Source organism: Bos indicus x Bos taurus, chromosome X, assembly GCF_003369695.1.
Source record: "Bos indicus x Bos taurus breed Angus x Brahman F1 hybrid chromosome X, Bos_hybrid_MaternalHap_v2.0, whole genome shotgun sequence".
NCBI lineage: Eukaryota > Metazoa > Chordata > Mammalia > Artiodactyla > Bovidae > Bos > Bos indicus x Bos taurus.
The window spans coordinates 52,539,081-52,611,169 of NC_040105.1; the positions used below are offsets into that span (position 1 = coordinate 52,539,081).

The 72,089-nt window shown below is 44.9% G+C and overlaps 1 protein-coding gene and 1 long non-coding RNA gene across 3 annotated transcripts in view; one reads left to right on the top strand and one right to left on the bottom strand.

Annotated features, from left to right (window-relative positions):
• Window positions 1-19,993: 19,993 nt before the first annotated feature.
• Window positions 19,994-21,392, top strand: LOC113887547. The gene is made up of 2 exons (XR_003509754.1): window positions 19,994-20,767; window positions 21,181-21,392. It is a non-coding gene; the product is annotated as an uncharacterized LOC113887547 (long non-coding RNA).
• A 45,163-nt stretch (window positions 21,393-66,555) lies between these two features.
• Window positions 66,556-72,089, bottom strand: part of LOC113887699 (X antigen family member 5-like) — a 7,152-nt gene continuing 1,618 nt past the window's right edge. The window contains exons 2-6 of one of the 2 annotated variants that reach the window (XM_027534880.1): window positions 71,804-72,025; window positions 70,817-71,111; window positions 70,203-70,341; window positions 69,667-69,792; window positions 66,556-66,668 (exon numbers count right to left, since the gene is read on the bottom strand). In XM_027534880.1, coding sequence (XP_027390681.1) covers window positions 66,646-66,668; window positions 69,667-69,792; window positions 70,203-70,341; window positions 70,817-70,888 — 360 coding nt within the window. In that variant the 5' untranslated portion in view covers window positions 70,889-71,111; window positions 71,804-72,025 and the 3' untranslated portion in view covers window positions 66,556-66,645. Of the gene's footprint in view, window positions 66,669-69,666; window positions 69,793-70,202; window positions 70,342-70,816; window positions 72,026-72,089 lie in introns of both variants that reach the window. The other variant, XM_027534879.1, reaches the window with a different exon arrangement.

Genomic DNA, 72,089 nt, shown 5'->3' on the forward strand with positions numbered 1-72,089 from the left:
AGCAGTTTCGGGGAGAAATCTCCCAGCGGACGCAGGCTGGGAAACTGGCACTGACCTCAATGCTCCCCAGGGCAGGCCCAGAACCAGCCCTCAGCAACTCCGGATCTTCCTGGACGTCCTGACTTCTTGCCCGCCTCGCTGTGGTTCTGTGGGCGGGTCGAGCGGAACTCGCGCGGTCCAGGGGCGGTTGGCCCGGGCCCCTTCGAGATGTTCCCTTTCTTTCTTTGGTCCTCAAGGGCATTCCCCATAAGTCCTTTGCCCGAAAACCCAGCGGGAAGGATCGATTTTCTTCCGGGCTTGCTGGCATTTTGGTTTCTGTGGTCTGCAGGGGGCAGTGTTGCTCCGCGGAGCCGCTTGCCCGTTTCTCCCCCGCCCGTCCAGGTTGAAGTAAAGGTCTCAAAGCCTTTTGTGGTAATCAGCGGCGGATTTTCTTTCTGTGCTTGTGCCGGTTGGCTGGCTGGAAGTGCTGAGGAAAATGCTGAGACATATATTAAGCAAACTGAAAAATGAACAACAGAGAGAAAATATTAAGCAGGTCAAGGGAAAAGTAGCAAATAACATAGGAGGGAATCCTCATAAGATTATGAGCTGATTTCTCAGCAGAAACTCTGCAGGCCAGAAAGGAGTGGCATGATAGATTTAAAGTGGTGAAAGGGAAAAATCTAGAACCAAACATACTCTACCAAGCAAGGCTCTTTCAGATTCAACAGAGTAATCAAAAGACAGGCAAAGGCTCATGAAATTAGAATACTTCCTAACACCACGGGGGGGGGAAAAACTCAAAATCAATTAAAGACCAAATGTAAGGCCAGATACTATAAAATTCTTAGAGGAACACATAGGAAAATATAGGAAAGGCTCAGAGAATTCAGTTTGGTGTGGTACTGTGTAAAAGAGTTAGACTCGACTAACCGACTGAACTGAACTTGCTGTGTAAAATACATGAAAAGAGGATATTGCTAATTTTTTTGTTAGAGTGTTCTGCCCATTTGTTCCCCTAAGAGTTTTATAGTATCTGGCCTTACATTTGGTCTTTAATTGATTTTGAGTCCCACCCCCCCCAGCCCCCACCGTGGTGTTAGGAAGTATTCTAATTTCACTCTTAGGGGAACAAATGGGCAGAACACTCTAACAAAAAATTTAGCAATATCCTCTTTCCATTAATTGAAATAAAATAAAAATAAAGAAATGGGACCTAATTATACTTACACTATTCACACAAGTTACTAATTTTCACAGCACCACTTATTGAAGATGCTGTCTTTTCTCCATTGTACATTCTTACCTCCTTGGGTATAGATGAAGTTCCCCATAGGTGCATGGGTCTATTTCTGGGCTTCCTATTGTGTTCCATTGGTCTTTCTTTTTGTTCTTGCCTAGAGATGTTACATGAGTCTTTGTTGTAAAGCTGGTGTGGTACTGTTGAATTCTCTGAGCCTTTGCCTGTCTTTTGATTACTCTGTTGAATCTGAAACAAGAGCCTTGCTTGGTAGAATATTTTTGGTTGTAGGTTTTCCCTTTCACCACTTTAAATATATCATGCCACTCCCTTCTGGCCTGCAGAGTTTCTGCTGAGAAATCAGCTGATAATCTTATGGGGTTTCCCTCTTATGTTATTAGCTACTTTTCCCTTGACCTGCTTAATATTTTCTCTTTGTTGTTAATTTTTCAGTTTCTTAATATGTGTCTCAGCATTTTCCTCAGCACTTGGAACCAGCCAACCGGCGCAAGCACAGGAAAAATATCCGTCGCTGATTACCGCAAAAAGCTTTGAAATATTTTTTCAACCCGGACGGGTACAGGAGGAACGGGCAAGCGGCTCCGCGGAGCAACACTGCCCCCTGCAGACCACAGAAACCAAAATGCCAGCAAGCCCGGAAGAAAATCGATCCTTCCTGCTCGGTTTCCAGCAGAGGACTTAATGGGGGATGCCCTTGCGGACCAGACAAAGAAAGGGAACATCTCGAAGGGGCCTGGGCCAACCACCCCTGAACCGCGCGAGTTCCGCTCGACCCACCCACAGAACCACAGCGAGGCGGGCAAGAAGTCAGGACGTCCAGGAAGATCCGGAGTTGCTGAGGGCTGGTTCTGGGCCTGCCCTGGGGAGCACTGAGGTCAGTGCCAGTTTCGCAGCCTGCCTATGCTGGGAGATTTCTCCCCGAAACTGCTTAGAACTCTCCACTGCGGGACCTGATTCGTGATGTTCGGGTCCTGTCCAACCTGGCCCCCACAAGATGGTTATTTTGGGTCACTACCCTGCCCTCTTCTCTATCGACTCTGGATTAAAGTCCCTTCCTGATTCACCTCGCAGTGAGCTGAGCAACTTGTACTCCTTAACAGCTGATTACTTCCAGGTGCTTTGCATTATAAATGTGTTATGTCATAATCTTGATGGCGTGGATGAGTCGTTTTCTATATAGTTTCCCTCCCCGCCCCCTTTCATTTAGTATCTCATTGTAATAAATACGTTATTGTTGGTTTTCAGTCCGTTGGTCGTGTCCGACTCTTTGCGACCCCATGGACTGCATGCAGCACGTCAGGAGGTTTCCCTGTCCTTCACCATCTCCCAGAGCTTGCTCAGACTCCTGCCCATTGAGTCAGTGATGCCATCCAACCATCTTGTCCTCTGTCATCCCCTTCTCCTGTAGTCAGTCTTCCGCAGCATTGCAGGCTGTCTTACCCTCGATCCCAGTGAGCATTTTCTTTCACTCTTCCACTGGGGAGGAGAATGTATCCTGCAAACCAGTGTGCAAGCTACAATCTGACAGCCTTGAGACCTGAACATAGGGACACTCTCTGAGGAACCCTGAGAACCCGGAGAGCTGACTCTTCCTCTGTGTGCCCAAGGTCCCAAAGGCATATGAGGGCAGTAATAGCATCTGCTTCTTGGGTGGTGTCCAGCATCAACTACCCAGCAGGATCTTAGCTTGGCACTTGTCCCCATCATGTTATTATTGTAGGTGGCTCAGATGGTAAGGAGTCAGCCTGCAGTGCAGGATAGCCAGATTCAATGGCTGGGTTGGGAAGATCCTCTGGAGAAGGAAATGGCAACCCACTCCATTATTCTTGCCTGGAGAATCCCATGGGCAGAGGAGCCTGGCAGGCTACAGTCCAAGGGGTCTTAAAGAATCAGACACGTCTGAGCCACTTTCACTTCCACTTCACGTAATGATTTTGAAGTCAAAACTCACTGTCATAATAAAGTTCTCTTTAAACATACAGGAATTCCTCAACGATGGGAAGCAAGACAAGGGTAACCACTCCCTCCACTACATTCACTATGTCAGCTTATATTATGTTGTTGGATTTTTAAGTGTCAGTGCGTCCGGCGAAAGTTCTCACAACGGGCTCTCTGAAGGGCTCAGATGCAGTTTGAATCAGCCAACCGGCACTAGCGGAGGAAAAGAAAACAAAACCAAACCAGCTGCTTCTTGAGGCAAAAGGCTCCCTGTTATTTTATTAAAGCGCCATAGCGGAGGAAAAACCGGCCCGGCGACACTGTGGAGCAACACTGCCACCTGCAGGCTACAGAAACCCAAACGCCGCAAGCCCGGAAGAAAATTCATCGTTTCTGCTGGGTTTCCGCGCAGAGGACTGGACAGCGTGGATACGAAAGTTAAGTAGAAAGCCCGTAAGGACCAGAGAAAGGAAGGGAATCTCTCGACGGGGTCCGGCCAAACCACCCCTGGACAGCGAGCAGTCCGCGGAACCATAGCAACACGGGCAGGAAGTCAGCGAGTCCAGGAAGATCCGGAGCTTGGTGGGCGGGGCTGCACTCCGATTGGCTGGCTCTGGGCCTGCGCGCAGCCACCCAGTGAGGCCCGTGCCAGTCTCTTGGCCCTGGTCGGCTGGGAGTTTTGTTCGGGACCTTCTTTGGAACTCTAGAGACAAACTAGATGTGTGTGCTCACTGGGGATTTTGTCCTAACGTGCACAGCGACTGTCTCTGGAGGGAGCATCTAGCACATGTGGAGGAGGCCGGACCCAGAACGTGGAAGGAGCAGGGGCACTCCTTGTTGTTACAAAAGCAATGGCATATCTTTTCCCACATGTCTCACTTGGACATCTGCAGTACCTTCCTAAACTGCTTTACTGAGGTACAGTTACACACCACAAATCACACCCATCACTTCCAGGGCAGTAACTTTTAGTAACTTCACACAGTGGTGCAGCCACCACCACAGTGCAGTTGTGGAACACTGCCAGCACCACTAAAAGGTTCCGTGTACCCATCAGCAGTCGATCCGCAACAGTATCTGCAGGTCCCGGCATCCTCTCATCTAATTTCTGTCTCTGTTGATTTGCCCTTTGTGGGCATTCACATCAACGGACTCCTGCAGGAAGTGGCCTTTTGTGTCTGGGTTCTTTCACTTAGCACAGTTCTTCAGAGGCTGACCCATGTGGCAGCAGAAAGCAGAAGTTCACCACTTTTCATCCATCTGTGCTGTTTCACTGCATGGCTACAGAATAAATACTCTGTTTACCACTCTCCAGCTGACAGACTTTTAGGCTGCTCCACTACTTGGAGATTACAGACAGTGCTGCTGTGAAAGACATCGAAGGACAAGTATTTGTGTGGATATGGGTTTCATTTCTCATTTCTCCAAGATTTCATTTCTTCTTTTGCATGGTGCACAGGCTAGACCCTTCAGTCAGTGTGGAATAGAGGTGGTTGAAGCAGACCTCCTATCTTGGTCTGGATCTCAAGAGGCAAGCATTCACTCAGACTCTACTAGATGTGATGTGACGAGAGCTGGATGTTTCTCAGGGATGTTCTTCAGCACGGCAATGACGATCCCTTCTATCCTGAGATGGTTGACCGTGTTTATTGATTTAGTTATTTACTTATTTGTCATGAATGGGTCTTGAACTGTGTCAAATGCTTTTTATTTGTCTGTCAAGATGGCAGGTGGTTTCCGTCCTTCATTATATCAATACGCTGTTTCCCATAACTGAAGTTGAGTGTTGGTCCAATACTGCAATCCTGGGAAAGATCTCACACAGATCAGATCATTCGCTCAGTCGTGTCCGACTCTTTGCAACCCCATGAATCGCAGCACGCCAGGCCTCCCTGTCCACCACCAACTCCTGGAGTTCACCCAGACTCATGTCCATCGAGTCAGTGATGCCATCCAGCCATCTCATCCTCTGTCGTCCCCCTCTCCTCTTGCCCCCAATCCCTCCCAGCATCAGAGTCTATTCCAATGAGTCAACTCTTCGCATGAGGTGGCCAAAGTACTGGAATTTCAGCTTTAGCATCATTCCTTCCAAAGAAATCCCAGGGCTGATCTCCTTCAGAATGGACAAAGTAGGGAAAACCACTAGAACATTCAGGTATGACCTAAATCAAATCCCTTATGATTATACAGTGGAAGTGAGAAATAGATTTAAGGGCCTAGATCTGATAGATAGAGTGCCTGATGAAATATGGAATGAGGTTCATGACTTTGTACAGGGGACAGGGATCAAGACCATCCCCATGGAAAAGAAATGCAAAAAAGCAAAATGGCTGTCTGGGGAGGCCTTACAAATAGCTGTGAAAAGAAGAGAAGTGAAAAGCAAAGGGGAAAAGGAAAGATATAAACATCTGAATGCAGAGTTCCAAAGAATAGCAAGAAGAGAGAAGACAGCATTCTTCAGTGATCAATGCAAAGAAATTGAGGAAAACAACAGAATGGGAAAAACTAGGGATCTCTTCAAGAAAATCAGAGATACCAAAGGAACATTTCATGCAAAGATGGGCTCGATAAAGGACACAAATGGTATGGACCTAAGAAAAGCAGAAGATATTAAGAAGAGATGGCAAGAATACACAGAAGAATTGTACAAAAAAGATCTTCATGACCCAGATAATCACTATGGTGTCATCATTGACCTAGAGCCAGACATCCTGGAATGTGAAGTCAAGTGGGCCTTAGAAAGCATCACTACGAACAAAGCTAGTGGAGGCGATAGAATTCCAGTTGAGCTATTCCAAATCCTGAAAGATGATGCTGTGAAAGTGCTGCACTCAATATGACACAAAATTTGGCAAACTCAACAGTGGCCACAGGACTGGAAAAGGTCAGTTTTCATTCCAATCCCAAAGAAAGATCTCGCAGAGCCCTTGGCAAAATGTTTCTCGATTTGGTTTGCTGATACTGTGTTGAGGGTGTATGCATGACTATTCATGATAGATATGGATCTGTAGCTTTCTGGTGATGTCAAGTCTGGCTTTGGTAATTGGGTAATACTGTGCTTATACGATGAATTAGGAAATGTTTCCTCCTCCCTCCTGTCTATTCAGGAAGAATCTGTGAAGGATGGGTGCTATTTCTTCTTTAAACCTTTGATAGAATTCACTGATGAAACCAGGAGGCCCAGGACTTCCCTCTTTGGGAAGGTCTTTAAATGAATGGTTCAATATCATTGCTTGCTACAGGTACATTCAGATTTGTTATTTGGCCACTGCCTTTAAGCCAACTCCCATCCAGTATTCTCTGGCCTGTTGGTTCCTATGGCTTGGTCTCTGGTCTAGGATTTGATGTGCTGGTCATCTCTGTACATCACAGGATTCTGGCTCCTAGTCTGTAACTGGGGAGAGTATGCTGTCTCAGAAGTGACCCCCAGATCACCAACACCCAATACGCAGGTTGGGGATACAGACTTTGAGGTGGGGAGGGGGTTCCACTGCTGATATCCTCATTTACAGCCACCCATCCATCCTCCGGGCGCCCTCATGCAGGCTGTGGGTAATTCTGCAGTTGGGACTGGCACAGCAAGGACCCAGAGTACCCTGTCCCCTCCCCGGCCACGTCCACTTCATCTACCCTGATCCTTGTCAGTCCTCTCATCTCCTAGCAACGCAGCCTCACAGGGGATCAGTGACACACTCGCCACCACATCTAAGGGTGTCAGATCTCCTCTCTGCTCAATGAGTCAACTCTCGAGGGCAGGGACTGGCCACGCATGTCCTCCTCACCTCCCCGTCTCAACAGCCAGCCTGGCACGGCATGGAGGGGATGTAACATATACAGTGAAAACCTTCATGATTGGCTAAATGAGGGACTGGGGATGCCAGGATCGACCTGGGTTGGCTGCTGGAGTGAGCCCATCGCATCCCACCCTGGGGAACTTGTGCCAGGAGGGGATGACCATCCCTGCCCCAGTGCACTGTGGCTAGCATCAGTGACGTACCTTATCCAGACTTGGTGTGCCACCAGCTGTGGACAGACACTGGAGTCACCGGGTCTTCTTACTTCACCCCAGCCTTTACGGAGGGTACAGTTGGGGATGCTCTGTCAGCAATAAACCTGCACTCATATGGCCTATTAGTCTATGACAAAGGAGCCAAGAACATCCATCACGGAAAATGCTGTCTCTTCAATAAATGGTTATGGAAACCTGGACCCCTTTCTTACACAACATTCAAAAATAAACCACAACAACAGAAGATTAAAGATGAAATTGTTAGACCTTAAACCATAAAGCTCCTAGAAGAAGACGTAGGCAGTATGCTCTTTGACATAGGTCTTAGAATTAGTTTTTTTGACATGTCTCCTCAGGCAAGAGCAACAAAAGCAAAAATAAACAAATGGGAGTTCATCAAACTAAAAAGCTTTTACACATCAAGGGAAACCGTCAACAAAAGAAAAAGGCAACCTGCTGAGTGGGAGAAGATATGAGCAAGTGATACACATCCCAAAAGTGGTACACATCCAAAATAGCTAAAGGACTCATAGAATGTATTGGGAAAAACACCCAAAACCCGATTTTAAAATGGGGTAAAGCACTGAATGGACATTTCTGCAAAGAAGAGATACAGATGGCTAATAGACATATGAAAAGATGCTCAACATCTTCTCCTCAGGGATTAGAAAATCAAGACCACAGTTGAAGTACTTCCTCATACCTGTCAAGTAAGAAATGTTGGGGAGGATGTAGAGAAAAGGAAACCCTCCTCAGGTGTTGGTGGAAACGTATATCGGTGCAGCCACTATGGAGACAATGAGGGTTTCCTCAAAAACTGAAAACAAGAACTACCATATGATCCAGCAGTTCCACTTCTCGGTATTTTTCTCAAGAATAGAAGAAACACTAGTCACAAAAGATATACGTGCTCCTCTGTTCACCGCAGCGTTATTTACAGCCAAGGGGAGCCAAGATATGGAAGTGCCCATCAATAGATGAGTCAAAAAGGAAGAAATGGTACACACACACACACACACACACACACACACACACACACAGTGGAATATTACTCAGCAATAAAAAAAAAACAATGAAATCTTGTCATTGTCGACAACGTGGATGGACCTAGAGGGTGTTATGCCAAGTAAAACTAGGCACACAGAGAAAGACAAATAACACACAGTTTTATTTACGTGTGTAACCTCAGAAATAAAATAAGAGAACACGGGAAACAAGACAGAAATAGATTCAGAGACATAGAGAACAAACATGGTTACCAGAGGAGGAGGGAGTAGGGAGATGTGTAAAACAGGGAAGGCATTAGGAGATACAAACTTCCAGTTATAAAATAAGTCATGGGAATGGAATGTACATACAGGAAATATAGTCAATAATCTTGTAAGAAATCTCTGTGGTGACACATAGTAACCAAACTTATCCTAGCAATTCATTTCATAATGTTTAAAAATATGGAATCACTCTGTTGTGCACTTGAAAGAAATATAATATCATACATCAACTTTGGGCCTCCGCAGTGGCTCAGCGGTAAAGCATCCTCCTGCAATGCTGGAGCTGCAGGAGGCGTGGGCTGGACTCCTGGGTCGGGAAGATGACCTGGAGGAAGGCATGGCAACCCACTCCAGTACTCTTGCCTGGAGAATCCCATGGACAGAGGACCCTGGTGGGCTACCATCATGTGGTCGAAAAGAGTTGGACATGACTGATGTGACTTAGCATGCATGCACGCATGGCAACTTTACTGAAGAAATAAAGACTGGGGGCTCTGAATGGAGGATGCTGAAGTTTGTGGGTCACTTTTCCTCTGGCGGCCTATGTGACTCTGAGCAATCCCCCTAACTTCTCTGTCCTCTGGTTTCTCACCTCATCAATTAGGATTGAAATCTTCCAAAATGATGGGTCTTTGAAGGAGGAGTAACTAAAGTGACAGAAAGAAATATATTGAATGTGGTCTGATACCTGGTAAAGGATGAACAACCTTGAAATGCCATGTTAGCCCTGCTAAACGTGCTCACACGGACTAAATTCATGCCTCTGAGTTTCAAGAAGAAAAGCTCCCTTGGGAGACAAGTCCTGCAAGATGGGCTGAGCTCTGAAGCTCTCTGATGAGATCACAAGTTCATACTCCAGTAAATATACCTGTTCTCAAGCACCCCTTTCTGCAGAAGACTCATGGATTTCTGCAGAAATACAGCTCTGGGGACTAGCTGAGAGCACAGACTGACACACAGCAGAATTCATTTTCACTTCTGAAGAATCTCACAGGCACTTGCTGGCTAAACAACACTGGGCTCTGAGTGTGGGGAGGAAAAGTACATTTCATCACTCATGTCTCCTGTAATGAAAAGGGAAGCTAGTTGTTATTAGGGGAAAGATGTTTGTGAAGCACAGATCTGAGAAAGGTCTTCTATTCAGAATACATAAGGAATTTTAAAATTGCAAAGGACAAAATGTAGCGAAAGAGAACAGATTCTTGTGCCAGGGATTGGGGTGTGGGAGGGGAAACTAGAAACGGGCAGCACCTGGGCGTTTTTAGGGTGATGGATGTGGCCTGTGTCCTGGTCGTGGTGGTGATCACAGGAATCTCTCCGTGTGTCAGAGCTCAGAGAGCTGCACACCCAAGGACAAGCAGGCCAGGAGTTCCCTGCTGGTCCAGTGCTTCAGAATATGCCTGCCATATAAAATTAATACACAGAAATCCCTTGCATTCCTATATACTAATAAGGAAAAATCAGAAAGAGTAATTAAGGAAACAATCACATACACCACTGCAATGAAAAGAATAAAATACTTAAGAATAAATTTACATAAAGAAACAAAAGACCTGTATACAGAAAGCTAAAAAAAAAAAAAAAAAACCTGACGAAAGAAATCAACAATGACACAAATGGATGGAGAAATGTACCACGTTCTTGGATTGGAAAAATCAGTATAGTGAAAATGACTCTACTACCCAAAGCAATCTGTAGATTTATCACAATCCCGATCAAACTACCAAAGGTATTTTTTACAGAACTAGAACAAATAATTTCACAGTTTGTATGGAAACACTAAAGACTCTGAATACCCAAAGCAATCTTGAGAAAGAAGAATGGAACTGAAGGAATCAACCTTCCTGACTTCAGACTATACTACAAAGCTACAGTCATCAAGACAGTATGGTAGTGGCACAAAGCCAGAAGTATAGATCAATGGAAGAAAATAGAGAACCCAGAGGTAAATCCACACACCTATGCACACGTTATCTTTGACAAAGGAGGCACAAATACACAACGGCATAAACAAAGTCTCTTCAACACGTGATGCTGGGGAAAATGCTCAACTATGGGTAAAAGAAAGAAACTGGAAGACTTTCTAACACCATACACAAAAATAAACTCAAAATGGATTAAAGACCTAAATGTAAGACCAAAATCTATAAAACTCTTAAGAGAAAACCGTTGGCAGAACACTCTCTGACATAAATCACAGCAAGATCCTCTATGACCCATCTCCCAGAGTAATGGAAATAAAAACACAAATAAATAAAAGGGACCAAATTTAACTTAAATGCTATTGCACAATGAAGGAAACTATAAGCAAGGTGAAAAGACAGCCCTCAGAACGGGAGGAAATAATAGCAAATGAAACAACTGTCAAAGAATGAATCTCCAAAATATACAAGCAGCTCATGCGGCTCAATACCAGAAAAACGAACAACCCCATAAAAAGTGGACAAGAGACCTGAACAGACATTTCTCCAAAGACATACAGATGGCTACCAAACACATGAAGTGATGTTCAACATCACTCATTATTACAAAACTGCAAATCAAAACCACAATGAGTTATCATCTCACACAGGTCAGAACAGGCATCATCAAAAAGTCTACAAACAATAAATGCTGGAGATGGTGTGGAGAAAAGGGAACCTTCTTCCACCGTTGGTGGGAATGCAAACTGGTACAGCCACTATGGAGAAGAGAGTAGAGATTCCTTAAAAAACTGGGAATAGAACTGCCACAAGACCCAGCAATCCCACTGCTGGGCATACACCTCGAGGAAACCAGAAGCGAAACAGACACATGTACCCCCCAATGTTCACAGCAGCACTATTTACAATAGCTAGGACAGGGAAGGAACCTAGATGTCTATCAGCAGATGAATGGATAAGGAAGTTGTGGTACATATACACAATGGGACATTACTCAGCTATAAAAAGGAATGCATTTGAATCAGTGCTAATGAGGTGGATGAAGCTGGAGCCTGTTATACAGACAGAAGTCAGAAAGAGAAAGACAAATACTTATATTAATGCCTTTATATGGAATTTAGAAAGATGGTAGCAACAATTCTACATGCAACGACGCAAAGGAGACAGAGACGTACAGAACACACTTTTCAACTCGGCAAAAGAAGGCCAGGGTGGGATGATTTGAGAGAATAGCAGTGAAACACATACATTACCATATATAAAATAGATGACCAGTGCAAGTTCAATGAATGAAGCAGGGCACCCAAAGCCGGTGCTCCGGGATAACCCAGAGGGATAGGGTGGGGAGGGAGGTGGCATGGGGGTTCAAGAGGGGAGGACACATGTATACTTGTGGCCGATTCGTGTTGATATATGGCAAAACCCATCACAATATCGTATAGTAATTATTCTCCAATTGAAATGAATTGATGATTAAAAAAGTAAAACAGAAGCCCCCTGCCAATGCAACGGGGCAGGCGTTCGGTCCCTAGTCCAGGAAGACTCCACGTGCCGCAGGGCAACTAAGACTGTGTGTCACAACCACTGAACCCACCTGCTCCGACTACGGAAGCCCCTGAGCCTAGAGGCCATGCTCCGCAACAAGAGAAGTCTCTGAGATGAGAAGCGCATGCACCGCCACTAGAGAGTAGTGCTCCTCCTCCACAACTAGAGAAAGCCCTCGTGCAGCAACAAAGACGCAGTGCAGCCAACAATGAATAAATAAATAAGAAGAAAGAAAACCAGGCCAATCTTACTGTATGTTTCTTTGAAAAATCCAATGGTAGATACCGAAGTAGGTGCATCTCTCTATATCCTTTGAACAATCATATCTTGGCTGAAGCTAACAAAAATTACATCACAGCCTTTATTAAAATTTTAGATCAGCTTCCCAGACACTGCTCTTTTCTAGAGAGCTACTTTTCTCAGAGAACTGTTACCTAGGAACTTTAGTCACCGGAACTGAGGCCTCCACCACATTCCAGGACAGAAAGCAAAAGACATTAGGAAGACACGGTTCAAATCCTATGAGTTTATGAGTTGCCTGTGACCACAGGCTAGGATGACCACACATCCCAGAAAGAGTCTCTTCACATTTCAGTAACTGAAACCTGTATTTCAGCCACTCAGTTCAGTTCCTTTAGGCCACTGCTGTCCCCTTAACAAACACTTGGTGTGAAACACTTGGAAAATGACCTTAATCCAATTCACTCCCAACCTCTTTTCACATGTCACAAGGAGTCTCTCACGATGATATTTCCTCAACTCGAAAGCCAATTCTCAGATAAAGAAAAGAATTCACACACACACCTTGTGAAGAAATACTGAGATTTTAGAAAGTGACTCCCAACTAGCCCATGGTTCATCACTCTTTTCTCTCTTCTCCCTCCATCCACTCTGAGAAATGAATATTTGGCCATGCTGTCTGATTTGCCCACCAAGTTGCTCATACCACACACAGGATGTTGTTACAAGTGAGCCTACACACAAGGCATTGACACCAGCCAGCCCTACTGAAGTCGGCTACCTGAGGGCAGGGAGGTGGCCGGGGCAATAAATTCATCATCTCATTTCCTTCATCACCCTACCCCATTTCATTCCCTGCAGTCACTTGGCCCAAACAAATAACGATCTCACACCAAATCAGTGCTTAAAGCACCACCGCCTCAAGTTTCCTTCGTTATCTCACATGGCTTCTGCGGCCAGGGAACAGATTTTACTTGAGATGAGTAAAGCTAGAGGGACAGCACATTGGCCAGAGATTCTGTTTGGGAGGTGACATCTCTCAGTGTACTCTTTACGACCCCATGGACCAAAGCTCCTCTGTCCAGGGGATTCTCCAGGCGAGAACACTGGAGTGGGCTGCCATGCCCTCCTCCAGGGAACCTTCCCGACCCAGGGATTGGACCCAGGTGTCCTAATTCCCCTGAATTGCAGACAGATTATCTACCGCTGAGCCCCCGGGAAACCCATGACGAACCTAGACAGCATATTAAAAAGCAGAGACATCACTTTGCTGACAAAGGTCTGCAGAGTCAAAACTATGGTTTTTCCAGTAGTCGTGTACAGATGTGTGAGTTGGATCATTAAGAAGGTTGAGTGATGCTTTCGAATTGTGGTGCTAGAGAGATGACCCTTTAGAATCCCTCGGACACTAAGGAGAACAACCCGGCCAATCCTAAAGGAAATGGATACTGAATACTCTGAATACTGACTGGAAGGACTGATGCTGAAGCTGCAATACTTTGGCCACCTGATGCAAATAGCTGACTCATTGGAAAACACCCTAATGCTGGAAAAGATTGAAGGCAGGAGGAGAAGGGGGAGACAGAGTGTGAGATGGTTAAATAGCATCACCAACACAATGGACATTAATTTGATCAAACTCAGGGAGATAGTGTAAGACAGAGGAACCTGGCGTGTTGCAGTCCATGGGCTCATTAATAGTCGGACACGACTGAGTGACTGAACCACCACCACCACCACCCTACCTTTGAGCTTCCCTAAGGTGCCACAGCCCCACTCTCAGCAGGACTAAGAAGCTTTGTGTGTCTGTCAGTGGTAAAGGCTGAGACTCAATGTCTTCACACTCTCAGCGCCTCTACTTAGGGTTGATGGCGGGTCCTTAGAACGCTCATCACTCCCTCCCAGAGTTCAGACCAGGGAGCCTTCTCACAACAGTAATGGAGCACCCTACCCTGGCACAGAATTGGGAGTTGGAGCTGTTTACCCTCCTCAATGTGTTTTCTCCCTTTATATTCACTTCCACATTTCTTCCTTGAGTCACCGAATCCAGCTCCACTCATCCCCAACGGGTTCCTGTAACAAGCTGCACCTGCATCTCTAGCCCATCTCTAGCACCACATGCACAGGGTGGGTGCATGTACCCCCTGCACTATGTATCTTCTTTCTCCTTTCTCTTCGGAATCTGTTGACTCCCAGACATCACAAAAAGGGCTCCAGATTGCCCACAAAGGGGGCAGTGCTGCAGGGGAGGCCGTGACTCTCATCCACAGCCTGGGTCAAAGCAGGACTGTATTATAAGCGCCACAAGCTGCCCCACTGCATCATGGGAGCCAAAAGAGCAAAGGTCTGAAAGTCCTAACACAGACATTTCCGTGCATAGAACACCAGTGTCTTCCCTGGGACCTGTGAGCTGTTGTTTGGTTTGGGCCTATAGCGTCAGTGACTTTTTCACAATGCTTGCAGGCTTAGCCAGCCTTCCATCAGGAACTCTCTACTCCCCACAGCCCCCCCACCTACTGCACCAAAGATATTACTTCTGACTTCAGTGTGCCGATTGGGTTTTCACCTGGCAGGGATACCAACACAACTTTTTTATGCTGAAACCTCAAGATACCTGAGGAGAACGAGTCTTCAGAAAGTCCATTTTTCAATTATAATAGAAAAACTGCCTATGTAACAATGAAGATACAACACATTAAAATACTAATAAAATGTTACTTGGAAATTATCTAGAATGTCACCCTTAAGAGAAAAAAAGTTAGTATGTGGTCTATTGCCTTCCAGGTTTTGTTCTCTGCATTTAAGAAAATTACGAGATGGGGGAGGTAATGTCTTCATCATATTGTATCTGTGGTTCTATCTGTTTATCACTATAGTTATGCTACTTTCCATAATGATGAGAGTGCTCCACTAGTGTCGGTCAGAGGAAACACTGTTTAGACCTCGGTATGGACCAGGAACTGTTCTCTGTGATGTGTGCATGTTGACATGACACCCCATGGCCTTTCACGCACCTAGGAGACATTGTGTTCAATCCATACACAGATCCATAGTAATGTTTCATGCGGATGAACATGTTGATCTGCCTTTTGATCCAGAGTACACCAGACACTGCACTGTATTCCAGATTGGGGGTGAGATACCACACCTGGCTGTTTCTCTCTGGCCTGGGCACCAATCTGACTCACAATCTAGTCACCAGCTAGGTGACTTTGTGCAGATTCATTCACCCATTAACGTCTCTGTGTGTCTGCTCCTCAGCTGCCGAAAGGGAGGATAGCATTAAAAATGTTTACCTCACAGTGTTGCTATGAGTACTCAAAGACTTCATTATGTGTATATGTACAGAGAGCTAAGCACGGTCCAGAGGGGAGCTCTTCTTCTTGTGTCTCTTCACTTCTGTTTCCGCTTGTACTAGTAGCCCCCTGTCCCTGCCCCCACGCTTTCACCTCCCCCACCCCCACTCTGCTCTCTCTCCCCTGTGCCCCTGTCCTCAGACTCTCCCTCCCAAAACACAGCTGAACATCTCCTCATGATTTACCCCAGAAAATACCCATACCATCACCCTTGGATTAAACAATCATGAATATTAGCAGAAAAGATAAGAAACACAATAAACGGGCAATGCTAAAACTACACAAGAAATAAGGCATTACTGATGAAAGTCTGACTCCTAATATTTTCATATCTTCATCAGATTCAGATCTTCAGCTTTCGATATATGAGAATTAGACTTGATAAAACAATGGCAGAAAAGGCAATGCAACGTGGTTCCTTAAATAAGACCTAACAAAATGGGGGCACACGGTGTGTTCACGGGATGAGAAATTCAATATAATTAGGATGTCAGTAGTCCGCATACAGATCCATCAATTTCATACAATTCCAGTCAGAAATTCCAGCAGGACTTTTTTGTACATATAGACTAACTGATGATAAAATTTCTGTGCTAAGGCAAATGAACAAAATAGCCAAATGATTCTGAAAAACAATGTTGGAGGATTAACACTAACCTGAAATTTACTTTGCACCTTCAACCAAAAGTTGTAAGCAACTAGGTGTCTATGAAGGGATGAATGGATATAGAAAACGTGGTGATACCGGTCAGAACGGCCACCATCAAAAAGTCTACAAACAACAAATGCTGGATAGGGTGTGGAGGAAGGGGAACGCTCTCACTCAGTTGATGGGAATGCAAACTGCTATAGCCACTGCGGAGAACAGTGTGGGATTCCTTTAAAAACTGGGACTAGAACTGCCATGTGACCCAGCAATGCCACTGCTGGGCAGACACCCCGAGGAAACCAGAAGTGAAACAGACACATGTACCCCAACGTTCACTGCAGCACTGTTTACAATAGCTAGGACATGGAAGCAACCTGGATGTCCATTGGCAGACGAACGGATAAGGAAGTTGTGGTACATATACAATGGAATATTACTCAAGTATAAAAAGGAACGCCCTTCAGTCAGTTCTAATGAGGTGGATGAACCTGGAGCCTGTTATACAGAGTGAAGTAAGTCAGAAAAAGAGAAATACTGTATATTAACGCATATATATGGAATTTAGAAAGACGGTACCAATGACCCTACACGCAGGGCAGCAAAGGAGACACAGACATAAAGCAAAGACTCTGGGACTCAGTGGGAGGAGTGGGTGGGATGATTTGAGAGAATAGCATTGAAACATGTACAGTACCGTATGTAAAATAGATGACTGGTGTTAAATTCCATGCATGACACAGGGCACCCAAAGCCGGTATTCTGGGACAACCCTGAGGGATAAGGTAGGGAGGAAGATGGGAGGGGGGTCCAGGATGGGGGGACACGCGAATCCCTATGGCCGATTCATGTTGATGTATGACAAAAACATCACAATATTGTAAAGTAATTACCCTCCAATTAAAATAAATTAATTTTAAAGGAGGAAATGTGGCGATATATACAATGGAATATTTATTATTCAGTCACAAAGAAGAAAATTATGCCTTTTGCAACAACATGAATGGACTTCAAAGGCTTTATGCTAAGTCAAAAAGGTGAAAGAGAGAAAGATATATATTGTATGTTGTCATTTATGTGCAGAATCTAAAAAAGTCAAACTTACAGAAATTTCTAAGGTTTCAAGGGCCTGGAGAAAATGTTGAATACAGGGTACAAACTTACAGGTATGAGATGAATAAGTTTCGCGGATCCAATGTATAGCATGGTGAGTATAATTAACAAAACTGTGTAATACAGTGAAAGCTAAGAGGGTAGATCTGAGATGTTATTTCCTCAACAATTTTTAAAAAGGATTATGTGAGGCGATAGAGTGCCAACCCTGCCATGGTAATCGTTTTGCCAAATATGTGTGTTTCAAATCATCACATTGGCATCTTAAACTTACAGGTTATATGTCAATAATATCTCAAAAAAGGTGGAAAAAATAAGAGTCCTGAGTGTTTCTGGTGGGAGAGCCCTCAAGGTATATTCTGTGTCCCTCTGACATCTCCCCATCATTCTTGAACTTTCCCTTATTACTGACATGACAAGGTGAACCAGGCTCATTTATCCTTTCCTTCGTCAGCCTGGGAACCCATCATTTAGTGGAGAAAGGTGTTCAGAAGCTAGGATCTGGGGACTGGTGTAATTAGTGCCATTGGAATGTTGCTGTTTCCAGTAACTTGGGAATACATGTGTGTACACAATCACACACACACAACACGTAGACACACATCTATAGTTATAGATCAGTCTAGCCACATATGCACACCTATCGAATACAAGAAGTTTGCACGGAGACCTTTAATTCCAGTAGAATTCCTCAGAATTTGTTCTAGTTTACTTCCTTTCCATATTGGAAATTCCCTTTTCCAAAATTGACAGACGTGGCTCTCAGCATTCTTATGTATTTGCCAAGTTGATGAATGCCAGTGCATGTAAGTGATCCTTCCTCCACAAAAAGGTCCTCCTCACAATCTATGCAGAACCATCCCTGGCCCTTGACTTCCACACCTCACTCAAGCTTGAATCCATGAAGCAGTTAGCCTCCTTCCCACCCAACCCCCAGGGATATCCTTCTTTCCACCTTGGGCTCTGACTCTCCAGGCAGGGATGCCCCTTTACACACACACATGCCTTGCCTGGCAACACCTCATGGCTTTAGGACTGACTTGCTCAGGCACAAAAAAGGGAAGGGAAAGAAAGGGTAGGGACAGGAAAAGGTGAATATGTCCTAGTACAGTCAGCCAATCAACGTGAACTGGGCCAAACCCAAGCAATGTGATGAAGGCAGCAATGTTTTTTTTTTTTTCCCCTCATTGTCTTCCATCTTCCCTTCCTGCCTCTGTCCTTTGCCCCAGTTCCTTTTTCTTCTTAAGTCCTGCCCCCCATCAAGAGTACCAATGTTATGAGGCATGATTCCCACATTATAACTGATCTCTGCTGCTTGGCTGACATTCAGCGTGACATCCCTTCAGCTGGGACACTCAAACTCTCTCTCATGATGGACCAGAAGGCTTCACTCCTAATTTCAGGGATAGGTAGGAGAGACGGTGCAGGCCACATGTTGGAGCCTTCAGTCCTTCATCTGTGAAATGCGGATGATCACAAATTGTGGGCGAAACAGAGACAGCAGCAACCAGACCCCTTTCAATGAGTGCTACATGCCAAACCCCGTGCATCACAGGACTCCTTGATATTCAGGAGCACGCCAAGTAGATTTCCATGCCAGGACAGTTGCATTTGTTGTCCCTTCTGCCTGGAATGCTCTTCCCTTAGATAACCCCACAGCCTGCTCGCTCACTTCTCCAGATCTCTGCTTACTTGCCATCTTTCAGGGAGACTTTCCCTCATTACCTTGAATAAAATAACAACATCATACCTACATATACCCTTTCCCCTGATCTAGCATTATCTTTCTTCATAGCGCCTGGACCCTTGATTTATTTACTGACCACCAAGTCTATGAAAGGAGAGACTTGGTCAGTTCTGTCCTGTCACAAACTCCTCCAATAGTGCTCAGGTATATGGCAGGTGCTCAGAAACATTTGCGGAAGGACAGTCTGGAGCCAGGCAACACACACTGCGAACATGCACAGGTACCCTGCAAGACGTGCACTGGCCGCACTGTATTAGTATGATACATACTGAGATTCCAGGAGACAAATGATACGCTCAACAACACACAGTCACCATGTGAGGTTCAAGGCCTCGGAATCTTGTCTACCAGCTTCCAAACCCTCAGTTCCTGGATAGAGACCTCACAGCGAAGAACATAAGAGTTTTATTTCTGACACAAAGACTCCAAGCAGCTCAGATAGATACCCAGAGACACCAAAAAGAGCTCACTGAATCTCTGCACAGAGAGCACATAACTCGTCTCAGACCTTCAAACACAACTGAGACCATAACCATACACACTGTGACAAAGACCCTCCAAACAGACCAAAGTCTTCAAGACGGAAACAAATGAAAACTGCACAGATACCTCACATCATGGAGACTGACTCCCAAACCACTCGACACTTAGCAATCTAATACAAAAACCCTAAACAGAAAGACAGAACTTTTAATATCTCAAGAATATCATATAACCTTTAGATAAAGTCCCCAGATGGAGAACCTGCACCCTGTGCCCAGATCCCCAAGCAGCTCATAGTTTACACCTTTAGACAAACCCATCCTTAAAGCAGCTCAGAGACATCACAACTTGGGACCCTGAATCAAAAACTCAGAGATCTCACAATCTGGGGTGCACACGCCTACACAGAGATTTCACACCCAGGGACTGAAATGCCAGAAAGCTCCAAAAATGCACACCCCGGAATACAGGCACACACATCCTAGAGGCTTTGTACTATGGCCCACAAAATCCACTCAGATCAAATATTCCATCACTCACAATCCCGCCCAAAGGGTCAAGGAGATCAAATGTACCCAAACAGCACCTGTGTTGTCACACGTAGCAATACACAATCCCAAGCTGCCAGATACAGTTTACTCTCCAGGGAGAGACACCAAACTCAGAGACCTCTCCCTGGACAAGAATTGCATTCATTTGAGCAAATGGCCGTGCGTGTCCACACGATACAGACTGAACGAGAGCTAAACAAGACTGAAACGCCGTCAGCATGCTCCTCTAGCGACAGCGCCAAACCCCGCCACTAACCAGGGCAGCTATTCGACCCCTTCGGGAAAAGCAATAAAACTCAGAGAAAAATTGTATGCTCTCAAAAGCCGCGCACGGCAACGCAGGCGCACGCGTACACACAGGCCTGTGGCCCTCAGTTCCAGCTCTGCGATCCCAGTGCCTGTACCAGCCAGCCAGCCAAATCGAAGAGGGCCGATCAAGGAAAGCGGGAGTCGCGGGATTTCCGGCGCCTATTCGCGCCCCATAAGAGCTAATTCCGGCAAGCACGCGGTGACCAATCAATGCCCAGAGCGCTTCCTGACGCCACAGACCCAACTGGCAGCCTATCTCGCTCCGCAGCCGTCCCCCTTGGATGTAACCATGTAGAAACGAAGGGGTGAAGATGGAAAAGAGACGAAGAAAGTTGCAGCTTAATACCGGTGTCCACTCAGACTCGAATGCCACGGGAAGACGGAATGGAGCGAATGGGTATGGACCCATGGCGCCACGAGTGCCTCCGCTGGGAAGTGTGGCCGATCCCCGACGCGGTGTAAAGGGGCTCTCTGCGCTGTCACACGCCCTCTCCCGATGGTACCTTCCAGAGTGGGTGGTCTTACCGCTACCCCTCAGTGGTACATTCCAGGACGAAAGTGTTTCATCTCGCGCGCCCCTTGGTGGTGAGACTGAGGAACAGCCGATCTAGATGTCGGTGGACCATTAGAGGACGATCCTCCTCCAAGGGTGGAAAGGCAAAGTTAGGATGAAAGCCCCACCGATTGCTGCTATCTTGGACCCAGAAAAAAGTCTTCGTAAACTGAAGATTACTTCTCTGTAGGGGCCACTATCGTAACAGGAAGCATTGAAAACATTTTCTCTGTGGTTGTTTGTGTTTTCCTGTTTAGTACAGAACCGGTTTCATCGGGAAAGCCAGCCACAGTCCGGAGAAAGCTTCCGACTGGGATCTGAAGGCCTGGCATGGGGAAGGCCTCTGTCGTTGACTGCGAGTAATACTGAAAAAGACAACAGGACATTCCATTCTGTTAGGAAAGGGGTCGTCTCCAAGGGGACACAAGGATACCGTGCAGATAAAATAAAGACCACAGCTTTATCACCATCTTGTCATCCCTGAATATGTTCCCTGGCAGAATCCTCAGCCTGTCTAGCTATGCCTCTCTCAACAAGTTCAAATTTGTTTATTCATTCCGTCATTCTTTCATTCTCTCCACAGTTTGTGTCAAGCACAACTATGTGTGTTAGGAAAGAGAAAATCAACTTTGGCTTCATGAAACATATTGTGTTGGGGTCATACAGCCCCAAAAGATAAGTAATTTTCAGGTGTTCATAACTGCTGTGATTAACATTAAACCGGGATAGTGAAATAGGGGGGATGATACCTAGAAAGAGTGGTCAGGGAAGTTCTTTCTAAGATTGTGACATTTGAGTAAAAGCCTAGAGGAGATGCCTATCTGGGAGAAAAGTATCCCAGACAGAGATAAGGCCAGTTGAGAAAGTGGGGCGTGGAACTCAGTGTGCTGCTGCTGCTGCTGCAAAATCGCTTTAATCGTGTCTGACTCTGTGTGACCCCATAGATGGCAGCCTACCAGGCTCCTCTGTCCCTGGGATTCTCCAGGCAAGAATACTGGAGTGGGTTGCCATTTCCTTCTCCGATGCATGCATGCATGCTAAGTCACTTTAGTCATGTCTGACTCTGTGCGACCCCATGGACAGCAGCCCAGCAGACTCCTCTGTCCACGGGATTCTCTAGGCAAGAATACCGGAGTGGGTTGCCATTTCCTTCTCCAGGAACTCAGTGTAGTGTGTATGAAACGAGTGAGGAGGCCTATGTGACTGTCACAGCATAATGGAGGGAGAGCCAGGAGATCTGATAAGAGGGGTAATGAAGGTCAGGTCCCATAGGGCTTTCTGGCCATAGGGAGGACTTTGACTTGAGCCACAGGAGGTTTCTTACCAGAGGAACCCCTAGGCTTCTCTCAGAGACCCATATCACACAATGATTTTTGAGGAGCTCTTGATTTACCCCAGAAAAGCCACAGGCCATCTGCAATTGAACACGCCTTTCCTGGAATCCCCTACACTCAAGGAGAATCCCCCCTACTGCTCCCAGTGAACATCCGTGTCAATTGAAGATACCCTCAGGAGAGACAAAGCCAAGGAACCTCTTGGTGTGAGGGAGGTCACACTGAGTCTTGCAAAGGCAAAGAGGGATGATATAACAAGCACAGAGATGGCAGAGAAAAAGACAAATATAGAGCATTAGACAGGGATGAAGAGTCTACTTCTGGCAGCAACCTGTCCCCACTTAGTTAGCACCCACCTACAGGCCCCCAGCCCTGCTACTGGATGATGTACAGTACATTTTCTCTATAGGAGAATAAAAGCCCCTCCCCAGGGACTGTCTCTAGGGAATGACTCAGTTGCCCATGGCCTGGGCTTTAATCATGCTCCCTTAACACACATCCGGGGCCTCTGCCTATCATGATAAGGACATGTACCAGTCATAGCGAGGCTCATCTGTATATAGGGTCCCTCACAGTTTGTCCAGCCCAGCCTTCCCTCCTGCTGACCTCAGTGCCAATTACTGCTTTGATGGGGGAAGAGAGGCAGGGATCTCTGCATTTGTGGTGGAAGCCTTGTGCAAACTGGCGAATGTGAGGTTTCTCCCCAGCTACTTGGAGGCTCACCTCTGTGACTTTTAGCACCACCTCTCCGGGGAATATTAAGATTGCATTCCATACACCAGGTAAGAAGTTGTGTGTATGTGATGGGGAGACACAGAGACATATCCTGACAGTGAGTCAGTCACAGGGTCCTTATGGCCCTGTGCAAATGCCCCCCTACCCTCTACGTGGCCAGGGTCATGCTGAGTCTTCCCTGGCTCTGCCAAGGAGCCCAAGCTTACATCTGGTTCCTCCCATCATCATGAACTGAGACCTTCCATCTGCACCAGGCCTTGAGCTCCCTTCTGCAAATGCTGCCCTCCTTGTTGTGAGTTGGGCAGATTCACTGAGTGGGTGTGTGTACACAGTTTTTGTCACAGGACCCCTATCATGGGTGGTACTTATGTCAGCAGGTATTGTTCTTAACAGGATTATTACCATGGGCTCCTGTGAACTGCACATGACTTACCCTTTCTGAGGATGGCACCCCAAGCTTTTATCTCTGTAGGGAGGCATGGTAGAAATCATAGCAAATGTGAAATCACAGGTCTACTTCTAAGACCCGTGACAGTGGGGTCCATCCAGCCTTAAGTTTTAAGAGGATCTTAAGACCATTGTCATATGCAGATGCATGAACAGCTCAGAGGCCCAACCCTCTTGACAAAGACCCCCTAAATAGTTCAGAGACTTCATGCCCTGGGACAGATATCTGGAATCACTTCAGAGACTGCTCATCCTAGACTCCCACTCAAAACAGCTTTAATAGATCACACCTGAGGACACAGAACCCAGCCAGCTCAGAAATTCCAACTGTAGACTCAGAAAAATTAGGATCCCTAAGACAAACAGCGTTGCTCACAGCCAGTTCTACAGGGTTAAATTGTAAGCTCTGTGGTTGCTGAATGACAGTGCATCCTGAGGGATTCAGGACGAAAAACAGGATGAGGCACTCTGTGCTTTGGACAAGCTGGCCTTTATTTAGTTACACGCCTACCTCAGGAAAAGGTTCAGTGACCCCAGATTCTTGCATCTTCCCACACACAGAAAAGCATGAAAATGATTTACGTGTGATATCCGATCTCTGTGTTTCATAGTAATTTTTTACCAATATCCATGCTTGACTGCATGTATTTCATAGCCAAAAATCATATCGACTTCTCTGCTACCTCCTCAGAGCAGTTTCCTCAGAGCTAACAGAGTAATTTTGTCCCAGGCTATAGTCCCCAGAAGACCCTGAATTCAACTCAAACTCACAACTCTTCTGTTGTATGCTTTTCTTTAAGTGGACATTACTCTAGCTAACAGCACCCCATTAGCTCTGAGGCTTCACACTTCTCCCCCACCATCCACAGGCTGCACCCTGGGACACAGAGCCCCAAATCTTCGCCGCTGGGCTTCTGTGTGGGCAGTGGCAGTGGGTTTCTGTTCAGTCAACCCCAAGAGAGTGAGGCGTCCCCTCTTGAAGTCCCTGCAATCTGCATTCACCGGCATGTCATCCTGAGGAATGCAAGTTCATTCCAGGGGTGGGGATTGCCTTAGAGCTGAGGGGTTCTGAAATTGATTTCCCATGTCTGGGTCCTGAGAATGGACCTAACACACTCTAGTAACCTCTTGTCGTGGTGACTTTGTACCCTGCCCAATGGGAGGTTTAGAGTGAATACCAGATCCACAGAACAAGCCCTGAGGACCTTGTCCTCTCTGTCATCTCTCAGCATCCACTGTGGGATCCTGAATTCTGGAGCTAGGAGAAGTCTTCCCCTCACTGTGGCTATGACAACTCCCTTACATCCCTCTAATCATCTGTCGTTTTCCAAAGGCCCTCTCCTGATAACAGCTGCCACAAGTCCTCTCTCTCCCCAAATCCCCACCTCTCCCCTCATCTTCCACCAGGCCTCCCCTCCCACCCAGGGGCCTCTTTAGCCCTTCCCCCAGCCCTACTCCCAGGCCTCATTTACACCCTCAGCCCTTTTGTGGCCTCACCCAGGACCGGTGCTGCCTCAGAGGATCCCCTCAGGACCCTGCCTACTCCCTACATTCTGCAGGACACCTCTTTCCTGCCCACACACAGGGATCTGTCATAAAGTCCCTGAAAGAGCCAAACTGAAAATCTCTCCAGGATCCAGAGAAAATCCAGACCCAGACCAGGAGTCCAGGGCACGTCCCTCAGGGCTAGGGGGAAAGGGAGAGGGTCTGTGAGAGAAAGAGCTTGACTGAAGGACACACAGGGGTGACAGGGTTTTCTTCAAGGGGCCTAGTGAGGAAGAAGTGAGATGGCACCCTAGAAGTGCTTCAGTCCAGTTGCTCAGTCATGTCTGACACTTTGATATCCCATGAACTGCACCACACCAGGGCTTGCTATCCATTACCAAACTCCCAGAGTCCACCCAAACACATGTCCATTGAGTCTGTGATGTCATCCAACCATCTCATCCTTTGTCGTCCCTTCTCCTCCTGCCTTCAGTCTTTCCCAGCATCAGGGTCTTTTCCAATGAGTCAGCTCTTCGCAACAGGTGGCCAAAGTATTGGAGTTTCAGCTTCAGCATCAGTCCTTCCAATGAACACCCAGGACTGATCTCCTTTAGGATGGACTGGTCGGATCTCCTTGCTGTCCAAGGGACTCTCAAGAGTCTGCTCCAACACCACAGTTCAAAAGCATCAATTCTTCAGTGCTCAGCTTTCTTTATAGTCCAACTCTCACATCCATACATGACCACTGGAAAAACTATCCCTTGACTAGGCAGACCTCTGTTGGCAAAGTAATGTCTCTGCTTTTTAATATGCTGTCTAGGTTGGTCATAACTTTTCTTCCAAGGAGTAAGCATCTTTTAATTTCATGGCTGCAATCACCATCTGCAGTGATTTTGGAGCCAAGAAAAATAGTGTCAACCACTGTTTCCACTGTTTCCCCATCTATTTGCCATGAAGTGATTCGCCCAGATTCCATGATCTTTGTTTTCTGAATGTTGAGCTTTAAGCCAATATTTTCACTCTCCTCTTTCACTTTCATTAAGAGGCTCTTTAGTTCTTCACTTTCTGCCACAAGGGTGGTGTCATTTGCATATCTGAGGTTACTGATATTTCTCCCAACAATCCTGATTCCAGCTTGTGCTTCATCCAGCCCAGCATTTCTCATGATGTACTCTGCTAATAAGTTAAATAAGTAGGGTAACAATATACAGCCTTGACATACTCCTTTTCCTATTTGGAACCAATCTGTTGTTCCATGTCCAGTTCTAACTGTTGCTTCCTGACCTGCATACAGATTTCTCAAGAGGCATGTCAGGTGGTCTGGTATTCCCATCTCTTTCAGAATTTTCCGTGGTTTATTGTGATCCACACAGTCAAAGGCTTTGGCATAGTCAATAAAGCAGAAATAGATGTTTTTCTGGAACTATCTTGCTTTTTCCATGATCCAGCAGATGTTGACAATTTGATCTCTGGTTCCTCTGCCTTTTGTAAACCCTGCTTAACAATCTGGATGTTTGTGGTTCACGTATTTCTGAAGCCTGGCTTGGAGAATTTTGAGCATTACTTTACTAGCGTGTGAGATGAGTGCAATTGTGCAGTAGTTTGAGCAGTCTTTGGCATTGCCTTTCTTTGGGATTGGAATGAAAACTGACCTTTTCCAGTCCTGTGGCCACTGCTGAGTTTTCCAAATTTGCTGGCATATTGAGTGCAGCACTTTCACAGCATCATCTTTCAGGATTTGAAATAGCTCAATTGGAATTCCATCACCTCCACTAGCTTTGTTCGTAGTGATGCTTTCTAAGGCCCACTTGACTTCACATTCCAGGATATCTGGCTCTAGGTGAGTGATCACACCATCGTGATTATTTGGGTCATGAAGATCTTTTTTGTAGAGTTCTTCTGTGTATTCTTGCCACCTCTTCTTAATATCTTCTGCTTCTGTTAGGTCCATACCATTTCAGTCCTTTATCGAGCCCATCTTTGCATGAAATGTTCCCCTGATATCTCTAATTTTCTTGAAGAGATCTCTAGTCTTTCCGATTCTGTTGTTTTCCTCTATTTCTTTGCATTGATCGCTGAGGAAGGCTTTCTTCTCTCTTCTTGCTATTCTTTGGAACTCTGCATTCAGATGTTTATATCTTTCCTTTTCTCCTTTGCTTTCTGCTTCTCTTCTTTTCACAGCTATTTGTAAGCCTTCTGCAGACAGCCATTTTGCTTTTTTGCATTTCTTTTCCATGGGGATGGTCTTGATCCCTGTCTCCTGTACAATGTCACGAACCTCACTCCGTAGTTCATCAGGCACTCTATCTATCAGATCTAGTCACTTAAACCTATTCCTCACTTCCACTGTATAATCATAAGGGATTTGATTTAGGTCATACCCAAATGGTCTAGTGGTTTTCCCTACTTTCTTCAATTTCAATCTGAATTTGGCAATAAGGAGTTCATGGTCTGAGCCACAGTCAGCTCCTGGTCTTGTTTTTGTTGACTGTATAGAGCTTCTCCATCTTTGGCTGCAAAGAATACAATCAATCTGATTTTGGTGTTGACCATCTGGTGATGTCCATGTGTAGAGTCTTCTCTTGTGTTTTTGGAAGAGGGTGTTTGCTATGACCAGTGCATTTTCTTGCAAAACTGTATTAGCCTTTGCCCTGCTTCATTCTGTATTCCAAGGCCAAATTTGCCTGTTACTCCAGGTGTTTCTTGACTTCCTACTTTTGCATTCCAGTCCCCTATAATGAAAAGGACATCTTTTTTGGGTGTTAGTTCTAAAAGGTCTTGTAGGTCTTCATAGAACCGTTCAACTTCAGCTTCTTCAGTATTACTGATTGGGGAGGGAACATTACTATTACTTTAATAACAGAGTTCACATATTTTTTGAAAGATAGTTCAGACCCTAGATGCCTGAGTGCCTGACTTACAGACTTTCAAATAAAGAAACAGACAGCATCAATGCCATATCGAATTGAAAATATGAAACCGTTTTCTTCTCTTGAGTATAAGTACTTTAAGCAACAGCTAATAATTTTCAGGTTCTCTTATAATTTGTGCTTGTAACAAATATGTAATGCATTTGTAATAAATATCAGTTTATATGAAATATGCTCAGGCATTCAACTGGTTCTAGTACCAGCTTTAACATAATGTGTGTGATTCTGCAAAATCCCTTAACTTCTAAACTCAACTTTACTCATATAAGTTGTGAATTCAGAACAGGTATACTAAAATGCTAATTTTCCAATGCTAATTTTTGCATTCTCTGGTTCTCTTCGATGGAATGCATACAAGAATTCTCTGTTTTTTTGTGATTTATTTATCATAAAATAGCATCTTGAGTCAAATTATAACAGGGGAATTGAGATTTCATTTTCTGATGGGGAACACATGTACACCTGTGGCTGATTCATGTCGATGTATGGCAAAAACCACCACAGTATTGTAAAGTAATTAGCCTCCAATTTAAATAAATATATAAACTTTAAAAAAATGAGCCAACATTCTGCTTGATGTTTGTTAAATTCTCTCAAATTCTGAATTCTCTAGCTCTTAAAAAGTTGCATTTTAAATCCTTTCCCCAATGAAGCATGAAATGACTGAACAATGAAATGGCAAAAGATAGTCTAGTTTCCTGTGTCTGTGGCTGATGAAGTTGAGAGAGTGCATGTAGTCAGTGATGTTCAAGGCAGGTGTGAGTAAGATACACATGCTATGCACACTACCTGCCCCCACGTTTGGTCTGAGTTTTGGGGGGATTTTTGCTTATTTTAATTGGAGGATAATTACTTTGCAATACTATGATGGTTTTTGATGGTGGTTTTTGCCATACATCCCACTCGTAAAGAACTGTCACTCTTAAAGAACTAATAAAAATCTGAGCCTCATGATATAATCGTCTCTAACCATATCAAATATGTTATTTTTCCTCTTTGATACATCAGTTTAAAAAGTTTTGAAGGTCAAAGCCTGTAACTCTAGTTCTTCCTGCGTAATCAAATTAGTATCTTTCACATAGGTGTTTTCCAAATTGCTGACAATGAATTGCATGGTTCTGATTTTAAAGGAAGAACTTCATGGTTAGGGAAGAATTTACTGTTTATTAGCCTTCTAAATATTTTCACTTTACGTTTTTGTTCCATTCCATTAGAACATTTAGACGAAAATACCACTTCCAGTCTACTTTCAAGTAACTACAGAACATGATTAAAAGGTTCTCATAGAAAACTCTTAGCCCTAAATATGTGTGGTACCTAAAAAGAACAATACATAAATTACAAAGCACATAAATATAAAATCCTACATACAATATAAAAGGTAAGAAAAAGAGCAACAGAATAAACCTACGGGAAAGAGAAAAAGATACTTAATAAAAGACAGGTATGAATTGTTAGGAAGAGGAAAATAAATTCAACTAATAAATAAAGACAATGCACTAGTTTACATAATTTTTTAACACACATATATACATTTTTTAAATATTCTTTTCCACTGTGATTTTTCACAGGACATTGGACCTAGTTCCCTGTGCGGCATAGTAGGACCTTGTTGTTTATCCACTCTGAGTGTAATAGTTTGTATCTGTCAACCCCAAATTCCCAGTCCATTCCTCTCAGTTTACATAATTGTGAAGAAAATGGACAAAGCCCAAGTACACATAATAGGAAATATGAACAAGACACTGTTGCTGCTGCTGCTGCTAAGTCGCTTCAGTCGTGTCCGACTCTGTGCGACCCCATGGACGGCAGCCCACCAGGCTCCCCCGTCCCTGGGATTCTCAAGGCACGAACACTGGAGTGGGTTGCCATTTCCTTCTCCAGAACAAGACACTAACAGTTAGTATATTACAGAATTAAAACAGTATAATCTGGAACTCAGATATTTTCAGAATATCAATGAAATGGCTAATAGGATAGAAAAACAAATACTGTTTAACATACCCCACGGTAACTAAATAACTAAACATCACAGATACCGTGGATGAACTTTTGAAATTAGTCAGAGTTGTCTCTCAAAAGCCATTATCATTTAGAAGCAAAGAAAATATCTGCTTTTCCAGACTTTCTTTCTGTCTTCCTACTTGCTTTTCTGTCTCACTTATATGCCCTCTTGCTCTCCCTTTTCTTCTTTTCTCTCCTTTTTTTCTTTATTTTTTTTTTGGTGTGGCTGTGAGAAACAGTCCTATTTCTTCTTCACATGTTGATGTCGCCAGTGATAGTAATGACTTAAAATTAGTGTCACATATAATGTATTATACCAACTGGAATGCTTTCCAGGGTGAAAAGAAACGTTTAGAATTACATGAGGGCCACAAGTAAAAAGGGGGACAAATGCTGAACCACCTTAAAACAACCGTATCAGGGATAAACTAAAACAAATGAAAACTTCTACACTTTTCCACAGTAGAGAAGAAACAAATGTAATACTGGCCTTTTTATTTACTTCACTTAAGCAGTAACAGAGAGAACAACTGTTTAGCTATCCTATATTCAGAATATTATTTCAAATCAATACATTTAAATGATACTTTTTTGGGATTTTTTGTTTCATTTTTTTGTGCATTTTCTTTTTCTTAGGGTGCTTTTTGTTGTTAGATATTTTACTGAATGTGTACACAGTTTTGCCTTCTACTGAAAACTACCTTCTGATAGGTTCCATTGATTTCATTTGTTCTGAACTCAGTGTCCTTGTTTTCTTGTATAACTAGGAAGAGTAGTGTGTTTTTAAAAATACTGGTAATGTGCCTGAAAAGTCTATAAAATATAGAGGATTAACTGAAGGTAAGCCAAAGGGTCGCCCTTAGTGTTCCTGCTTTAGTCCATTTTATAAAACTACAACTGCAGTGAACTTTGTATACCTCTCCTGTCATCGAAATAAAGTTCTGCTAAGTAACTTCAATGTTTTAATGTTAATATTACAGGTGAAGGGCAACCATTTGCTTGAAAGAAGATAAACTGAAGCCATCTCTGCTGTTCTTATGCTGTATATTTGACTGTTAAAGTTCTGTCAGTAAAGTTTCATTTTCTACTTGCACATGTTTTGTTAAATTTATCCCTGGGTATTTATTGAAAATTCATGGTTTGCGATTTTTATCGTCTAGTTGAGGATGTATGTAGAGATAGAATGTTTGTATATAGACTTTCTGTCCAACAGTTCCTTTAAATATACATATTAATTCCAAAACTTTAGATCTAGATTGTTTTTGCTTTTCAAAATATACTATTATATTTGAATATCAACAGTTTCTACTGGCTTAAATCTTAAACCTTTCCTCATTTTGCAGCATTGAACAAACCTAGCCAGAACAGTCTTGACTAAAACAGGTGATAATCAGCATTTTTTCCCGATAGGAAATGAAAAATCTACTCCATTTCAACCTGTTTAAGTTTTTTTTTTTTTTTTGTAGATATACTTTATCAGAGTAAGTTCCATTCTATTCCTAGTTTGCTGTCTTAAATATAGATTAATTTTCATCAAACACTTATACTGCATCAATTGTGATGGTGATAGAATTGTTTTCCCTCCATTTTTCTATTAATGTGGTGAATTGCATTGGTAACCTTATACATGTAAACCACCCTTGCACTTCTAGGGTTAAAAATTTGGTCATAACATATTCTTTATGTGTAATCAAATGTTAATACATATATGTACATATATATACCCACACATAAAAAGTCATAAAAGCCTTTGGTCTTCTCTTGAATATGTGGGTTTACAAAATGTGCCACCCAAGTCTCATATGGTCCCTGATGAAATCATTGACAGGGAAACATTTTTTAAAACTTAATATATTTGTATTGTCCTATAGAGAAATGAAATGCCAAAGTCATTGTTAAAGGTTCTAGAGAGACAGAGGAAAAAACTGCTGTCAAATTCCATGGCAAATGCCACAGGGTATCTTTCACACACTTCTGACTTGCCTTCCAAGTTTTTTGGGTACAGGGAGAGAGCAGCCACAAACATCTTTTCTTCTCCGTGACATCCTCCATTGGCTTGATAATCACCAGATCTCAGAAGCCCTCCAGCTGTGCGTGTGTGTGTGTTAGTCACGCAGTCATGTCCGACTCTTTGCGACCCCACAAACTGTAGCCTGCCAGGCTTCTCTGTCCATGGAATTCTTCAGGCAAGAATACTGGAGTGGATTGTCATTCCCTTCTCTAGAGGATCTTCCCAACCCAGGGATCGAACCCTGGTCTCCTGCATCACAGGCAGATTCTTTACCGTTCGAGCTACAGGGAAGTCCTCCAGCTGTCTGATTCCTCCCTTATATCCTTATTATTACATAGTAACAAAACGCTTACATCTCTGAGCCCCCAACTGCATCCTCATGCACCAAAAAATATATTTCTGCAACAAAGGATCTATTCAGAATGAACTCTGCTTAGGGAATAACAGGGGATTATAAACAGCAGCTGTTGTGCCCTTACAGAGGTATGAAAACCCAGGTCCAAAAGGACTGAAAATGGGAGGTTCAAATCTACCACGAGACTTAAGTTAGAGTGTCCCATCTTACCAAAAACTGTGTGAAAAAGCCCCTAGGTCATGGAGCTGCCTGACAAGAATAGATCCTAGCTAGAAGAAAAGGGAAAGGAATGAAGGGAACTTCATGAGCCAAAATGACTTGAGTCTTATCTGCTCTGTCTCCTTATTGGCTATGACATGACATAACTGGGCTTCCCTGGTGGCTCAGTCGGTAAAGAATCCGCCTGCAGTGCTGGAGACCTGAGTTCGATCCCTGTGTTGGGAAGATCTCCTGGAGGAGGCCAGGGCAACCCACTCCAGTATTCTTGCCTGAAGAATCCCCATGGATAGAGGTGCCTGACGGACTACAGTCCATGGGGTTGCAAAGAGTCAGACATGACTGAGTGACTAAGCACAGCACGTGACATAACTTAGAGTATCAGTACTGGCTCTGCCACATACTGTGTGAAGGTGAGAAAGGTATTTACATCCTTTGGATCTGTTTCCCCATTTCTGAAATGGAAATTCCAGGTTTACACTAAATATTTGTTATGAAGAATAAACAAGATAACATGTGAAGTAGGCATTACATTGCAAATGGATTTGGCTTATTCTACTCCAATTTTTCATTTAAACTTCCAAAATTTTTAATTTCATTTACCTTTACAATTAGAATTTTCTCAAGTGATACAGATTTTGAATTTCAAGTAGACTATAAGGTTAACTTTTAAAATGAATTTGACTTCAGAAACATATTTTGTCTAAATAAATATATTGATTCAATAGCAGATTCAATAGCTGGTATCAGACATGGCATCCATTCTAAGGTTGGTTTGTTAATGAGGATTGACAAGGCTACCCTAAGTCATAATATGTAGTGAAAACTGTGCTCCTTGCTGTGTGTGATGACAAAGAAAATAAGCCAGTATTCTGGTCACGCAACATCACAAACTCAACACCAGACTGTGTCACGTAGTCAGGCAGCCAGTCCCTAAGTCACAGCGCAGGAGCTACAGGGCCTCAGGGCACCACTGCAGTTGTTAGTTTGGCTTGTCACCTTCTACGGGCTTGGCCAGTAAAGAGACAATGAACCCGAATGGATTCAGATTCTACCTTACAGACAGTGCAGAAGCAATATGACCCTGGTGTCAGTTACCTTGCCCTAGTCCTGCGGTTTGATACTGAATTGGAAGGCCTCAGTAACAGGCACTACAGGTGGTGGGTCTCTGCCAGGAAGGAGCCTGCAGTTGTGCCCTATGGCACTGAGCAGCTCTGTAGTCCACAGCTCTATCTCAGCTGGGGCTAGGGAGACCATCCTATGTTCAACTGAAACGAGAGGTGGATGAGTAGCAACTTTGTGTCACCTCCAGCTGGATGAGGAGGCAGGTGAGAAATGGCCTCACAGCAGCTCTTCATCAGGCTGCTTATCTCCCCTTGCTGCAAGAGCAATCAGGGGGTTCTCTGACAAGATTCAAGTCAGCCTGCAGTTTAGCCTTGCCTACGTAGCCTAAGTGGGGACATGCAAGGGCACCAGGGCACCAAGACAGAGTCACACTCCTACAGTGTCTGGAACAAGACACAAGACTAGGTATGGTGCAACAAATATGATACCTATATACTGACTCCTATATGGAGGAGATGCTTTTCCTGTCAGTCATCAAAAATATTCCTTCATTAGGTACACACATATTGATTACTAGCATGTCTCAGGACGTGTCTGCAGTGCTTGAAATAACAAGACCAGTGATGTGTGGTGGATGATGGGAATATCACACTGGTGGACCAGACAGACACATAAACAGAAAAGAAGTGCAAAGGAGAAACACAGGGAATGGACCTAAGGGAAAAGCAAAGCAAAACGGTGAGCAGGGTGGCCAAGAAACAGGAGGAAAGCTAGAAGATAAGGTTCATTCTAAGAGTGAAAGAGGTTATATATAACACAGCTGTGCTTTGACCCAGGCTGTGGATGAGAGTCACAACCTCCCCTGCATCACTGCCCCTTTTGAGGGTGGTGTCTGGGAGTCTAGAGATTCTGAAGGGAGAGAAAGAAAATAGAGAATGCAGGGGGTACGTGCACCCGCCCTGATAGAGATGCAGGTGCAGCTTGTTACAGTTACCAGATGGGGATGAGCGGAGTTGGATTCGGTGACTCAAGAAGAAATGTGCAAATGAATATAAAGGGAGAAAACACATTGAGAGGGGGTAAACAGCTCCAACTCCCATTTCTGTACCAGGGTAGGTGCTCCATTACTGTCATGAGAAGGCTCCCTGGTCTGAGCTCTGGGAGGGAGTGATGAGCATTCTAAGGACCCATCATCACCTAAGCAGGGGGCACTGAGTGTGTGAAGACAGAAGTCTCAGCCTTTACCACTGAGAGACACAGAAAGCTTCTTCGCCCTGCTGAGAGTGGGGCTCTGGCAGCTTAGGGAAGCTCAAAGGTAAGGGGGAGGTGGTGGTGGTTGTTCAGTTGCTCAGTCGTGTCTGACTATTTATGCCCCATGACCTGTACCCAAACTCATCTTTCCATGTCGTCTCCCTCCATACCAGAGTTCACAGTTTACACTCAAGCTGGGTTCTAGTGCAGGCCTTACCAGCCCAGGCTCTCTGCTTCAGCCTTAAATTCCTTATCTGTAAAATGGCAATAACTCTATCTGTTGGTGAGGTTTATTGGGAGACCTAGTGGGGATAACAGATGTAAAACACCTAGCGCCCATGACCTGGCAGGTGGAAGGCACTAAATAAACGGCTGTGTCCTCTATCAGCTCCTGTAATGCACAGCATCTGGTGTGGGATAATACTGTGACTCAGTCGATGTCTTTGGACTGAAGGGTCTAGCCTGTGCAAGGGGCAAAACAAAAATGAAATTGTGGAATAATAAGAAAGAAAGAAATGAAACCTATGTCCACACAAATACTTGTCCTTACATGTCTTTCACAGCAGCACCGTCTGTATTCTCCAAATAGTGGAGCAGCCTAAAAGTCTGTCAGAGCAGAGTGGTAAAGAGTAATCTGTAGCCATTCAGTGGAATATCATAGATGGATGAAAAGTGATGAACTTTTGCTTTCTGCTGTCACATGGGTGAGCCTCCAAAGCATTATGCTCAGTGAAAGAACCCAGACACAAAAGGCCACTTCCTGAAGGAGTCCGTTGATATGAAATGCCCACAAACGGCAAATCTACAGAGACAGAAATTAGATGAGAGGATGCCTGGGCCTGCAGGTCCTGTTGGGGATCGACTGCTGATGGGTACACGGAACCTTTTAGTGGTGCTGGCAGTGTTCCACAACTGCACTGTGGTGGTGGCTGCACCACTGTGTGAAGTTACTAAAAGACACTGCACTGGATGCATTGAATTGCTGTGATTTGTGGTGTGTAACTATACCTCAGTGAAGCAGTTTAGGAAGGTAATGCAGATGTCCAAGTGAGACATGTGGGAAAAGATATGCCATTGCTTTTGTAACAACGAGGACTGCCCCTGCTCCTTCCACTTCCTGGGTCCGGCCTCCTCCACATGTGCTAGATGCTCCCTCCAGAGACAGTCGCTGTGCACGTCAGGACAGAGTCCCCAGTGAGCACACGTCTAGTGTGTCTCTGTGTTTACGCACAGGCGCCCATTGTGTGACCACAAGTCAGTGGCTCTGGACAGGCTCCTAGAAGCCACCCTGCATCTGAAATTCTACTTAGTTGTTTTCCCATTCTTCTCAAATCACGTGGACCCAGCTTCAGTTTCCCAGATTCAATAATGGATCTCAGCCCTTAGCTCCAACCTCTGGTCACAGAAATACCTGTACCCTGGTGTGAGGACCACTGCCTGAGTTCAGCAACCCAGGAGGGATGCTCAGCAGAGCAGTAACCAGGACAACGGAACTCCATCCATCCTCCTCTGCTGACAGGACTGAGGTGTGTTCCCTCCCTTCCATCTGCCTGACTGTATGGTAAGGAAAGGAACTTAGGGGCATAACACAGCACGGAGTCATTGAAATTGTTCTAAATATGGCTGTGAATAAATATGTCAAAATTCCTCTGAGAAGGAAGACACATAATTACAAATTTTTTGAAATTTCATTAGTAGCAAACATGGCTCTTCACTTCAGGAATCCGTTTAAAACCAGGACGATTGAAGCATCATGCGATTGTGCCTCTCAATCTTAACTGTGCATCAAATCTCCCCTGGAGAGGATTTAGGAGAGCTGAGGCTGGCAGGACAGCCCTAGAGATTCTGAAGTAGTAGGTCTGGAATGCGGCCCTGGCCTCAGCATTATCTGAAAAAGTTCTCTTATGAAAGCCGAGCTTGCAGCTGTGGAAACAAAATCCATTCTTACAGGAAGAAATCCAACATCAAAAACTTGCGACTCCTCACTACAAGCAAAGCAGGCATTCATTATGACCCATCATACTTACGTTACAGCTATCTTAGGCTGAGGAAAGGGACGACTTGCCCAAATTAATACTAGTTTGAAAACTGACCTTGTGCTTGCTTGCTCTGCTGCGTGTTCCTGAATCCGAAGTTTTACAGTTAAAACCCTGCTGTTGTCAGTGAAACTCAGTACGTTTTAGTTCTTGTCAGGACCCCTTGTGCCTAGTTGAATACATTTCTAAAACACTGTGGAGATAACTTCATTCGACAGATCAGAATAGTGCTTTAAAGATCAAAGATGGCTGAGAATTGTAGGTGTTGATGTTGATGTAGAAGAATCGGCTGTCAATGTATCTCCTGCCTGTGCTCAGCTGCCGTTTTAAACTGTTTCCTGTGTTATCAAATTAACTCCCATGCTCAGATGAAGACCAAATAAGAACAGGATGTTTACTGGGAAAAAAACAGTTAAGGAATCCCTTGTTTGTTGCACACCCATGAAGACTCACCTCTTGAAACGTTCTACTTTAGGGATCTCTTCTGGATATTCTTTGGCATGTTCCCCAATGACAGGCTTACCCTGCTGTATCCTGACTCACTGTCCTGTTAAAGACAAGGCTTTCAACCTCTCAGGTGTATTACAGTGGCCAGGTTCCCTCAGACATCCAAAAGAGGGTGATGACCTGTGCTCAGGACACCTTCAGAGTGTGTCTGTAGGAACAGGGCCTCTGAGAGGAACGGATCCCCACCTGCGGCAACAGGAAGATCTCGGGTCAGCCTTTTCCAGAGCAGCTCCAGGGGAGTCATGGCTGGGTGAAGATCATATCCAGCAGCATGCCCTGGATTGTGGTTTAAGGAACTGGGTGGATGGTGGTGCCCATCCATGAGACACCCCAGGGAATGTTGGCCTGGGGCTACTAGCAGGTCTGCAGTGCTTATGGGACATCTGAGTGCAGATGGCCCATATGTCTCAGCCTGTGGGGGAAGTGGGGGCCAGTTGAGTCATCTTAGGTAGACCTGGTGATAGGAAAAGCCATCAGCATAGAGGGATACTAATGAAAACAAGTCATATGGGTAAAAGCTCTGGGGGGTGACATGGTCACCCAAGGATCATGTATAGAATGGAAGAGCACAGGGCACAGGTTGGAAACCAGAGGAAAGCAAAATCAAGATTTAGGAGGGGATCAAAGTAAATGGACAGGCAAGGAATCTAAGAAGTAATGAACTGAGAGGGAGGAGGAAAGCCCGGATGGGCTGCTGTCACAGACTCTGACCAAGGAAAGTGTTTTTGAAGACGGAATGTGTCTGTGGCCAATACAGCACTGGGTACTACACTTTGGCCCATGGAGCTCTTGGGATACGTTAGCAAGGGGATGTTCTGTGGATATGCACTCAGAGGAGGAATCAAGAGGTAACCAGATAAGGATGCTCCTGGAGTCTATGCCTTCAAGAAGTATGGCTGGAAGGGAATCAAAGACTCAGGGTATTGGAAGTAGAGTCCTGTGTGCTTGCAGGGTATGCTATTTTCTATTCCCCAAACCAAAGGGACCAGGATGCCAGTTCGAAAAGAATCGTCAGGACTGTTGACTAGAAGACAGAGTGGAAAATTGGAATGATCTTCACAGGTGAGTATTCATGTTGAGGAGAAGGGAGTGTGGTATTTTCAAAGCAGCAGTGGAGTTCCAGGAAGACCTCCTTCCTCTCCCTCTGGGCCCCACTCTGCCTCTGCAATCCATGGTCACAGGAAGAGCCAGGATGGTGGTGGGGGACTTGGGTTGCTGAGATCACAGTCTCAATGTATGCTCCTCAGACTCCACGGACACTTTAGTGTATTTGTTCTCCCTGGATGACCTGATCTTCCTCATGAGTGTTCACCCTTCATACTGGTTAGTAACAGGAAGACCCCCACTGAGGTTGCTTCTGACTTGGAAAATGTGGTTGCATGCAACCAACTGAATATCCACAGATACAAATGCTCAGTCTATTCTGGTGAAAATGCTCTCTACTTCTTTCAGCGATGGAGCAGGGGTATACGTCACTTACAAGGCTCGCAGTCATGTGGGAGAGGGAGTCTATAACATGGCATACGTTTGTTCCTCACAGAGGCCTCAGTGTTCCCTGAGGGAAAAATGACTGTCCTCTCCTGGCTCCAGCTGTTGATGCTGACCTGTACCGCCCATGGGTGGGGGTGGTGAAACTTGCATTTTTGTCTCCCTCCTCTTGCTGTGGACCCAGTGCTCCCTGGCTGACTGAGCCTCAGCCACCCTGCTGGCATCTGCAGACCCCTCTGAATCTGGGACTGATCATCCAGCTGATCCCCAGGCAGGGATGTCCACTCCTCAGCTTCAGCCTCAAGGTCTCCTAGCCCATTGCCTGCTTTGTCTTCATCTGGATTTAGTTCCTTTCCACATTTCGCCCTAAAGTGATGCAGATCCTTCCCTTGGACCTCACCTGCAGCAAAGCAGGAACCAAGATCAGCTCCTGAAAACAAAATTCCTAAACTGCAACCACCCTTCTGCCAAAGACTCCATTGGGTCATTGTACAGTGTGCCCCTGGAGTCCCAAGTGTGAATAGGGTGGAATCTGCCTGTCCCTGGTGTTCATTTCTTGTCACACCTCCCTTGTCTGAGCTCTCTCACCTCTGCCTGCTACTGCCTCTGTGGGCCATTCCCCACTGTGACTGGGATGCTCTTTTCTTTGGCTTGTCTTTCACTTGACCCAAGACTTCCCATACAATATCCAGGTCAAAGGGGGCATAGTGTAGAATGTGTACCTTGTGGAGTACAGTTAGGATATTTGGTGTCACATAAGTCCCACACCCCTGAAATATGAAAACAGAGGGATAAAGAACACAAGAGTCAAATATGCCAAAGATTCCTGGGATGTTGGTTTAGATGAGCACTGAAGAGTGTCTGTGGGATCAGGAAGTATGGATATTAACGATGGCCATGACCAGACCAGTTACAGGGGAGTGACTGGGACAAAAGCTCCACGGAAGGGGGCTGAGGAGACAATATCTCAGCAGAATTTGAAGCAGTTTTGCTTTGAAGGGCAGCTGGTAATGTGCCAATAGCTGCAGAATAGGGTGGTGGAAGACGGTGGGTTTCCCCCTGTGCTGTGGAATGCTGCGATGAAGAGGGGTTCTGGTTCAGGACAGAGGAGTGATAACTGCAGGTGCAAAGTCCCTGGGAAGGTGCAAGGCATGGGATCCCGAGCAGAGGTGAGGGGCTGGTGTAGTCAGGAGCACACATGCAGAGGGGCAGCTGACTGCCAGGGCAGAAACATGGAGTTTGGGATTGGGAAACTTGAGAAATCCACGAGATTGCTTCTTCCTTCTCCACGAATTATTGGCCTGTGGGGTTGGTGGTCATTAGGATGGAGGAAGGTTTCTTCTCCAGGAATTATTGCCGGGTGGGGCTGGTGGTCATAGGATGGAGGAACGTTACTACTGTGTAGTGTAGTAGTGTAGGTAGGTGAGAGTGGAAATGAACAGCAGTTCTACTCTGGCCACGGATTTAAGATAAAACACTTCTGTAAAGTTGTTTAGTTTGCTCCTCAACGCTCCGGTGCTCAGACACAGGCAGGGCGTGGGTAGGCAGGAGGGTGCAAGGAGCACAATAGGCGTGTTTGCGGGGATAGCTTCCAGCCCTGGCTCAGCCGATCCAGGAGGGGCCTGGAGGGTAGTGTTGAAGGACGTGTGGTAGGTGAGGTGGAGGTTTCCAGGAGGTTCTGGTATCAGTGCATTGGCACTAGAGCGAGGGAGCTGGAGGACAGGACATCATGTTGAGGGTGATGAGAGGGAGGAAGGCTAGAAAAAGGACACCATGAGGGGCGCGGTCTTTCCTGATGCCCGGGGCGGGACCATGGGCAGGGGGATGCTCGGGTGGGGAGGAGGGGAACATCGAAGAGGACGGAGAGTCTCCAGGATGACCGGGTGAGCCTCGTGGGCACTGAGGACGGATCAGAATAGTGAGGGCTGAGAGAACGGTGAGTGTACCACGGGAGGAACGCGTTCACAGGCCTGGGGTGGGCGGGAGGAGAAATACAGGGGACTTGTACCGGTCCCGCACTATGGGGGCTTCGGCAGAGGGCGACAGGACCCGGACATACCCGGTCAAGTTCCTCAGTGAATGAAGACTTTGAAACAGGGTCCAGGATAAAACTCCCAACCGACCCAGGCCAGGAGACTGGCGCGGGTCTCACTGGGTTCCTGCGCGCAGGCCCAGAACCAGCCAATCGGAGCGCAGCCCCGCCCTCCAAGTTCCGGATTTCCCGGATTCCATTACTTCCTGCCCGTGTTGCCTTGGTTCCGCGGGCCGCCGCAGAGGAACGCGGGATCCACGGGTGGTTTGCCCGGGCCCCTTCGAGAGGATCCCTTCCTTTCTCTGGTACTCATGGGCATTCTCCTTAACTTCCGCATCCACGCTGTCGAATCCTCTGCGCGAAAACCCAACAGAAACGATAGATTTTCTTCCGGGCTTGTGGCGTTTTAGTTTCTGTGGTCTGCAGGTGGCAGTGTTGCTCCAAGTATCGCCATTCCGTTTCTCCCCCGCCCTTTGCCGTTGGAAAAAAAGCGACGAAGCCTTTTGCCACAAGAAGTGGAAGATAGTTTTCTCTGCTTGTGCCCCTTGGCTGGTTCAAACTGCATCTGAGCCCTTCAGAGAGCCCTTTGTGAAAACTTTGAACAAACCCATTGACACTTAAAATTACAATAAAATAATATAAGCTGATATATTGAATAATGGAGGGAATGAGCTCCCTTGTCTTGCTTCCGATCCTGGAGGAAATGCTGTATTTAAAGAGAACTTTATTATGACAGTGAGTTTTGACTTGAAAATGTTTATGTGAAAGGAAATGAAAGTTGCTCAGTCCTGTCAGATTCTTTAAGATCCCTTGGACTGTGTAGGCTGCCAGGCTCCTCTGCGCATGGGATTCTCCATTCAAGAATATTGGAGTGGGTTGCCATTTCCTTCTGCAGCGGATCTTCCTCACCCAGGGACCGAACCTGGGCCTCCTGCATTGCAGGCTGACTCCTTACCATCCGAGCCACCTACAATAATGACATGACAGGGACAAGGGCCAAGCTAAGATCCTGCTGGCTAGATGCTGGACACCACCCAGGAAGCAGGTGGTGTTACTGCCCTCATTTTTGCCTTTGAGAACTGTGGCACACAGAGGAAGAATCAGCTGTCCAGGTTCCCCGGGTTCCTCCAAGAGTGTCCCTCCGTTCAGGTCTCAAGTCTGTCAGATTGTAGTTTGCACACTGGTTTGCAGGATGCTTTCCTATCCCCAGTAGAAGAATGAAATAAAATAATGGGAATGAGGGTAAAGTGAAAGTGTTGGTCGTTCAGCCCTATCTGACTCTTTGAGATCCCCTGAACTGTAGCCCACCAGGCTCCTCTGTCCATGGGGATTCTCCAAGAGAGAATATTGGAGTTGGTTGCCATTCCCTTCTCCAGCGGATCTTCCCGACCCAGGGATTGACCCTGGGTCTTACAGGGATTGCACTGTGGTCTCCCGCATTGCTGGCAGATTCTTTACCATTTGAGCCTCCAGGGAAGTCCAAATGAATGCAAAATAGCCTGCGAAACTTTTAAAAATGTATAATAACATAGTTATAAGAATAAGATGCTAAATGAAAAGGGAGGGTGCCGCATAGAAAACGATTCATCCACTGTATCAGTATCATGCTCCTCCTGCTGCTAAGTTGCTTCAGTCCTGTCCGACTCTATGCGACCCCATAGAGGGCAGCCCACCAGGCTCCCCTGTCCCTGGGATTCTCCAGGCAAGAACACTGGACTGGGTTGCCATTTCCTTCTCCTATGCGTGAAAAGTGAAAGTAACGTCGCTCAGTCGTGTCCGACTCTTAGCGACCCCATGGACTGCAGCCTACCAGGCTCCTCAGTCCATGGGATTTTCCAGGCAAGAGTACTGGAGTGGGGTGCCATTGCCTTCTCCCTCAATATCATGACACAACACAATTATAAAGCAAAGCACCGGGGACAACCAGGTACTTTTCATTTGGTCTACATGTGACCAGATTTATATTGAGAATAGACTGCTGGTCATTTCTTGGTTGATAATGCAAATACTAGTGTGAGGAAAAACACAGCAAAAGATACAGCACCTGTCCTTAGACAGTTCTATTATATTTCCCATTCAGGTAGGGGATCAGAGATGAGAAATATAGCTCTGGGGACTACCTGAGAGCACAGATAGACAGACAGCAGAATTCATTTTCACTTCTGAAGAATCTCATGGGCACTTGCTTGGTATACAACATTGGGCTCTAAGTGTGGGGAGGAAAAGTAGATTTCATCACTCATGTCTCCTGTAATGAAAAGGGAAGCTATTTGTTATTAGTGGAAAGATGTTTGTGAATCATAGCTATGGCAAAGGTTTTATATTCAGAATACATAAGAAATTTTAAAATTGCAAAGGACAAAACGGAGTGAAGGAGGACAGATGCTTGTGCCAGGGATTCAGATGTGGAAGGAGAAACCAGAAGGAGGCAGCACCTGGGCATTTTCAGGGTGATGGACTTGGCCTGTTCCTGGTCATGCTGGTGATCACTGGAATTTGCCATGTGTCAGAGCTCAGAGAGCTTCAGACCCAAAGACAAGCAAGCCAGGACTTTCCTGGTGGTCCAGTGGTTAAGAATCACCCTGCCATATAAAATTAATACACAGAAATCCCTTGCATTCCTATACACTAACAATGAAAAATCAGAGAAATTAAGGAAACAATCCCATTTACCATTGCAAAAAAAATAATAAAATACTTAGGACTAAATTTACCTGAAGAAACAAAAGTCCTGTATACAGAAATCTGTTTAAAAAAAAACTGATGAAAGAAATCAAAGATAACACAAATAGATGAAGAAATGTACAATATTCTTGGATTAAAGAATCAATACAGTGAAAATGACTCTACTACCAAAAGCAGTCTATAGATTCGTCACAATCCCGAACAACCAATGGTATTTTTCAAAGAAGTAGAAGAAATAATTTCACAGTTTGTATGGAAATACCAAAGACCCCAAATTCCCAAAGCAATTTTGAGGGAGAAGAATGAAACTGCAGGAATCAACCTTCTTGACTCAGATTATACTACAAAGCCAGAGTCATCAAGATGGTATGGTACTGGCACAAAGACAGAAATCTAGATCAATGAAACAAAACAGAAAGTTCAATGATAAATCCCTGCACCTATGAACACCTTATCTTTGACAAAGGAGGCACAAATATACAATAGACAAAACACAGTCTCTTCAACCCGTGGTGCTGGGAAAACTGCTCAACTACGTATAACAGAATGAAACTGGAACACTTTCCAACACCATATGCAAAAATAAACTCAAAATGGATTAAAGACCTAAGTGTAAGACCAGAAACCACAAAACTCTTAAGAGGAAAACAGGAAAACACTCTGTGACATAAATCACAGCAAAATCCTCTAGGATCCACCTCCCAGAGTAATGGAAATAAAAACAAAAATAAACAAATGGGACCTAATTAAACTTAAAAGCTTTTGAACAACGAAGGAAACTATACACAAGGTGAAAAGACAGCGCTCAGAGCAGGAGAAAATAAGAGCAAATGAAACAACTGACAAAGAAGGAATCTCCAAAATTTACAAGCAGCTCATGTGGCTCAATACCAAAAAAATGAACAACCCAATAAAAAGTAGGCAAGTGACCTAAGCAGACATTTCTCCAAAGACAAACAGATGGCTAATAAACACATGAAAAGATGCTCAGTATCACAGATTATTAGAAAAATGCAAATCAAAACCACAATGAGGTATCATCTCACACAGGTCAGAATGGCCATCATCAAAATGTCTACAAACCATAATGCTGGAGAGGGTAGGGAGAAAAGGGAACCTTCTTCCACAGTTGGTGGGAATGCAAACTGGTATAGCCACTATGGAAAACCGTGTGCAGATTCCTTTAAAAAATGGGAATAGAACTGCTCTACGACCCACTGCTGGGCATACACCTCGAGGAAACCAGATTTGAAAGACACACATATACCCCTATGTTCACCGCAGCACTATTTACAATAGTCAGGACATTGAAGCAACCTAGATGTCTATGAGCAGATGAATGGATAAAGACGTAGTGGTACATATACACAATGGAATATTACTCTGCTATTAAAAAGGAATACATTTGAATCAGTGCAAATGAGGTGGATGAACCTGGATCCTGTTATACAGAGAGAAGTAAGTCAGAAACAGAAAGACAAATATATATGGAATGCACATATATGGAATTTAGAAAGGCAGTAGCAACGATTCTACATGCAGGGTAGCAAAGAAGACAGAGACCTATACAACAGACTTTTCAACTCGGTGGGGAAAGAGGAGGGTGGGGTGATTTGAGTGAATAGCATTGAAACATATACATTACCATATGTAAAACAGATGACCAGCACAAGTTCAATGCATGAAGCAGGGCACCCAAAGCTGGTGCTCTGGGACAACCCTGAGGGATAGGGTGGGGAGGGAGGTGGGACCCCCAGTTCAGGAATGGGGGGACACATATATAACTGTGGCCAATTCATGTTGATATATGGTAAAAAAAAAAAAAAAAAAAAAAACAACCGTCAGAATATTGTAAAGAATTATTCTCCAATTAAAATAAATTAATGATTAAAAAAAAAGAAGAAGAATCCACCTGCCAATGAAATGGACAGGTGTTCAGTCCCTGGTCCAGGCAGTTTCCACGTGCCACAGAGCAGCTAAGACTGTGTGTCACAACTCCTGAACCTGCCTTCTCCAACTACTGGAGCCACGAGCCTAGAGCTCATGCTCTGCAACAAGAGCAGTCTCTGCAATGAGAAGCCCGCGCACCACCGCTAGAGAGTAGTGCTCCTTCTCCACAGCTAGAGAAAGCCCTCATGCAGCAACAAAGACTCAGTGCAGCCACAATAAAGAAATAAATAAGAAAACCAGGCCAATCTTACTGTATGTTCATTTGAAAAATCCAGTGGTAGATACTAAAGTAGGTGCATCTCTATATTCTTTGAATAATCATATCTTGGGTGAAGCTAACAAAATTTACATATATGTATTGTTAAAACTAGGCTATGTTAAAACTTTAGCTGCTGCTGCTGCTGCATCGCTTCAGTCGTGTCCGAGTCTGTGTGTCCCCATAGACGGCAGCCCACCAGGCTCCCCCGTCCCTGGGATTCTCCAGGCAAGAACACTGGAGTGGGTTGCCATTTCCTTCTCCAACGCATGAAAGTGAAAAGTGAAAATGAAGTCGCTCAGTCTAGGCTATGTTAAAACTTTAGATCGGCTTCCCAGGCACTGCTCTTTTCTAGAGAGCTACTTTTCTCAGAGAACTTACTTCGAAACTTTAGTAACCAGAACTGCGGCCTCCAGCGCATTGAAGGGCAGGAAACAAATGACATTAGGAAGACGGTTCAAATCCTGTGACAGCAGGCTAGGATTAACACACATCCCAGAAAGAGTCTCTTCACATTTCAGTAACTGATCCTGTATTTCAACCACTTAGTTCAGTTCTTTAGGGCCACTGCTGTCCCCTTAAACAAACACTTGGTGTGAAACATTTGGAAAATGACCTTAACCCAATTCACTCCCAACCACTTTTCACATGTCACAAGGAGTCTCTCACAATGATGTTTCTTCAGAGAGAAAGCCAATTCTCAGATAAAGAAAAGAATTCACACACACACCTTGTGAAGAAGTACTGAGATTTTAGAAACTGACTCACAACTAACCTGTGGTTCATCATTCTTGACTCTTCTTCTTTCCCCTCCATCCACTCTGAGAACTGAATATTTGGCCATGCTGTCTGCTTTGCCCACCAAGTTTCTCGTACCACACACGTGGTGTTAATAGTGAGCCTACACACAAAGGCATTAATACCAGTCAGACCTATTGAAGTCGGCTACCTGGGGGCAAGGAGGTGGCTGGGGCAATACATTCAACATCTCCTTTCCTTCACCACCCCACCCCATTTCATCCCCTGCTGTCACTTGGCCCAAATGAATAAAGATTTTGCACCAAATCTCTCCTTAAATCACCACTGCCTCAAGTTTTCTACGTTATTTCACGTGGCTTCTGAGGCCAGGAAACAGATTTTACTTGAGATGAGTAAAGCTAGACAGACAGTCCATTGGCTAGAAATTCTGTTTGGGAGGTGATGTCTCTCAGTGTACTGCCTGCCCAATGTGATGAATGAATAAAGTAAAAGTCATCTTGGCTTGGCTGTGGTGCCCGGTTTTTCAGATGGTAGCCACTAGATGGCGGGCTAGAAAGGTACTTGGATACTTGATTCACATTGTAATCAGTAGACTTTCAGTTCAGTTCAGTTGCTCAGTCGTGTCCAACTCTTTGTGACCCCATGGACTGCAGCACGCCAGGCCGCCCTGTGCATCACCACCTCCCGGAGCTTACTCAAACTCATGTCCATTGAGTCGGTGATACCACCCAACCATCTCATCCTCTGTTGTCCCCTTCTCCTCCCACCTTCAATCTTTCCCAGCAAGGGGTCTTTTCCAATGAGTCAGTTCTTCACATCAGACGTTCAAAGTATTGCAGTTTCAGTTTCAGCATCAGTCCTTCCAATGAATATTCAGGGCTGAATTCCTTTAGGATGGACTAGTTCGATCTCCTTACTGTCCAAGGGACTCTCAAGAGTCTTCTCCAACACCACGATCCTAAAGCATCAATACTTCGGCGCTCAGCTTTCTTTATCATGTCTGTACTTGACTACTGGAAAAAACATAGCTTTGACTTCACAGGCCTTTGTTGGAAAAGTAATGTCTCTGCTTTTTAATATGCTATCTAGGTTGGTCGTAACTTTTCTCCCAGTAGACTTTAAGGGAATTGTATTACCTGGCATAACGGAGGTGGGGGTGGGGCAGTTTCTTCATCCAATCAGTTGAAAAAGCTTAAGAGCAGGGACTGAGCCTTCCTGAGCATGAAACAGTTTAGCCTCAAGACTACAGCCTGAGAAACTTGCATGAGACTCAAAGTTGCTGGGCTGCTCTGCACATTTGGGCCTCTGGACTACCACCTGGATTTCCAGCCAGCTGACCTGCCTAAGAATATCAGAACTGTCAGCACACATGAACCCATGATCCAATTCCCTAAAGTAACTCTCACTATTGGCTGTGTTTCTCCAGAGAAGCCTAATACACACTCAATATGTCACATCTTTCTCAATCCAATCCAAAGACATTAACTGAGTCACTGTATTATCCCACACCAGATGCTGTGCATTACAGGAGCTGATAGAGGACACAGCCATTTATTTAGTGCCTTCCACCTGCCAGGACATGGGCGCTAGGTGTTTTACATCTGTTATCCCCACTAGGTCTCCCAATAAACCTCACCAACAGGTAGAGTTATTGCCACTTTACAGATAAGGAATTTGAGGCTGAAGCAGAGTGCCTGGGCTGGTAGGGCCTGCACTGGAACCCAGCTTGAGTGTAGACTGTGAACTGTGGGATGGAGGGAGATGACATGGGGAGACGAGTTTGGGCACACGTCCCAGAGAGTTTCCGTGCCATGGGGGCGCCAGGAAACATCACACCCTTGTTATCAGTCCTGGGTATCCCCTTGCAATAGGAGCAGCCCCAATCCATCTGAAGCCAAAATTACCAGGAACAACATCATGCATGCAACAGAAGATGAAGTCTGTGAGTGGTGCCCAGGTGGGAGAGGTGTAACAGAAAAGCCAGCCTCCTGGTGAGGGTTCGTCTAGCTGTGAGGGAAAAGCTCGAGAACTGTGGCTGAGAAGGAAGGAGCCTCTAGGGCTGGACACAGATGTCTAACGTGACCTTGAAGTGCTTCATGAAGCTTGAGGGTAAGGCCTGACCTGAAACCTGCCCCGCTGCAGCTCAGTATTTGTTACAACAGGGAACGTGCCAACACATTCCTACGAACCTCATTCCATACTCACAAAAACCACCTGCTCAGTCCATGGCATTATTCAGAATAATTCACCCATTTTCAGGTGGGCTGCTATGGCACAGTGAGCCAATTTAATTTCTCAAGATGTGATGATAACAAGTGGGAGAACTGGGTGCAAGGAAGGCTGTCTAGAATCAGAGCTAGTGTCCGTACCCACACACTGTATTGTTTCCTCATAAAAGGGGAAAAAGGAAGAAAAAAAGGAGAAAATGAAGGAAAAAGAATAAAAGGAGACCCATGATGCTTACTGTATTGCGGCATCCATGTTGGACTGTGAGTAAAGAGAAAACTCCTCAAAGAACCTAATCAGAAAGGTAACTGACAATCACACAACATGAAATCAGGGGAATGGATGGGCTCAAGCACAGTGTCCATGTACACGGAGAGCAGTGGGAGAAGAATGGAGGGCACGGGGGAGGGTAAGAGTAGAAGGAGCCATGGGAGCAAGAGGAAGCTGAGGACAGCAGAGTGACAGGGCTCCTGTGGATTTGCCCAGGACACTGATCAGCAGGTTCAAACCTTCCATCCTGCTGATGGCAGTCTGCGTGGAAGTTACAACTCTCATCCCTGAAATAAAGTAGCCCGGCTCTCCGAGCTGTATTCATCCAACAAGTATCCCCCCAGCACCCACCTGGTCATCGATGCCCTCAGCACAGTGCCGAAAGCAGCCATAGCCTAGGACAGAACTCAGTCTCAGGAGGTAACAGATTGTCCAAGATATAGAATAAATGGGAAGCCAAGTGGGAAGGGACGAACACTAGACACTCCTGTCTGAGTGGGGATCGAAGACAGGATGCCCATCACCCGCTCAAAGGAACAGAAATGTGAGCCTAGAATTTTCAGGGTTCACTCACTGGCAATTCAGTTGAGAAACAGCTGCTATAATGGTGATGCAGTAGGAAGAAGAAAGGCGAGTGCTACTCTGGTACAATAAGGTTCTGGACAATGTGGGATTAAAAGACAGACACAGCCCTGGACCTATAAAAACTGAGCCAAGAGGTTTGCTCTAGCCACTTTTTTCGCGTATGTGGTTTGCAGCGAACAAATTGACAACGTATCAACAGCTGCACTGCTCTGTGTACCTCACCTTAACATCATTCATAAGACGGTGAACGTGTTCTGAGCACCTGTGGGGCACCAGACTCCCAGACCGGTGCTTTCCAGATTTTGTGGGCACAAGAGCGTTGCAGGCAGCAAGAGGGTCCTCAAGGAGCTCACCATGGGGTGGGCAGGGAGCCAGACTGAAGACAATGGTGAAACAAGTGTGATGAGAGCCTTGGCCTCAGGAGCCAGCAGAGGCTGGGATCAGAGGGTCAGGAATGGGCTTCTCCTGGGGGTGGGATAACATAGAATATTATTGTCCCCACTTGCAGACCTGGGAACCGAGGATCAGAGAGGGTGAGCATCTTACTCAAGGTCACACTGCTTGGTAGTGGTCCTGACCATTTTTCATCTGTGTGGGTTCAAATGTGAAGGTTTCTGCACTGTTGATAATGCCACCCTCTCAATGTTGTCACCTATTTTAGCTCACAATCACCACGTTACACATTCCCTTGACTCTAGGTCCTCCTTTATTAGATAAATAATCTCCTGAACAAAGTATAGATTTCCTGTTAGCACATCCAGTCTGTCCACTTTATAAACAAAATGTCCGTGCAGGGCATGTTGGCTCTACCGAAACTGATGGTTTACACTGAGTTTCTACTGCACCCACATGCAGGGTAAAGAAAATGGATCACTGGGATCTGTAGTTTTACTTACCTATTTCACACAATCTCAAGCATAATTTTAAATGTAGCCAATATTCAATTAAAAACAGCAGAACCACTTCCTTCCTAAAATGACCACTCATGAAAAGAGTTCATTCAATATCAGTACATTCTAGGCAGGAGACTAAGCCCCTTTCACAGGGAGTTGTGGAAATTCATTTCCTTAAGACATGGAAATACTTTTTTTTTTTTTTTTTAATATTTTTACTGTTGCTGGTTCCCTGAGAGACTTAAGCAAGCAATGCCACTTCACTTTTCTGTTTCTGACAAAACAAACAAGCAAAGCAACCCTAACACACAGGCGCATAGACGTATGTAATACACCCAATAGAGGTGTGTCAAATATAAGGCAATAGTATTGGAAATATAAGGGCTTCCCTGGTGGCTCAGTGGTAAAGAATCCACCTGCTAATGCAGGAGACTGGGGTTTGATCCCTGGGTCATGAAGAGCCCATGGAAAAGGAAATGGCAACCCACTCCAGTATTCTGGCCTTGGAAATCCCATGGACAGAGAAACCTGGTGGGTACAGTCCATGGGATCACAAAAGAATGCGACACGACTTAGGGACTAATCAACAACAATCGAAATACAAAGGGAAACCCCTAACTAATCATATATCCAAATTTCTGACCACAGCAGAGGTCTACTGCCCAGGATCAGCTGTACCCCAGGACACCAGACAACCAAAGATGCCTTCCTTTTTAAATTACTATACACTGCTACTGGTCGATTCAGGAGATAAAAGTTTTCAAAAACATTGCATACCAAGGCAGGACTCAAGGAGCCTATTACAAGTATGTACTTATTCCTATGTCACATCAAGGTCTAACTCACGCACTCTGGAGAAAGAACACCTGTGATGATTTCAATATGGGAAATGCATTCCCCCTGGAATTTTGTCTCATTTTGTGACGTGGGACAGGAGATGTGGAGGAATCTGATGCCAAGGAAAGAGCCTACTTCTGAACCTGGTGAACATTGATTTGAGCCCAGTTATCATGGTCATTAACTGATGTCCATAGCATGTTACCATATCGGTTTAAAAATGGCAGTCTGCAAACAGAGAAAGAAATAAGTCACATACAGACTGTCCATACTGTTCACGGGGTTCTCAAGTACGTCAAGGCTGTATACTGTCACCCTGCTTATTTAACTTATATGCAGAGTACATCATGCGAAATGCCAGGCCGGATGAAGCACAAGCTGGGATCAAGATTGCTGGGAGAAATATCAATAACCCCTGATATGCAGATGACACCACCCTTTTGGCTGAAAGCGAAGAAGAACTAAAGAGACTCTTGATGAAAGTGAAAGAGGAGAGTGAAAAAGTTGGGTTAAATCTCAACATTCAGAAAACTAGGATCATGGCATCCGGTCCCATCACTTCATGGGAAATAGATAGGGAAACAATGGAAACAGTGAGAGACTTTATTGTTTGGACTTCAAAATCACTGCAGATGGTGACTGCAGCCACGAAATTAAAAGACGGCTTCTCCTCGGAAGAAAAGCTATGACCAACTTAGACCACATATTAAAAAGCAGAGACATTACTTTACCAACAGAGGTCCGTCTAGTCAAAGCTTTGGTTTTTCCAGTAGTCATGCATGGATGTGAGAGGTGGACTATAAAGAAAGCTGAGTGCTGAAGAATTGATGCTTGTGAACTGTGATGTTGGAGAAGACTCTTGAGAGTCCCTTGGACTGCAGGGAGATCAAACCATCCATTCTAGAGCAAATCAGTCCTGAATATTCATTGGAAGGACTGACGCTGAAGCTGAAACTGCAATACTTTGGCCACCTGATGAGAAGAACTGGCTCATTGGAAAAGACCCTGATGCTGGGAAAGATTGAAGGCGGAAGGAGAAGGGGACAACAGAGGATGAGATGGTTGGATGGCAGCACCTACTCAATGGACATGAGTTTGAGTAGGATCCGCGAGTTGGTGATGGACAGGGAAGCCTGGCATGCTGCAGTCCATGGGGTTGCAAAGAGTCGGATAGGACTGATTGATTGAACTGAACTGAAGACTGTCCAACCGCCATCTGATACTGAAGAGGTGGGGCATCTGCGGAAAATAACTCTTCTGAAAGAACAGGGATCCCACTTGGCTAAAGAGGATTCTGGTCCTGTGACACTACGGCACACGTGGTTGGCCCTAGAGAGATAGATGTCTCTCTCTGCGTGTCTGTCCCTCTCTCTACCCCTGGCTCTCACAAGTTCTTTCTCAGGATCAGGTTCTCAGCAGCAGGACGCCAATGCAGTGCCTCCCATGCTCAGCCCGTGCGAGAAGCCGGGAGTGGGAGGCGGTCTTCTATTCCTCCCATCCACACTAAGGCCTCCCATCCTTAGTGTGTGTGGAATAGAAGGGTGAAGACCACCGAGAGGAGTCCTCCAGCGTCCTATAGAGCCAACCCGCCCTTGAGCGGGGAGGAGTCTGCGGGCATGATTATAACGTCACAAAGATGGGACATTTACCCCTCCACTCCTTATAGAAGGAACTTCCTGCGTATTCCCTGCGTTCTAGTGGGTTGAGAGGGAGCCTGGAGTGGCCTGAAGAAAAGTAGGTTCCTCCCCGAGCACGGCGTCAGTAGGGCGATGGGGATTCAGAGAAGAGGAGTTAGTGCCGGGCCCTCTCGACCGCGTGCCCGGAGGTCCTTGCCAGCAGCTTGGAGGCTAGGAGGGACCATCGCTGCCAGAGTCGCAGGAAGTTTCCTTCCACACAGATGACAGTTGGTGATGGTCGGCTCTTGGGGTTGGAGGGTGGCGGCTTCTCCCCGATTGCCTGGTAATTTGTGTTGTCGCCTGTCAACGTGAGGAGCAGCTCCTGTTACTTGAATGTTTTTCTACCAATTGTTCCTAGTAACACACTGCTGCTGCTGCTGCTGCCAAGTCGCTTCAGTCGTGTCCGACTCTGTGCGACCCCAGAGACGGCAGCCCACCAGGCTCCCCCGTCCCTGGGATTCTCCAGGCAAGAACACTGGAGTGGGTTGCCATTTCCTTCTTCAATGCATAAAAGTGAAAAGTGAAAGTGAAGTCGCGCAGTAGTGTCCGACTCTTCGCGACCCCATGGACTGCAGCCTACCAGGCTCCTACATCCATGGGATTTTTCAGGCAAGAGTACTGGAGTGGGGTGCCATTGCCTTCTCCGAGTAACACACTAGGAAAGAGTAAAAGCAAACTAATAGAGACACTGGCTGTATTTCTACCGATTGCAATTGGGAGAGCACCACAGACCTGATGATCAGACTGCCAGCAAGGTGGTTTGCACTGTACTTCATTCCACAGAGAGTAGTAGAGAAGTGACAGTGGGGACCTTTGCAGGGGGGAAAACATTTAGGGGGAAATCTTGTCGACAAAAGAGGAAACAATTATCTTTGTGACTAGCTAGTTTCAGTTGAACTGACTTTTAGTCACCGTTCCTAGTCATGAGACAGAAAACAAGGAGTTGGATGGTCTGTGTCTGCCTTTTAATGACAAGGAGGAAGGTCTGTACTTGACCTTGTAGTAGGTAAACCCAGGAGTCACTGGATACTTTGGATGAGGGGTCCGACGGGGAAGGGTGGTGCTTTGCATTAAGTCATTTTGGGGACATGAAAGTCTGCAGAGATTTCTTTACTGTGGCTTTTCTTAACAGCTCAGGTGAAGTTGAACTTTGTCAGCATGGTAAATATGTGCATCTTTCATGCCGGTCCCAGTAGATAAGTATAAAGGCAGAGAGGTTCGAACACCCCCCACCTTTTAAAATTGGATTATGATTGCTTTAAATGTTGTGCTAATTTTTGCTGTAGGACAAGGGTGAATCAGCTATAAGTATATACATATATCCCCTCCCTCTTGAACCTCTCTTCCACCCCCCAACCCCACCCCTCTAGGTCATTACAGAGCACCAAGCTAAGCTTCCTGTGCTATATAGAAGCTTGCCCTAGCTATCTGTTTTACACATGGTAATCTGTATATTTCAGTGCTGCTGCTGCTAAGTCCCTTCAGTTGTGTCCGACTCAGTGCTACTCTCTCAATTCAATCCATCCTCTCCTTGCCTGCTGTGTCCATAATTCTCTTGTCCATGTCTGAGACTCTAATTTTGCCCTGCAAATAGGTTCATCAGTACCTTTTTCTAAATTTCACATATATCTGTTGATGTAGGATGTTTGTTTTTCTCTTTCTGATTTATTTCACTCTATAACAGGCTCTAGCTTCATCCAATTCACTAGAAATGACTCAAATTCGTTCCCTTTTATAACTGATTAATATTCCACTGTATACATGTACCATAACATCTTTATCCATTCATTGACAAACATCTATGTTTCTTCCATATCATGGATATTGTAGATACTGGTGCAAGGAACATTTCGGTACATCTGTCTGAATAATAGTTTTCTCAGGGTGTATGCCCAATAGTGTGATTTCTGGGTCATATGGTAGTTTTATGGGCTTCCGTGGTAGCTCAGCTGGTAGAGAATCCATGTGCAGTGTGGGAGAACCCAGTTCAAATCCTGGGTTGGGAAGACCCCCTGGAGAAGGGATAGGCTAGCCACTCTAGTATTTACGGGCTTCCCTGGCGGCTCAGACAATAACAGATCTGCCTGCACTGCGGGAGACCAGCTTTGGTCCCTGGGTTGGGAAGATCCCCTGGAGGAGGGCATGACAACCCACCTCGGTATTCTTGCCTGGGGAATCCCCATGGGCAGAGTAGCCTGGTGGGCTACAGTCCATGGGGGTGCAAAGAGACGGACACAGCTGAGCAACTAAGCACAGCACAGCACGAGGTAGTTTTATTTATTCCCAGTTTTAAAGGAAATCTCCATACTGTTCTCCATAGTGGCTGTATCAACTTTCATTCTCGCAAACAGTAAAGGAGGATTCCCTTTTCTCCACGTCCACTCCCACATTTATTGTGTGTAGATTTCTGATGACCATTCTGACTGCTGTGACAAGATTGCTAATTGTCGTTCTGATTTGCATTTCTCTCATGATGAACAAGGTTCAGCATCTTTTCATGTCTTTGTTGACAGGTTCCGTTTTTACTCTGGAAGTAATCAACACTTGAACATCACTGTATAGTTAGTTCTCAAGAGGTTTGGGTTTTTTTGGTAATCTAAATGAAGGCAGCAAAAAGGAGTCATTATCACAGAATAGAATCATAATCCTCTTCAATTCAGGAAACTAGGTCCCAGAGAGTGTAAGTAACTTGCCCACGGTCACAGAAGAAGTAAGTGGTGGGACCTTGATTCAAATCTAGGTGTCTGTGGCTTCATCACCTCCCAGCTCGGCATCACAGGGTGATGGTTTCCAGATCCACACATCAGGCTCAGCACTCTCTTCCTGACTACAGACTTCCCTAGTCAACTGACAGGGCTGCAGGGAGACTGCACTCAACAAGTGCTAGGCAACTTCTGGGACACCGGAGATGCCTTCACAGGGAAGAGAAGTGAAAGACACGCTGGGTTCCACAGGCCTCTACCCACCCCCTGGAGGGAATGAGGAGCTACAGGAGGTTCTAAAGGGGGCTGTTTCTCTGAGAGACAGGCTGATGGACTGCCGTTCTGCATGCATGTGACAAGAAACACTTGTTCCTTTGAGTTTATTTTTCTTTACGGTTGAGAATACATAGCACATGGTGAAAATACACAAAGCAGATATGTAAAACCAAGCAGATATATGGATAAGCAGATACATTCCCATTATACCAACAGAATACCTGACAGTAAGACAGCACTTCTTTGTAAAAGAAGAACATTCTCCTAGACTAAAGCAATGAAACAGGAAATTAGTCTGTTTCTTAATTCTTAGCCTCATTCCACCATCACAGATGAGGCATCATGGGCACAGAGAAGTTAGGTCAGCTCCCCCAAGTCGTTCTAATAGTTTGTGTTTGAGTCCTCCGGGCAAGGAATATGCAACATGTCCAAACTGTATCCATCCCCCTCCCCCTGCTCCCCACACAGCTGCACCTCCTTTACTGTTACCAGATAAAATGTTATTGTTGAATCACGCAAAGACGCTGGGATTCTTGGCCTCCGGAGGAGAAGAATTCAATCCGGGGCCAGAGACGAGACTTGATCACTCAGAGCTTTTGTGTAATAAAGTTTTATTGAAGTATCAAGGAGATAGAGAAAGCTTCTGACATAGGCATCAGAAGGGGGCAGAAGAGTACCCCCCTCCCCCCGCCTGCTACTCTTCAGCTGGATGTTATATAGTCACTAGCAGTCTGTTAATGAAAGAAAGGAATGTCTGAAAACTCAGAATGGCACCAGGCCCCTCACCCATAAGATGCATTTTGGGATAATCTTGGCACCAAATGGTTCATCCTGGGCCATAAAATGATTAACTTGAATCTTGAAGAAGGGCAGGTCACCATACAAATAGTTTCGTTTGCATAGATTAGGGGAACAATATCTGAGTATAACATGTTGATTTCTCAAGTAGGTTCTGAGCCAAGAGGCGGAACTGACTTGAAGACAGAGTCTGGGGTAAATGCATAGTACATTAGCATAGCTTAAGATAAACATTTTCATAAGAGAAATGCATTGGTTATCTCTAGGTTTGAGAATAGTTAACTTCAGGTGAAACCAGGTGTCATTGTGGCAACACAGTATTTTAAGAGAAACCGCTTTTTAAATTTGTATAGAGAAGGAAAAAAATATCGCTAGTTTGTTTCCTCTTGCCCCTTAAGAGAGATAAAAATGTCTGTCACATGCAGGCTATTTCTTCTGTTTGGAGACCTCTGGCCTTCCTGCCTGTTACTCTCTCACTGATTCAGTGCATCCCAGCCTTCTCCCCAGCTGCTTAGGCCAGAGATGCTTAAAGCCATCCTTGCCTGCTGCCTCTCTCTCACCACACTCTCAATCATCAAGCCTCACCTCTCTGCCTCCTAAGTCTAAGTAAGATTCTCTTCCTTCTCTCCCTCAGCACAGTGAATTCCCTAGGCCAGGTCACCCTCGTCTCTCTCCTTGACAAGCACCAGCAATCCTGATGCTTTCCAACACATGGTCTGTCCTGCTGCCTGAGGAAGGGAAGCTTTCTTCAGTGCAATCTGGGCATGACACCCTTGCTCAAAACTCTGCACAGGCTGCCTGCTGCTCTTAGGATATTGTACAGCCACCTGGACTAGGCGCAGGAGGTCTTGTCTGCCCCCAAATGCCCGATCTTCACCAGACACCCTCCTTCCTCTCCAAGCCCCACTTGATATTCCAGCCACCCAGACCTCTCTCTGTTCATCAGATGGCTGGTGTGCTCACACTCGTACTCCCTAGCTGCCCCCCACCCCCTTGTTGCCCCCTCCCCACCCACCAATTTCACAATCTCACTCCTGCCTTTGCCTCCATCTTACATGCCCTTCTTCCCTCCTCATCTGCCTGATTCCTTCTTAGGTTCAGCGGTCAGGCTGGGTAGGGCAATTTCCATTTTTCCTGGGGAGTACCTGGGTGAAAAGTCACAGTTAACAGATTTGATATTATTACCAAATGCAAGGTGGTGGAGATTTCACTATGAATCCCTGCTGCTCGATGAGCTGATGAGAAATGCAATCAGATGGCAGAGTTTGTCTGGGAAAGGCTTCCTTGCTAAGCAAAGGATACAGACAGAAAAGCTCTCCTTGTGCTTTATATGGGCCTGTTGTTGTCTTTGAATATGGCCTTTTGAATTTGGTCACAGCATTGGAAGCATAAAGGGATCCAGGGTGACCACCTGCTTCACAGTGAGCAGGGATAAGCCGAAGCATGGAAGTTTCACAATGTCACTTTACGGTGTCTGTGACCCAGTACACGGAACAGGACTTGAGCTTCCCCACCCATGCAGTGTGTGTTGATGAGATTTTCACTATTTTTCACGTTATAGTGTTGAGTTCCTGTTAGGACGAGATGAAGTATATTGATACGTCCTCCCTATGCGGGGTGTGATTTACTAGTCCCTGTGGTCATCAGGGAGGCAATGACGAGCTCTCAGCTCAGTATGGGGACCCTCCTAGGGAATGTCACAGCACCTTCTTGCAACTCCTCAGGTGTCTCCACCTGGTGCCATCAACCCATGGAGGGAACTGCCAGTTCCTGTGATGGGCAGTGGAGGGAGCGACCCCACTGCTGCTTCGACCTGCTACAGATTCAACTGTGACGACTGACTCCCTTCACTATAACTCCTCTGAGCAGAACACACCTAAATATGAAATGAAGTGTGTGCCTGTGGTATGTAAAGCCAATTAAATAGTTGGACATGGCACCAGTTCCACCACCACACCCCAAGCCTCACCCCAGCCAGAGAATGGAGTAGACTCTGAAGGGGCTCAGGCATGCCTCCCTTTCCACTGATGTGTCCGTAACGGGTGGCGGGGGGCAGTGTAAATTACTCACCTGGAGCATAATTATGGAGCTTGTGGGAGCCAGGTATATGGGGTTTTATTCCCCACAGACCCAGAGGGGTAAGGATGAACCCCAGCCTTCTCACAGACAAGGAAGCAAGCTGAAAGAGCTTAGGTGGCTGATGCAGTAAAAGCTGGATCTTGGAGTCATGCCCTAGATTCAAGCCAGTCTTCTCTGCAGTCACAACAACACGCGTGGCTTGTGTTTCAGTTACTGAGATGCAGATGTTCCATGAGAGGAGAGCCATCAGTGTCCCAATCTCCTGTCCACTTGTGAAACACGGGTATCCAATAGGGCAAAGCCACCTGAAAGGGTCCTAAGCCCCTTTGTGTGCGCCTTAGGAGGAGCTGCCTTGCAGCCAAGAAACTGGAGTCCGCTGTTAGGAAAGGGTTGCTCCAGAGACAACAGCAAGCAGGAGTTTAACTTCCCCTGCGGGGAGGCACTCTGCCATATCAGAGAGGCTTTGCAACCAACCCCCACCCCAGTTATGTCTCCACCAGTCTCACTCTGTTTATCAGATATAAGGAATCAGGAGGCACGCCAAAGCACAGCAAGTGTTTTTAGTGGCTGTAAGACAGCACTGGAGACGACCCAGCTGCCATGGTGCTCTGGAGACATTTGGGGATGAAATCTGTCTGGCTCCACCTGTGTCCAGGTCTGTGCCCTTCTGCTCGTGTGTGTGTAAACTGTGGAAGGTCAAAGTGCCACCTCAAGAACCCCCCACCCTGGTCCCCACCACGAGAATGTGTCCTGACTAGGGATCCACACCTCATCCCACCCCCGGACATATGGCAGGGGTCAGATGCTCTCTTCTGTGTTCCCTGAGTTCTATAATTTAAATCCTGCCATCGCTTTTCTCACACAGCACGTGGCAGTCATCTGCTTGTAGGTGACAGTCCTCATCATGCCTAACGAACTCAGCCGCAGTAGGAGGAGACATAGCGTCTGGTCCCTGCTTAGAACTACTTCCTGAATGAATGAAGGACCGGGACTCAAGGTAAATTCTCAGTCAATAAAGCGTAGCTCTTCGTGGACCAGTTACTTGTGTGTTAATAACGACACAGGAGAATGGAGTAAGCAGGACATCTGTGGAATCAGATTCTCTTCCCTTTGGGGGCGGGGATTGGAGTGCATGTTTCATATGACCCCTAATTCTGGAAACTCCTGATCAAAGAGGCTGCAAGGTTCATTACACACGTGTGGGTCACTCTGTTGCCCCATCAGCCACAGTTGTAGCCTCACAGTGGAACTGGGGTCAAGATCCTGAGAGCACCATTCAGGTCACTGAACGTTTCCCAAGGACCAAGTGGCAATGTAGGCCCCGTAACTATGTGTCCAGACGATGGACTGTTGAATGACCTCAGGCTGCTAGTGGAGTCTCTGACACTGTGCTTGGAGCACAGGCGTCTATGGAGTCGGGGACACCAGTACAGGTAGGAAAGGCGTGTCGAGTCCAGGGGAGGCCGTCAGCCTCACTCGGAGCTGCCCCTCGTGCATCCTCCTCACTCCTTGCTTGCCCCACCTCAGCTGTCTGTGCTCTTTCCCCCTGTCCTGCCTCTGCCTCCCTCACAGGCCTGGTACAGGCATGTCCATCAGCACCTATGACCCCTGCTTGTCCCTGTTGGTTCACCGACAGAGCAGACGCTTACCCAGTGCCGCCGTATCTAGTCCCCGCTTTCTGTTCAACTCTGCTCCCAGCTGCCCTGGCCACCTGGCTATGTCTTCCCCCGCCTTTATCCCCACTGTTCCCTCTTCTGCGATATCCTGACCCCAGATGTCTGCTGTGCTGACTCCTTTCCCCCTTCAAGTCTTTGTTAAAATATCAGCTCCTCAATGAAGCCCGCCCTGGTTGCTCTGTTCAATACTGTGACTTGCAGCTTTCCGCCTTGCTGCCCACAGTACCAGTCCCTTACAGGACTTACATATATCTGATAACAGCACCACCCCCTTCTAACACACTGTAGAATGTCCTGGGTTGTTATGAGGTAGGGTGCCTCCTACCCCCACCCCTTCCCCTTTGGGGAGAGTAAGTCCAGCACAGGGATTTCTGTGGGCTGGCCACTTGTATCCAGTACAGAGAGCCAAGAAAAGCCTCGATGAATATGTGCTGCCTGAAGCAATGTGCCTGCCTCCCTGCTAGACTGTGAGACCCCTGGGGGTCCTGTTCTTCTCATCCTTGGGGCAGGCCCTCCCTCCATGCAGGGAGAGGGCCTCAAGTTGTCTTGCCTCAGTTTCAGCCACACCTCCAGGCCAGCAGCTCTGTGACCTGGGACTCAGGAGTCACCTGGCTTCACTTCAAACTGTAAACACCTGTCCTTAAAGGAATGTAGGTATTTTCAATGTTTAGACTTTACTTTGGGCCTCAAGTTTTTGGCACCCACATTGAGTACGAATTGTGAGTAAACTCTTCCAAGCTAGGCTTCAACAGTACGTGAACTGAGAACTTCCAGATATAGTTAGGTTTTGAGGAGGCAGAGCAACCAAAGATCAAATTGCCAATATCTGTTAGGTCATGGGGAAAGCAAGGGAATTCCAGAAAAACATCTACTTCTGTGTCATTGACTATGCTAAGACCTCTGACTGCGTGGATCACAACAAATAGAGAAAATTCTTAAACAGAGGGCAGTACCAGACTACTCGAACTGTCTCCTGAGAAACCTGTATGCGGGTCAAGAAGCAACAGTTAGAACCAGAGTTGGAACAAATAACTGTTTCATAACTCCTTCATGGGGAAGGAGTATGACAAGGCTGTATATTGTCATGCTGCTTATTTAACTTAGATGCAGAGTACATCATGCGAAATGCCAGGCTGGAATCAAAGATTGCTGGGAGGAATATCGACAAGCTCAAGTACACAGACGATAGCACTCTAATGGCAGAAAGGAAAGAGCAAATAACCTTTTGATAAAGGTGAAAGAGGAGAGTGAAAAAACTGCCTTAACCTCAACATTTAGAAAACTAAGATCATGGCATCTGGTCCTATCACTTCATGGCAAATAGAAGGGGGGAAGTGGAAGCAGTGACAGAATTCATTTTCTTGGGCTCCAAAATCACTGCAGATGGTGATTGCAGCCATGAAATTAAAAGACACTTGCTCCTTGGAAGGAAAGCTATGACAAACCTAGCTTGCACACATTCTCAGGCACTTCAGTAGTGTCCGGCTCTTTATGACCCCATGGACCGAGGCCCAACAGGCTCCTCTGTCCAGGGGATTCTCCAGATGAGAATCCTGGAGTGGGTTGCCATGCCCTCCTCCAGGGGATCTTTCTGACTCAGGTATTGAATCCGTATCTCCTAAGTGTGCTGCCTTACAGACAGATACTTTACCACTGAGCCCTGGGAAAAGCACATGACAAACCTAGACAACATTAAAAAGCAGAGCCATCACTTTGCTGATAAAGGTCTGTAGAGTCAAAACTACGGTTTTTCCAGTAGTGATGTACAGATGTGCGAGTTGGATCATTAAGAAGGCTGAGTGCCAAAGAACTGATGCTTTCGAATTGTGGTGCTAGAGATGAGCCTTGAGAATCCCTTGGACAGGAAGGAGAACAAACCCGCCAATCCTAAAGGAAATGAACTCTGATATTCACTGGAAGGACTGATGCTGAAGGTGCAATACTTTGGCCACCTGATGCGAATAGCTGACTCACTGGAAAGGACCCTGATGCAAAAAGATTGAAGGCAGGAGGAGAAGGGGGCGACAGAGGGTGAGATGGTTAGATAGCATCACCAACCCAATGGACATTAATTTGATCAAACTCAGGGAGATAGTGTAGGACAGAGGAGCCTGGCATGCTGCAGGCCATGGGTAGTAAATGGTTGGACACGACTCAGCGACTGAACAACAACCACCACCTCCACCTTACCTTTGAGCTTGCCTAAGCTGCCAGAGCCCCACTCTCAGCAGGGTGAAGAAGCTTTCTGTGTCTCTCAGTGGTAAAGGCTGAGACTTCTGTCTTCACACACTCAGTGCCCCCTGCTTAGGTGATGATGGGTCCTTAGAATGCTCATCACTCCCTCCCAGAGCTCAGACCAGGAAGCCTTCTCACAACAGGAATGGAGCACCTACCCTGGTACAGAAATGGGAGTTGGAGCTGTTTACCCCCTCTCAATGTGTTTTCTCCCTTTGCATTCATTTGCACATTTCTTCTTGAGTCACCGAATCCAACTCCGCTCATCCCCTCCTGGTAACTGTAACAAGCTGCACCTGCATCTCTATCAGGGCGGGTGCACGTACCCCCCGCACTATGTATTTTCCTTCTCTCCCTTCAGAATCTCTAGACTCCCAGACACCACCCTCAAAAGGGGCAGCGATGCAGGGGAGGTTGTGACTCTCATCCACAGCCTGGGCCAAAGCACAGCTGTGTTATATATAACCTCTTTCACTCTTAGAATGAACCTTATCTTCTAGCTTTCCTCCTGCTTCTTGGCCACCCTGCTCACCGTTTTGCTTGGCTTTTCCCTTAGGTCCATTCCCTGTGTTTCTCCTTTGCACTTCTTTTCTGTTTATGTGTCTGTCTGGTCCACCAGTGTGATATTCCCATCATCCACCTCACATCACTGGTCTTGTTATTTCAAGCGTTGCAGATACAACCTGAAACACGCTAGTAATCAATATGTGTGTACTAAATGAAGGAATATTTTTATGACTGACAGGAAAAGCATCTCCTCCATGTAGGAGTCGGTATATAGGCGTCATATTTGTTGCACCATACCTAGTCTTGTGTGTTGTTCCAGACACTGTAGGAGTGTGACTCTGTCTTGGTGCCCTGGTGCCCTTGCATGTCCCCACTTAGGCTACGTAGGCAAGGCTAAACTGCAGGCTGACTTGAATCTTGTCAGAGAACCTCCTGATTGCTCTTGCAGCAAGGGGAGATAAGCAGCCTGATGAAGAGCTGCTATGAGGCCGTTTCTTAACTGCCTCCTCATCCAGCTGGAGGTGACACAAAGTTGTTACTCATCCACCTCTGGTTTCAGTTGAACATAGAATGGTCTCCCTAGCCCCACCTGAGAGTACAGCTCTGGACTGCAGAGCTGCTCAGTGCCATAGGGCACAACTGCGGGCTCCTTCCTGGCACAGACCCACCACCTGTAGTGCCTTTACTGAGGCCTTCCAATTCAGTGGCAAACCGCGGGACTAGGGACAAGGCAACTGACACCAGGGTCATATTGCTTCTGCACTGTCTGTAAGGTAGAATCTGAATCCATTCGGGTTCATTGTCTCCTTACTGGCCAAGCCCGTAGAAGGTGACAAGCCAAACTAACAACTGCAGTGGTGCCCTGAGGCCCTGTAGCTCCTGCGCTGTGACTTAGGGACTGGCTGCCTGACTACGTGACAGAGTCTGGTGTTGAGTTGTGTGATGTTGCATGACTAGAATATTGGCTTATTTTCTTTGTCACCACACACAGCAAGGAGCACAGCTTTCACTACATATTATGACTTAGGGTAGCCTTGTCAGTCCTCATTAACAAACCAACCTTAGAAAGGATGCCGTGTCTGACACCAGCTACACTGCTATTGAGTCAATATATTTATTTAGACAAAATATGTTTCTGAAGTCCAATTCATTTTAAAAGTTAGCCTTATAGTCTACTTGAAATTCAAAATCTGTATCACTTGAGAAAATTCTAATTGTAAAGGTAAATGAAATTAAAAATTTTGAAAGTTTAAATGAAAAATTGGAGAATAAGCCAAATCCATTTGCAATGTAATGCCTACTACACGTTATCTTGTTTATTCTTCATAACAAATATTTAGTGTAAACTTGTAATTTCCATTTCAGAAATGGGGAAACAGATCCAAAGGATGTAAATACCTTTCTCATCTTCACACAGTATGTGTCAGAGCCAGTATTGACACTCTAAGTTATGTCACGTGCTGTGCTTAGCCGCTCAGTTGTGTCCGACTCTTTGCGACCGCATGGACTGTAGTCCGTCAGGCACTGCTATCCATGGGGATTCTTCAGGCAAGAATACTGGAGTGGGTTGCCCTGGCCTCCTCCAGGGGATCTTCCCAACACAGGGATCGAACTCAGGTCTCCAGCACTGCAGGCAGATTCTTTACCGACTGAGCCACCAGGGAAGCCCAATTATGTCATGTCATAGCCAATAAGGAGACACAGCTGATAAGACTCAAGTCATTTTGGCTCATGAAGTTCCCCTCGCTCCTTTCCCTTTTCTTCTAGCTAGAATCTATTCTTGTCAGGCAGCTCCATGACCTAGGGGCTTTTTCACACACTTTTTGGTAAGATGGGACACTCTAACTTAAGTCTCATGGTAGATTTGAACCTCCCATTTTCAGTCCTTTTGGACCTGGGTTTTCATACCTCTGTAAGGGCACAACAGCTGCTGTTTATAATCCCCTGTTACTCCCTAAGCAGAGTGCATTCTGAATAGATCCTTTGTTGCAGAAATATAGTTTTTGGTGTGTGAGGATGCAGATGGAGGCTCAGAGATGTAAGCGTTTTGTTACTATGTAATAATAAGGATATAAGGGAGGAATCAGACAGCTGGAGGACTTCCCTGTAGCTCGAACGGTAAAGAATCTGCCTGTGATGCAGGAGACCAGGGTTCGATCCTTGGGTTGGGAAGATCCTCTAGAGAAGGGAATGACAATCCACTCCAGTATTCTTGCCTGGAGAAATCCATGGACAGAGAAGCCTGGCGGGCTACAGGTTGTGGGGTCGCAAAGAGTCGGACATGACTGCGTGACTAACACACACACACACACACGCACAGCTGGAGGGCTTCTGAGTTCTGGTGATTATCAAGCCAATGGAGGATGTCACGGAGAAGAAAAGATGTTTGTGGCTGCTCTCTCCCTGTACCCAAAAAAAAATTTGGAAGGCAAGTCAGAAGTGTGTGAAAGATACTCTGTGGCATTTGCCATGGAATTTGACAGCAGTTTTTTTTCTCTGTCTCCCTAGAACCTTTAACAATGGCTTTGGAATTTCATTTCTCTATAGGACAATACAAATATATTAAGTTTTAAAAAATGTTTCCCTGTCAATGATTTTATCAGGGACCATATGAGATTTGGGTGGCACATTTTGTAAACCCACATATTCAAGAGAAGATCAAAGGCTTTTATGACTTTTTATGTGTGGGTATATATATATGTATTTGTATGTATTAACATGTAGATTACACCTAAAGAATACGTTATGACCAAATTTTTTTTAACCATAGAAGTGCAAGGGTGGTTTACATGTATAAGGTTACCAATGCAATTCACCACATTAATAGAAAAATGGAGGGAAATCAATTCTATCATCATCACAATTGATGCAATATAAGTGTTTGATGAAAATTAATCTATATTTAAGACAGCAAACTAGGAATAGAATGGAACTTACTCTGATAAAGTATATCTACAAAAAAGAAACTTAAACAGGTTGAAATGGAGTAGATTTTTCATTTCCTATCAGGAAAAAAATGCTGATTATCACCTGTTTTAGTCAAGACTGTTCTGGCTAGGTTTGTTCAATGCTGCAAAATGAGGAAAGGTTTAAGATTTAAGCCAGTAGAAACTGTTGATACTCAAATATAATAGTATATTTTGAAAAGCAAAAACAATCTAGATCTAAAGTTTTGGAATTAATATGCATATTTAGAGGAATTGTTGGACAGAAAGTCTATATATAAACATTCTATCTCTACATACATCCTCAACTAGACGATAAAAATCGCAAACCATGAATTTTCAATAACATTAAATACCCAGGGATAAATTTAACAAAACATGTGCAAGTAGAAAATGAAGCTTTATTGACAGAACATTAACAGTCAAATATACAGCATAAGAACAGCAGAGATGGCTTCAGTTTATCTTCTTTCAAGCAAATGGTTGCCCTTCACCTATAATATAAACATTAAAAAGTTACTTAGCAGAACTTTATTTCAGTGACAGGAGAGGTATACAAAGTTCACTGCAGTTGTAGTTTTATAAAATGGACTAAAACAGGAACACTAAGGGCGACCCTTTGGCTTACCTTCAGTTAATCCTCTACAGAGACTTTATAGACTTTTCAGGCACATTACCAGTATTTTTAAAAACACACTACTCTTCCTAGTTATACAAGAAAACAAGGACACTGAGTTCAGAACAAATGAAATCAATGGAACCTATCAGAAGGTAGTTTTCAGTAGAAGGCAAAACTGTGTACACATTCAGTAAAATATCTAACAACAAAAAGCACCCTAAGAAAAAGAAAATGCACAAAAAAATGAAACAAAAAATCCCAAAAAAGTATCATTTAAATGTATTGATTTGAAATAATATTCTGAATATAGGATAGCTAAACAGTTGTTCTCTCTGTTACTGCTTAAGTGAAGTAAATAAAAAGGCCAGTATTACATTTGTTTCTTCTCTACTGTGGAAAAGTGTAGAAGTTTTCATTTGTTTTAGTTTATCCCTGATACGGTTGTTTTACGTTGGTTCAACATTTGTCCCCCTTTTTACTTGTGGCCCTCATGTAATTCTAAACGTTTCTTTTCACCCTGGAAAGCATTCCAGTTGGTATAATACATTATATGGTGACACTAATTTTAAGTCATTACTATCACTGGCGACATGGTGACATCAAAATGTGAAGAAGAAATAGGACTGTTTCTCACAGCCACACCAAAAAAAGAAAGAAAGAAAGGAGAGAAGAGAAGAAAAGGGAGAGCAAGAGGGTGTATGAGTGAGACAGAAAAGCAAGTAGGAAGACAGAAAGAAAATCTGGAAAAGCAGATATTTTCTTTGCTTCTAAATGATAATGGCTTTTGAGAGACAACTCTGACCAATTTCAAAAGTTCATCCACGGTATCTGTGATGTTTACTTATTTAGTTACCGTGGGGTATGTTAAACAGTGTTTGTTTTTCTATCCTATTAGCCATTTCATCAATATTCTGAAAATATCTGAGTTCCAGATTATACTGTTTTAATTCTGTAATATACTAACTGTTAGTGTCTTGTTCATATTTCCTATTATGTGTACTTGGGCTTTGTCCATTTTCTTCACAATTATGTAAACTGAGAGGAATGGACTGGGAATTTGGGGTTGGCAGATACAAACTATTACACTCAGAATGGATAAACAACAAGGTCCTACTATGCCGCACAGGGCACTAAGTCCAATGTTCTGTGAAACAGAAACAATATTAAAAAAATGTATATAAAATGTATATATGTGTGTTAAAAATTACGTAAACTAGCACATTGTCTGTATTTATTAGTTGAATTTATTTTCCTCTTCCTAACAATTCATACCTGTCTTTTATTAAGTATCTTTTTCTTTTTCCTGTAGGTTTATTCTGTTGCTCTTTTTCTTACCTTTTATATTGTATGTAGGATTTTATATGTATGTGCTTTGTAATTTATTTATTGTTCTTTTTAAGTACCACACATATTTATGGCTAAGAGTTTTCTATGAGAACATTTTAATCATGTTCTGTAGTTACTTGAAAGTAGACTGGAAGTGGTATTTTCATCTAAATGTTCTAATGGAATGGAACAAAAATGTAAAGTGAAAATATTTAGAAGGCTAATACACAGTAAATTCTTCCCTAACCATGAAGTTCTTCCTTTAAAATCAGAACCATGCAATTCATTGTCAGCAATTTGGAAAACACGTATGTGAAGGACACTAAGTTGATTATGCAGGAAGAACTAGAGTTACAGACTTTGAACTTCAAAACTTTTTAAACGGATGTATCAAAGAGCAAAAATAACATATTTGATATGGTTAGAGATGATTATAGCATGAGGCTCAGATTTTTATTAGTTCTTTAAGACTGACAGTTCTTTACGAGTGGGATGTATGGCAAATACCACCATCAAAAACCATCATAGCATTGCAAAGTAATTATCCTCCAACTAAAATAAGCAAAAATCCCCCCAAAACTCAGACCAAACGTGGGGGCAGGTAGTGTGCATAGCATGTGTATCTTACTCACACCTGCCTTGAACATCACTGACTACATGCACTCTCTCAACTTCATCAGCCACAGACACAGGAAACTAGACTATCTTTTGCCATTTCATTGTTCAGTCATTTCATGCTTCATTGGGGAAAGGATTTAAAATGCAACTTTTTAAGAGCTAGAGAATTCAGAATTTGAGAGAATTTCACAAACTCAAGCAGAATATTGGCTCATTTTCTTTTTTAAAAAAGTTTATATATTTATTTAAATTGGAGGCTAATTACTTTACAATACTGTGGTGGTTTTTGCCATACATCGACATGAATCAGCCACAGGTGTACATGTGTTCCCCATCAGAAAATGAAATCTCAATTCCCCTGTTATAATTTGACTCAAGATGCTATTTTATGATAAATAAATCACGAAAAACAGAATTCTTGTATGCATTCCATCGAAGAGAACCAGAGAATGCAAAAATTAGCATTGGAAAATTAGCATTTTAGTATACTTGTTCTGAATTCACAACTTATATGAGTAAAGTTGAGTTTAGAAGTTAAGGGATTTTGCAGAATCACACGCATTATGTTAAAGCTGGTACTAGAACCAGTTGAATGCCTGAGCATATTTCATATAAACTGATATTTATTACAAATGCATTACATATTTGTTACAAGCACAAATTATAAAAGAACCTGAAAATTATTAGCTGTTGCTTAAAGTACTTCTACTCAAGAGAAGAAAATGGTTTCTATTTTCAATTCGATATGGCTTTGATCCTGTCTGTTTCTTTATTTGAAAGTCTGTAAGTCAAGCACTCAGGCATCTGGGGTCTGAACTATCTTTCAAAAAATATGTGAACTCTGTTATTAAAATAATAGTAATGTTCCCTCTATATAATATTCTGAAAAACAGAAACCACATAAATTACTTTCTGAATGGATGACATACCTGCTTCTGGCATTTCAACAGGCTCTGTATTTGATGCAAGCTCCTCCTGGACATCAGGACCATCTCCACCTTTGCCCCCAGTCTTTGCCTCAGCCAATTCCTGGAGATCAGTTTCCAGGTCAGAATCTTTAAAAAGAAAAAAAATGTATCAATTCAGCTGTAAAGCATACAGTATAAACAACGGAATGATAATATTGATTCCCTCAGTATTATGAATTAAAAGCCTTAGGCTAGTATGGTAAAAATGTGATGAATAAGAACCTCAGGAGCATTATTCCAGGAATGTTTTGCTGGAGAAAAAGGAAAGCAGAATTTTCCGAACGCTATTACCATTTTCCTTTCCCAGGGTTGTCCTAAGACACCTTAGTTGCCCCCTTCTCTTTGTCTTGAAAACAAGGGAAAATTCGAGCAACCACACTAACCTGCAAACTATACTCTCCTCAGTTTTTCAGGAACTGTCTGAAGTCCTTTTCTAATGTTTCCTTTCCTCCCCTTGCTGGTTATGTCTTAAGTCATGATGCACACATACACTTTACCTCCAGACGCATCCTTCTCCTTCTCTTCATAATGATTCATTGGATCCTCTCCATTTACTTCCTCCTTTCCAGCTGTGATATCCTGAATCTCAGCTGGCGGTTCCTCTTGTTGAGGTTGCTCAACACTGGGCTGCTGGTCCTAGTAGAGTGTGCATGCAAATAAAAACCTTTTGTTGTTAATACATCTAACAGCATAAATATACATAATACACAGATATATCTAATCATAAGTAAACCTAACTTTTCCCAGCCCAATTCTATGTACTTACTTTTAATTAAGTTACTTTTTCCCACAGAGAAGAGTTTGCTCCCATAAGAGTTACCCAGAAAGACTCCTGGAGCTATTTAAATCTATGTTGGGATGGAAGCATGCAATCTGTTGATAATAAGCAGGAGGAGGGAGTCACTGGGCACATTTCAAGGGCATTTAACAGTATACTCATCTAGGCAACACCAGACTGTAAGACATCTGGATCAATGTTCCTTCCTAAGACAAACTGTCACCCTTTATCAGCATGGAAGACCTAACGTTATCACTGCATCTGTATTACTTAACATCATTTCTCAAAAGTAAATTTGTGCTAATAGAATACAACAAATGGTAAAGTACTCACAACCACAGGTTCATCCACCTCGGAGGAATCTTGATCTATAGGTCTCAATGTTGATGCTACTTGCTCACTCATATTTCTTCCCAAAAGTAGAATATTGTGATTTAGAAAATGTATTTAAGAGTACAGCTATATTTGTCACTTTTATGACCATATGTTGACTTACTATTTTTAAAAATGTGAAAATGATTTCAAAACAAAACTCGGGTTAAGTATGAGTGTACATGCGTTCCAATTACACCAAAGACGGTTTCTTGCAAAGCCACTTGTGTCTTGGCTAAGACGGCAGAGAAATCACCTTAAGGTACACAGGAAGACAGAATTTTTGTGAGGAAGTTTGATTTCACAACAGAATTCTCCATCATGTAGATATTTAGTGAAATGCTGCTAGGAATTTAAAAATTCAGGACTATTGCTTTTGTCACACTCTTATTCACCGGACCTATTTTCCCCAACTCCCTTGGAAATCGGTTGGAACGGGAAGAAAGGCTCAGTCTTTACAGCCTGTCTATGGCGATTTTCTCAGCGTCTGTGGCTGAGGTGAGTCTGCATACAGAGAAACCGGTCCACTTCTCTCTTGGCACCTTAACGCAAACCTCGCGATACGGTCACAACCCCACCGTGGTCCGGTTTCTAGGCCTTTCCTTAATTGCCCACCCCGCCCGCTGCCCAGGTCCCACTGCGGGCCCCAGATTCTGTGCTCTGTCGTCAGTTCCAGGGCCCCCATGAGCCAGATATCTCAAACAGCACCCCCAAGTCTCCCCCCACTGTCATCTGACCCCCTGCTCTCCTCTGCCCACCGCCCTTCCTTTCCCGCCACCAAGACAAGAAGTATGGCATCGCAACACCTGTGAGGAGAAAGATGACGACCTCGAGGGCCTTCCTCCTCAAAGGCCCCACATGGCACTGCCCGACCCGCCCAAAACTCACTGGCTCCCCCTCACACGCATGCACACTTAAACTCCAGACAGGACAGATCTGTAAACCTACCTGGCGAGTCTCAAGTAGTGAGAAAGAACCGGGACTGAATAAACACACCTGTCTCAGGCCCAACGCTCCTCACAGAATGCGCTCAGGAAGGCGGATGCGCACCAAGGCGCGTGCACAGCAAGGGGTGTGCGCACACACTGAGCATGCTCCCTGAGTTTGGCGTGTGCAGTGCAGGCTGAGGATTTCCCGCCACTAAGGTAGAGTCTTGGAACCACAGGGTCTCTGGAGGATGAGAAAAGGGGTTAAAGACTGTATTTTTTTCCTTCCAGGGCAGTCTTTCTTATGC